General features: G+C 45.8%; 2 protein-coding genes across 3 annotated transcripts; one reads left to right on the top strand and one right to left on the bottom strand.

Moving 5' to 3' along the window:
* Positions 1-10,353: 10,353 nt before the first annotated feature.
* TIMM21 (translocase of inner mitochondrial membrane 21) lies at positions 10,354-20,192 on the bottom strand. 2 transcript variants are annotated; one of them, XM_043559087.1, is made up of 7 exons: positions 20,082-20,192; positions 19,054-19,545; positions 13,097-13,159; positions 12,905-13,002; positions 11,059-11,132; positions 10,868-10,973; positions 10,354-10,762 (listed from the first exon to the last, which is right to left on the bottom strand). In XM_043559087.1, exons 2-7 carry the CDS (start codon positions 19,349-19,351, stop codon positions 10,667-10,669), a joined length of 735 nt encoding a protein of 244 aa, XP_043415022.1. In that variant the 5' UTR covers positions 19,352-19,545; positions 20,082-20,192; the 3' UTR covers positions 10,354-10,666. The 2 variants fall into 2 exon arrangements, with proteins under 2 accessions (XP_043415022.1, XP_043415020.1); XM_043559085.1 differs by having other exon boundaries at positions 19,054-20,176.
* A 12-nt stretch (positions 20,193-20,204) lies between these two features.
* Positions 20,205-68,304, top strand: FBXO15 (F-box protein 15). The gene is made up of 10 exons (XM_043559084.1): positions 20,205-20,388; positions 27,869-27,940; positions 30,689-30,793; positions 34,143-34,385; positions 34,940-35,149; positions 39,490-39,616; positions 41,012-41,094; positions 42,028-42,170; positions 65,236-65,360; positions 67,936-68,304. Exons 1-10 carry the CDS (start codon positions 20,282-20,284, stop codon positions 68,200-68,202), a joined length of 1,482 nt encoding a protein of 493 aa, XP_043415019.1. The 5' UTR covers positions 20,205-20,281; the 3' UTR covers positions 68,203-68,304.
* Positions 68,305-70,715: the final 2,411 nt, after the last annotated feature.

Raw genomic sequence — 70,715 nt, 5'->3', positions numbered from 1 at the left:
TTGTATACGGAACCCATAGAGGTAAGGATTCTTCAGTTGCATGTGTCTGTGCAACCATTACCCTATTCCCTCCATCCCAGAATGTTCTGAATCCCCGTTCCAGTCGTTTCTCCCAGCCCACAGAAGTAAAGACTGCCATGACTTCTGTCAACACACATTAGCTTTGTTCCCCTCACGTAACTTGTCTTCTTTTCTCTGCCTATTTTAAACGGTTCCCTTTACTTGGTTTCCATTGATTCGAACCCGACATACCCCACGTGGTTTTCTCGGTCTTTCTCTCTCCCTGAGCCTCTTGGATTTGTGGGATCATGCTTTTCACTACATTCAGAATTGTTTTTGGCCATTGTGTCTTCAGGTATTTTTATTCCTTCCCCTTTTCGGTCTCTCCTTTCCCTCTGGGTCTTTACTTTCCCATCTTTTTTTTTTTTTTTTTTTTTTTTTTTTAAGTTTCTTTGTTTTTTTGACAGACAGAGAGAGAGTGCAAGCAGGGGAGGGGCAGAAAGAGGAGGGACAGAAGATCTGAAGGGGGCTCTGTGCTGATAGCAGAGAGCCTGATGCAGGGCTCAAACTCACGAACCGGGAGATCTTGACCTGAGCCGAAGCCAGTTGCTTAACTGAGCCACGCAGGCACCCCTTAATTTCCCATCTTTAAAGAATCTTCTCTATGCTGATGAGTACCAATGCTGTGTTTCTATCCCCAACCTTTCTTCCAAGGTCTGAATTTGCAGCTGAGTGTTGGACATCTATGTATTGGTGGCATTTCAATTTCCCAAACTGAACTTATAATTTTACTCCCCAAACCTTTTATCGCTTCTGTGTTACAACTTTTGTATCCACCTTGAATTCTCCTCCTCGTCAAATATAAGATTAGACACTTTAAGGTTACACTTTCCAGGCTGTGTTCTATGACTGTCCCTTGAAGTGTAAACATGTATATATTATGGATGTGTGTCTGTCGGGGGAGGTTCTATCATCAAATAAATTTGTCAGTCTTCATTCTAACTTTCCCTTAGATGCTGACCAGTATAAGTTTCTACATAAATGCCCTTAGAAGTCCTGCAGTCAAGAAGTCATTGTAACCTTATGTTTAAAAATTAAAATATATTCAGCATTTTTCAAAATTGTTTGACCATAAAACTCTTATTTAAAATAAAGTAGAAAATCTAATAAAAATCCACAGAGCTAATTTTGAGAAATATTACCATAGGACCATCTTTGGCTAATCTCTGTGTATGTTTCCAATCCTTATAAATGCTACTTCCTAATATCTCCCCGGTCTCTTTCTGCCTTGGTTTCCCCATTTCTATCGCCTCTCGTGACTCTTGTATTGTGTCTGAGCAAGGGCCTCCCTCCTTTTCATGCCTTCCCTCTTTATTCCAGTCTTTACTTTGCTGTCAGAATAATCTTCTTCAACACAAGTCTCTTTCTTAAAAGCTTTCAATGGCTACCCTTTACTTGGAGAAGGACATCCAGTCTCCATAGCCAGGGAGCAGATACTTTGCCTTATCGGCAGCCTTCCTTCCCGCCTTTTTTCCGTGCTCCACCTGCAGGCCTTTATGGGCTGAGCGGGAGGCTTCTGAGGGAATGCAAGTAGGGCTGCAGGTTTCCAGGTAGGGGTGAGGTGGGCGGGACAATGGGGGTGGGGGTTGCACCTGGGAGAGCAGACTTGGGAGCACAAGGCTGAGGGGAGAAAGGACAGGACAGCCCGAGGCCAGAAGGAGGGACAGGTGCAGACAGAACAGGAAGATTAAGGCCGTGGAAGGAAAGGGTAGGAAGGAGGGAGGAGATGGACAGAGAGGTGGCCTTGGAAGGGATGAGACAAGGCAGTGACTGAAGATGAGCTGGGTGCTGCTGGACATTCCTTTGTGCAGACTGTGACCCTCTCTCGAGACCAGGAAAACATCCCTGTGCCCACCTTCAGCTGCTTCCCTCCATGGGCCTTGTGGTCCAGCCCACTGATGGTGCAAAGCCCTTGTCTGTTCTTTCCATCCCCTGGTCCCACCTATGGGAACATGAAGCCTTCCTCAAGCCCACCCTCCCCTGAAATACTTGATGGCAAAGCTGTATTGCTTCTCTTTAAGAGAAGTAGACGAGTCCCTGGATCTCCTCACTGCAAACAGGAAATAAACATTTGAGGAGCTGGTCTGCAAGTGGGATGGGGTCGTGGTGTTAGCCTTCAAGGATCGATGGGATGCTCTGGACCCCTCAGTTGACTTCATGAAGTGGCTCCATTCTGTGCTTCTTCCGTGCTTCTTCCAATTGGCCAGATGCGTCCTCACCTCTCCCGACCCGGTGAGACCCACTAGATTGATCTTGCCTGGTTTAAGTCAACAAGAAGGAACATAAATGTGTGTCAAGAGGGCATGTGGGTAGACACAAGTCTTTATCATAGTCTGTTTGGGAGCGACTAGGGAAAAGACTAGGAGGCAGAGGAAGGAGAGGAGGAGGTAGGAGATGAGACAGAAGAGATGGAGAGTCAGGTAGTGATGGAGAGAAGGGGACACACAGGGGGGAAAATGGACGAACTGGGGCTTGATGGATTTTAAACGGGAGCGATCACATCCTGCTATTTCCCTGGGGCGGGAGATCCATTTGGAGTCAACCTGGATACTGAGGGATTTGGCTCCTGTTTAACTACTGTTCAGAGCTCCCCACACGCTGGGATCCCGAATTCCTCGTCGAGACTCAAGAAGTCTGCAGGTGCCCTTTGCACAGGAGGCATGCCCGCGGCCACTGGAGAGGGGGCGTCAGGCTTGCGGCCACAGGAACCATGTCAAGAACACTTCAAAGACGGATGCAATCAAGCCACACTCTGCACTGGCTCCCTAGGCTACATTCTCTAACCCTCCACACAGCCTCCAGGTGGGACAATTAACGAGAAGCTTCTGCACAAGTCCTTGGCTGACGCACTGGCATTCCTGGATTAAGTATATCAGAAATAGAGTCAATATTAATACACAAATAATGATGCAATTGCATTTGATAAGGACAGAAATGAACATTTTTATAATGCTTCGAAATGAACAATGAGCCTATTACTGTCTGTATATCATTTGAAATGGAAATGACATACATTGTTTTTACGTATCCAGTCCATTTCATGTATCTATAGGCTAAATCTCAATTTATATCAATGACTGTGACCTGTAGCTTAATAAGCTTATCATTTTTATCTGCACTGTGGCTAATGGACTGGCGGTCTGTTACAACAGCAGCCGGCAGCTTCCAGGAAAAACAGTTGATTTTCATCATCTGTGCCGAAGACAAGAGTCCTGCTTGGTTCGTGGAGAAATCAATATATTCTTTGAGAGTCTCCTCTATAGACAGAAAGCCCTGCGCCTTGCTCAGCATTTACTTGTTGGTAGCATTTCCTCCTCTCCAAGACGAGACTGACAATTTTGCCTAAAAACATGAACATTCCACGGCCGCAGTCTCATGTCGCGGGAACAGTAAGTGAACGCAAACAATGAGTTCTCATCCATGAGACCCCTCTTGGGACTAGAGCATCATTATTGACAAAAATGATTTTGATCCTTCTCTTCACTCATTGTGCGGTCCCTCCCGCGACTCGATGTCACAACACACGCCAAATAACAGTGTGCAGTCGAGGCGGGGAGGGATGCCGAGGGCAAGGAAGGAAGCCTGGGTTCTCTAGTTGATGAATGTGGCCTTTTTGGCTTTTTTATTTTTTAATCCCTCAGATCTCAAAGTATTAAATAAAATCAATACATGTTAAACAGTGTATGAGTTATTTGCATTTCTTTTATCTGTTTTTTGTTTTGTTTTGTTTTGTTTTTATAAAAGCTCACCACAGATTCTGGGAATAAGGGGAGAGGAAAGTTTATCAAAGATCTTGGTATTATGATTATCAACCAGAGAAGTGCTAATATTTTTCTAGGTTGGGTGGGGAATCCAGACACAGGATATTGATGGAAAAGGGGACACGGGGCCTCAGCAAAGACAGAACCTTCCCTAGCAGCTACACATAAATGACTGAGAGCTGGTAGCATAAATGGCACACGGGGAAACCCCAGGTGGGGTCAGGAAGCCACCCTGGACAGTCAATGGACACCCGCACACTATCCACCGCAACTGGTGAAGGCAAGTGTTTGTTCGGAGCCGCACACGCGGGAGTTTCCAAGTAAATGGTCACAGCGTTTGCAGCCAAAGAAATGTTTTATCGTGAAAATACTCTTGCCTAAAAGAACGGAGCTGTCTCCAGTCAAATCAATAGATATGCTTGCGGCCACCTACTGTGATTCTAGTAACTATTTAACCAGAATGCTACTTGCTTTTCCTTGCATTTTTGTTCTGTCATGTTACGACGTGGTCTTGCCAGTTGGTTGCTCCATAAACCATTTTTTGCTGCCACATATGTGTGTGTGTGTGTGTGTGTGTGTGCACAACCCTGAAGAGCGGTGTGTTTTCCTTCCACCGACCCTGCTCCTGGAGGTATGTCAACCTTCCAGAGGCATCTAGGTGAATGTTATTTCAGTTGTTATTTTGTTTCACTGATGCAGGGCTGCTTTGGGACACGAGGGGGCTACACCCGCAGATTCTGTTTCTTATCGTTGGCGTACCAGAAATTCCGCAGCTTTTTCAGTCACTTTCTAAGTGATGTGCTGCCTATGCATTAGAACTACATGTTTCTGAGGCTTGGATTTAACAAACGTTTTTCGAGAACCTACTCTTTCCAAACAGTCCAAGAACTGGACATCCAAAAACGGAAATGGTGCCTTCTGTAACTGCAGTCTGAAGGGAAGACTGGCGACACACCAGTGTTATGCCCAGAATTCGTGATCCCCAAAGACCACCAGGGAGCCGAGTCCGATGCAAAAGCAAAAGAGCCTTTATTCGAGCTAGCTCGAGCTCAATCTCCTACCTGCACCGACGCAGCAGTGAGATGCCAGGGAGAGAGAGCGAGTTTCAAAAGCACAAAGGTTTTATAGGGATCATGGCCTTAGCTGATTAGCTGGAGAAGGGTCGTGGCCTCAGCCGATTGGCTGGGGAAGGGTCATGGCCTCAGCCGATTGGCTGGGGAAAGGTCGTGGCCTCAGCCGATTGGCTGGGGAAGGATAGAACAATGGCTGCCAAGGTGTGGTCCCAGATCAGCAATTATCAGCCTCACCTGGATCTTGTTAAAGATGCAAATGTTGGGCCTGGTGGTCACAGACCCACTGAATCAGAAACTCTGGGGGTGGGGCTCAGCAATCTGTGTTTGAACAAGTCTTCCAGAAGATTCTGATGCACCTGAAGTTTCAAAACCACTGTGTCTGAGGATCTCTAACATGTTTGGCCTCAGTGTATACAGAACGCTTCTCACTGGTCACCTATTAACCATTGGCTGTGAGCCTTGCTGTGCTATATGAATACCTAGCCCCAAACGCCATCCCCAGAGACTCTGATTAATTGGTTTGGGGAGGGGTAAAATGCTCCCAGGTCATTCTAAGCCTGGACAGGGTTGAGGGCTCCCGCCTCTGGCCCCCACCTGAGAGAAGCCCTCCCTCTTCTATTCACACTTTCCACGCCTCTCACGCTCCCCTTCCTCCCACCTCAGACTTTGGAAGAAGGCATCAATCGGTAAGTTACTTAAGGGGAGGAGGCGTGTTCTGAGGTTTGAGCAGGAACTTCTTTCTGCGGCCAAGCTGGGGACATAGTCACTAGTCAGCCGGCCTAGGTCTGCTCTTTCACCGGTAGCTGCAATATTGTTGAAACACCTTCCACACCGCCTCACAGAATCCCTACAAAAACCGTAGGTAGTAGCATTGCCCTAATTTGAGAGAGGAGCAAACAAAGCTGTAGCGAGGTGAAGACGCACGAAAGGCAACGTGAAGTAATAAACACCCAGGGTTCACTTCCCTGGCTGTGAGGTCACACAAAGCAGATGGCTTTAGCCGACGCTTTTGGTTGCCCCCAGAATGGTGGGTCCCAAAAGCTATGTCCGCGTTCAGATCTCAAGTGCATATCATCTTATAAGGCAAAAGATGTGATTAAGTTAAGGATCTTGGGTTGCTCAGTTCAGCCTTGAACGTGTGGTGTTGAGGACTCAGCCGCCCTGGGTGTCCGTGGGAGGGAGCACGGCGGCCCCGGGCTTCAGGCCCCTGCCGCCGAGGCTTTGTCATGACGTTTCACACTCGAGGGGCCCAGGGTTGACCGGTTTCATGGTGATCACCTCGAGCAGGAAGGAAAGTGTTATTTCCTTACTGGTTCTCCCTCAGTCTGCCACTGACTCCTGTTTTTTGGCCTCTAGTCTCTGTCGCATCTGTGCTATGGCGAGCGCTGGGAGGTGCACCCAGTGGGAATCACAGGACGTGGCTTCCATACCCCTCATGGGTAGCAGCCCCTCACCCTTGCACCACACAGGTGCACCCAGGAGGCGCTAAAAGACTGAATGCCTGAGTGAGAATTCCTGTTTCTGGTTCCTGGGACTAATGAGGCCCCACACCGCCCATCAGTTAAATGGGAGCTCCTGGTCAGCCCACGTGGCTGTGCGGCCCCAGCGAGATCATGCAGGTAAGGGGTAAACTTTCGGCTATGCAAACATACGGCCTGTGAATGTGGGGGGTTTGGCTTTTTTGGCACTGCTAAGGAGCGGACATAAAATATGCATTGTGTCCCCAAGGTTTGTGTGGAACTTTATGGAATTCTGTAGATGGTGTCTGAAAACGCTACTGAGGGAAGGAGATATCTTACCCAGTTAAAGTGTAGCCTCCGTAACTGCTTTGGTTAAGAGAGGAATGTGCACGTGGCCCAGTGTTAAGAAAATTCCAAGTAGCCGACAATGTTTACCAGCAAAATACACACAAGTCTTAACCCATCAGTGATATGTTTGAACATGAGGATATAAAGAAGTGAGCCCGTGGAGGGGGGCCTGAACAGGGTGGCTGGACCCACGCTGGGGGCGGGGGAACCCATGTAGGGAGCTGGGGAGACTCGGGCACAGCACGGGGGCCAGATTTCATCATGAGGGCTTTGCAAAGGAGACTCAGCCTGATCCACAGCTGAGGGTCCCTGAAGGGTGTGGGCAGGGTCAGAGCGCAATCAGATCTGGTTTTAGAAAGCCTCCCTGCTTGAGCAGCGAGGAGGGGAGATGGGCAGAGACGGTGACTTAGGAGAGGATGCTGACAGCCCCTCGGAGCACCTACCATGGGCAGGGGGTAGGGATGGATTAAACACTAAGGAGGAAAAACAGATGTGTAGCCAAAATTGTAAAATTAGATACAGCTTAGGATACGGAGAGAGTAAGTGAAGGAAACAAATACAAAGGTATTACGGGCTTGGGTGTATCTGTTAGCACAGGGAGTCTGGAGAGACCCCAGCATTCGGTGTAACAAGGGAAGTCCAATCTGAGACAAGGCTGAAGGACCCACTTCGGCCTGGAACACGAGCCTGGTGGGGGAAGTGCTCTCACGTTTCCATCCTGAAACGCCGGACGCATCATTTCAGGTAGGGGTGAGTCCGAACCCTGAGGGCCCCAAGTCCTTGGCAGTTTTCGGAGTTTTCTGTAAGAAAGGGGATAATACCCAGTGCAGCACTGGGCTTTGGGGTCTGTGGCAGTGAGGGACCCTGCACTTAAGCTTTGCTGACTTCCGCATACATTTGCCCATGTGTGGTGGCAGGTGGCCAGCCCTGTCCCCGTCCCCGGCCTGAGATCATGTCCTCGACCAAGCCCACGTAGCTCCCCTCCTGCCCGAGTTACCATTTCCCCAGAAGTGGGCTGGTCTTCCCCTGCACTCCTTCACGGAGTCTGCCGCAGAGGTACGCATCTCCAAGCAGTATTTTACTCACTTTTGTGTGTTTCTGGGCTTCCTAAACATGGTGTCACAAGCACGTATTACTTTGCAACTCACCTTCTTTGCACAAAGTGTTTGTGAGATTTCAGCGTGCTGACGTATGTGGCTGGCACTGGTTCCTTTTCCTCATCGTCTCCGCTTCGCACGGCACCACGACCTGTGCTCACGTGGGCACCGTGTCCTCCGCTCACACGGTGCCGAGTTGTCAGTCCATCCGGGCTGCTCTAACAAAAGGCCACAGACGGACAGGTTTACTGCTCACCTTCCTGCAGGCTGGAGGTGCGAGATCAGGGGGCCTGTGAGGCCCAAGGAGGGGCAGACTTCTCTCTGTCCTCACGTGGTGGACGGTGGACAGGTCTAGGAAGCTGTCTGGGGTCTCTTATAAGAGGGGTCTAATCCCATTCCTGGGGACCACACCCTCACGGCCTAATTGCCTCCCAAGGCCCACAGGCTGCCCAGCAAGTGCTGTTGGATCCCGTCCCAGCAGCGAAGAGCTCCCTGGCTCCATTCGCCTTCTTTCACCAATCTGGCAGATGGAAACCAGTAATCCACACTGCACGTTCTTCAGTGAGGCCGGAATATTCTCAGAGTTTCATTAGCTTGATGTGTTCTCCTGTGTGCTGAGAACCTTCCTGGGCTTCTGCCCGCTTTGGCACTCACTTGCTGCTCTTCACTTGCTCACTGGCTGGCTGGGAGATCTTAGTATGTTCTGAAAAGTAATGCTTTCTTTGCTATGTGTGCCGGAACGTTTTCTCATTAGTGGCTTACTTTTTTTCTGATTAAGTTCTTCATCTTAAAATCACCCTTTTCCATCATGGTTTCTAATTTTGTGTCTTGCGAAATCCTGTCCAAAAATGTCACAAGGACCATCTAAGTTGCAAGGTGTTAACCTACCCAATTGGATGCCTGTGTGGTGTGAGGCAGAGATCCCACTCCGTCTTCCCACCTGGGTACCAGGCGCCCCAGAGCTGTTGGATGAACACGGATCTTTCCTGGTGGAGGACCGGCTTGCACATGTGTGGCCCATCTGGGTCCGTGGCTGCACGGAAGCCACACGAAGTCACTCACTGCAGCTTTCCAGTGAGAGCTGCCATCTGGGCAGACAAGGGTTCCCTGATGGCCTGTGAGGCTCACACTCGTCGGGTGGCCCAACGGCCTCATACTAGTGCGTCCAGCTCTCAGCCTTGTCCGTTCCCAAGCTGGCGGATCGCATGTGTGTGCAGGGGACCATCTTACACACTTTCTGGGTCTGGTCTCACCTTGGCCACCACCCCCTGCTCAGTCCCCTCTCCTGTCCTCCGGTTGCTATTCCAGACCTTCACCCCCTACCCCACTCTGAGCATCTTGACAACTGCTGGCAGACTTGGGCTGACCAGCTGGGGACACTCCACCTTTCCCCCCGCACAGACTTCCCTGCCTGGGCTGCCGTCCTGCCTCCCTCCTTTTCTGCTCCGAATCCAGCCCCAGGGACCTTGCTCTATCCTTGTCCCTTTTCTTCCCTGCACTTCACAGTTTCCTCGCTGGCTTCCTTTTCTAGGTCCCCAGATTTCTTTCATCTTCAACAGTGCAAGAAAAATAGGATGAAACAAGTTCAAAATTCCAAGCAGAAACAGAAATCCTTTCGGCAGTGTGTGTCAAGAATTCTAGGGAACCAGGGGTGTGGGGTGACGCACCCTCCCCTCTGCCCCCGCATGCCCCCCTACACAGCCCCCTCACCCCATCGGCCTCAGCTGCTTCCTCCCTGCGGGGCTTTCGAGTTCCTTCTGTAGGCGGGACGGTATCCTGAGCATCAGACCTAAATGTTCCGTTGCTTCCAGACCTGCCACCTGGCTGCCTCAGGTGCTCATCAAGCTCGATGTGGAACTTCCTATCGTGCACCCCCTCCCCGAATTCTTCCCGTGCTCACTCCAGGCAGACCTGAGGGCTACTCTGGACAACGCCCTCTTCACCCACTTGCTGGCAAAGTCCTGTCCTCCTACCCCCTAAATATGTCTCCAGATCACCCGTATACATACTGCAGAAAAAACAGAAGCGTCATCACCCAGAAAGGCATTCCACACACGCTTGCTCATTGGTCTCCATGATCCTCAAGCATTTAAGAGGTGTGCATGTTCTGAAGGGCGTGGGGACACTCCACGATGCCATCTGTTGTCGGGTGCCTGCACCTGCCTCTCCTTCGGTCGTCCTACCAGCCAGGACGGTGGGATCTGACGTGGCTGTGCCATCTGTACAGGCCACGCACCTGGTGAGGGCCAGTCCCCCAGGTCTGCGGGCGTGGGCTCCTCCCGCTGCATACACCGTGTTCCAGCTCGCTGAGGAAGCACAGCATGTACTAGGTTACTACAAGCCATGCCGCGTGTGCAGCCTTTCCACAGCAATCCTGGAGAGGGTACCTTGTGCATCTGTGAGCTGAACTTCCTTCAGTCCTCAAATGCTTTCACGTGTTCAAGATTCCAAAGTATATGGAAGGAAGCTACTTCTGACATCTTTTTGTTACTTTTCACAGATTTTATATAGTTACACAACATAAAAGCATAAAATACTGAACTCGTTTTCCTCATTTACATGGTATAAAGCGTTTAATAACAAAAATCTCTTATCGTGTAAGATGTTCACTAGAGCAGAAACACTGTCCACGATCGATTCAGAGAGAACGTAAAATACATTCCATTTCATGATTTTGCCGTCTACAGGAAAATCGCCACTTCAGTGTGTCTAAATGCAATTACTACCCTTACACTCACTTTTATGAGCCATGTGTTCTTTCCTGTCTTACTGCAGACTCGGGAGGAGAGTGGGGAGACCAGCCTGCGGGTGTGCGGGGTTCCACATCCCCCCCCGGAAGCCGCGCGTGCCTGAGTCCCGCGATCCCCTCAGGATCGATTGTCTTCGATGACAATAGTTCTTCCAGGGAAGGACTCAAGTTCAACAAATATGTATCGAAATTCATATTCGCCGCTTTCTGGGTTCTGAAAAACAAACATATTTCCAGGTGTTACTTCTCTCCCCAGCGCCTACGTCCCGCTGCATCCGAGCCCTGAGTCCCCACACAGTCCCCGCTGTGGTCCCCACACCTCTTTCACTTCGAGATGCACTGTTCCTTGCTTCCCAGGCTCGGAGCCCTGGATGTAGAACTTCACACGCATGTGTTTCAGCCCATCCTTGACGTACTCAATGAAACTGCCGGGAAAATGAAAGAGCTCGGCCTGAATGGCCTGCATCTGGAACTCACCCGAGCTCTGCCCATACCAGCGACTCGCGGTACCTGACGTGCTGCCTTCGCCCGCGGCGGGTCGCCTCCCCGTAGCCCTTCACCGGCTCACCAAAGACACTGATCACCTGTGGGACACACCGGCTCTGTAAGGGCGCCTTCTTGTAAGCTTCCCAGGGAAACAGTTTTTGACAAATCAAGTCAGTTTTGAGAAAAAAAAAAAATCATTAAACCTGCGACCATTTCAAAATGACAACTCCAACGAGAACACGGGAAAAAATGAAATTATGCAGAACCCTCCCACAAAGAGAGGGAAACGGGACTTCACCGTGTGACCTGTAGTTGCAGAGCAGTGGAGGCCGAAGCCACATTGTTCTTTCTTCCCGCAGAAAATCCAAACACCACGAAGTGTTCAAATGGTCGGACGTTTTTAGTGAAATTTATCTAACGGGGTCTAATACTAAAAGCTACAAGAACAAAACATTTCTTGAGTCACTAAACACAGTGAAATAAAACAAGTACAGGTTTCGGCAGCTACGTGGACGTTCGCTTCACCACTTTGCTTTTGACAAAGACCTACGTGAACAGCTGTTCTGAGAAAAATCCAAAGGATTCTGGTGTTTAGGAAATGGTAGCTGCCTCCTCACTTGAGGAGAGCAGGGGAAACCCTAACAACGATCTGTTTACAACAAACCAGACCCAGAGGCATGAAAGTGATTCAGAAGGGAAAACTCACAATCACATGGAAACGTAGTTTTTACTGAATTTAAGGTGCAAATACTTTGGAGCCTTTCCAAAAAAAGAACTAGAACTGGAACCTTCTGTACTCCCTGCTGCTTTTCCACTTACTCAGCGCTGGGTCTCCCTGCCTCCTCCTCCACCGTTCTCACAGGCCCAGAGTCCAACTACAAGAAATCCACAGATTTAAGAGAAAGATGCCAGAGACCGTTAGCCTGAGGTCTTCTCCCTGACAGGACTGGAAAACCAGTGGAGCGAGCGGAGTGGGGGCCCCAGGGAAACCGGTCAGGGTGGCTTCACATGTGTCCCCTCACTGGGCAGTGCGTGGTCTATCTTGGGCATCACTCCCGGGTCTGTGCACAGAACCGCCCCGGTGGTTATGGTGCCATCTGCCATCTTCCTTCCCAGGACGAGGACTAAGATTTCAGTGAGCAGTATTTTTCAATGCTGAAGCTTTCCACCCAGGGGGGTAGGAAATCGGGCACTTCACAGGCTTTCTATCTGTGACTGGAAAGCACCACAGAAAGCCCTCTTTCTGGACAGGACCCGTAACAGAATCGAGGCAACTTTTCCACATGTCGGCCACCTCCGGGAATGCTTTACAGGCTGTGCTTAAGTGCACAGGCTTTGGAGTCAGATAAACTTGGGCTGTCCTGACCGGCCCACTTCCCACTCAGTGATCTCAAGTGGGGCTACCTGATCTCCGAAGTGTGGGTCTCCCCTTCTGTAAACAGCAGAATACTATCTAACACACATGGTTTTTGTGAGATCCAAGAAAGACGCGCTGAGCCTAGTGCCTGGTGTCTAATGTGCCCAAGGGTCAATAATTCTTAGGATCAGGAGGTCGTGAATCAGGGTTTTTAAAAGACTAGAAACGTCACATGAGTTTAAAGGTCTAAGCACTTCATGTCTACGGCAACTAGAAAAGTGCCTCTCTTGCATAATTAGGATGAAATCCCCCTACAGGCCTTTGGGCGACGGGGGTCTTGAAGCAGGTCAAGTATGGAACAGAGAGCTAAAAACAATCACCATCCAACCGTTATGCCTTTGTTATCACACAACCACCACTGGCCTCAGAACCAAAGTGGGTTCCGCCCACTTCCACCCACCGAAGTTTTCTCAGCATCCTCAGAGCATGTGTAACTCGATCCCGAGGACTCACCTCTGGATGTGATCTGCATTTTTCTAAGGCTTTCCCATAGATCTTATTAGGACTGGACGAAGAAAACAGTTCTCTGAAAATCGTGTAAAACAGGCCACCTGAAAATTGTAGAGAAAGGAGATCAGGCAAAGCAAGAGAAGACAAAGGAGGAGTCATAACGGTTTTGGGGGTGTTCTACTTGCCGTGTCTGACCTGTGATGCCGATTCCAAGAAGAACCACCACCAGGTAGGTAAAATCTCTCCCAGCTTCCTTCACTGTAACGAGAAAGCACCGCCCAGTTACGCATGCGCCCTGCGAGCTCCTGCTCCAGCGCTTTCGGGGGGTGAGCCCACACGCAGGACCCCTGCCTGTGTTCTGGGGCGCAGGATCCTGGTTCTGGGAAGCCGAACCACCTGAGCAAAGTTTTCAAAAGAACCTCGGCAGAATTCTGGGCCCAGGAATCCGTACTTTTATTGCATTTGTCGCATTATAAAATTTAATATCTCCTTACTTTCCGGGATGAAAACACTTTCCCAAGGGATCCAGGCCCTCGGCTGGAACAGGTTAGGCAACTCTGGACACGTTGTGCTGTTCGCAGACCAAGGCAAGTGTCCGCTTTGTCGGCCGCGGTCCAAGGGCTCAAATTTGGTCTTGGCTCTTCACCGCCACGTTCCCGCCCGGTGGGCGGGCCACCTCCTCCCCTGGCCGCGCACGATAAACACAGAACGCGATTTGCAACAGGAACTCGCCCGGCCACACAGATTTGTGAATCAAATGACTTAGAAAATGGGGAATCTGCACAGATACTGCACTTTGTGTTTTCAACGCTGATAAAGATGAGTGTGTGGACTAAACGGAAGCTCTGAGAGCGAAACGAATCCAAGGTGTCACCATGGGACGCGGCACACACGTGCACGTATTTGCATGCGCTGATGGAAGGATCTACACGTTTGAGCTGTTTTACCATTACAGTCACAAATGCACCTTCTTCACTGGTGCTGAAAACGTGACTCACGGCCCGATGTTCTATCTATAGGTTAATTTATTGGCCGCAGTAACAACACAGATTTCTGGAATATAAATTTACAGACTTTTCAGAAAAACAAAATGGTAACAGTGGTTGTTGCTATTGTTTTCTCCAAGTTCCCCTTCTGTACACTGAGCTTCTATTACTTCCACAAAATGAAACTTATTTAAAAGCACTCTAGCAAAGAGTAATCCTCAACTCCTCCAGTACAGGTTCCTAACCACAAAGAGGGGATTCAAAAAATAAAAAGACTCCATCGGCCCAAACCTAAGTCATGGCTTGATCCCCACAATCGCTGTCAGCCCACAGTCCATGTCCTTGGGTGTAGAGAGGCCAACAGTGAGAACTTCTCATTTTATTAAGGTCACAAAAGATACTTAACAAATATTAACTGCCAGGTGTGTGCCAGCCCCAAGTTGAGGACATACTAATGACTATACTGTAAGTTGTCGTATTAGTCCCTGTTCCCAGATCAGGCCTCTGGCCCCAACGCCTGAATCCTGACTGCCCACCCAACACTCACACCAGTCTTGCTCAGGGCACCTGGAAGCCCATCTTCTCTATTTATGCAGCCACAAACATCTGTTGTGGATCTACCGTGTGCAAAGCTATCATCCACAGTCTACACATTTTCCAAGTCTGTTTCAGCATCATTTCACAGTTGTCTTCAACACAAGCTGCTCCTTGCCCACCTTCCTGCGATTCTCTACCCGTCCTGTAGTGGGTGCTGTGGTGAGCCACCCTGATCCTCCCCTCAGGACTGAGCCTGATTCCCTCAGCCGAGCTCCCCACTAGGCAATTCCTTCATCTGGAGGGCGCCCTCTCACCAGGGTCAGGGCCGTTCTCACACCCGATGCTTGGCTGGTGCTGAAGTAAAAGGTGCAGCCCCCACGCCTGAGGAGGGAAGGACTGTGATGTGCCAGTCCAGTCCCAGGGCTCCCCGGGGAATAGGCAAATATGTGACCCAGCTTGTCCCTCTGGGTCATCCTGCTTCCCATACCTTCACAGATGTGTTCTCAGAGCACTCCCAACAAGCCTCCTGTATGCAAATCCCACCTACAGCACCTGCTACCGGGAGCGGTCCCAGAAAGTAGCTCTGAACTGGGACTTCGGAGCTGGACCAGTGGCCGCTGGCCGCATCGAGGCCCCCGTCCCTGGTGGCAGAGCACAGCCGACAGGACCGCATGCGCTGCTGGTGCGCTTGCAGCTGTCCCCAACGGTGACCTGGGATGTGGTACTGGTAGAAGAGAATGCGGATTGGTGCCACATTTTGGGAACAAGCAATCTTATGAACTTGGACTGGATGGCTGTGGTCGGGGGACCACCAATGCACTGGATGAAAAGAGAAGATGAGAACAATTACCAATGAAGATGAAGTGCCAAAAAGGCAGAGGCCTCCTGGGGAGCAAAACGATGCCCCTCTGTTGTACCCAGAGGGCAGAGAAGCTGCGAGGCCCAGGGCATAAAGGGCAGCAGAGAGGTTGGACTCTCAACCCCAACAGGTCTTCATGCTGAGTCCTGGGTCCTGATGTGGGAGGAAAGAGGAGCTGAGGCTTGGTGTGGGGACATCTAGGCTGATGCACTTAAAAATCTTGAGTCCTCAGCATCTTCTGAACCCTTTGGCCTTGAAGCATCAGCTCTTTCTCCTCCTTTAAGAGTAGGCGGTGGCTTCCATTTAGCAAGACATGTGCTCTGGCCAGGTTACAGCATAACTGGGAGGAAGGAGGAAAGGACCACGACCAGAGGGAGCTGGAGGCCCCACCGGCAGGTGCTAAGAGAGCACACAGGTGACGGGGTCCTGAGGCCAGTATGAAGGGACACAGAACAGACTAGTGAGAGTTGATCAACACGGGAACACTCTCCTGTGGTCACCAACTGAAGTTTGGCAAGCACCCTGGAAGCTGATGCAGTTAGGTTCTATGCTCTTGGAAACATGGAGAGAGGATGGTCCACATTAAGTGAGGTGAAATGGCAAATTGTGGAGGAAAGGATGAAAAGGCTCAGAGAACGGGCATGCTAGGATGGGTATAGTAAAGGCTGAAACCCACCAGCCGACTGTCCTGTCAGAGGACCCGGGGACACAGAACAGGGTATCCTGGTGGTCGGCCGTGACACTTGAACCATCAGAAGCCAGGTGGGTGCCACCACCACAATGAATGGCAAGGGTGGGGTGGCAGCCAGGGGTGTCCGGCCTGGTGATGCCACTGCAACGTGGTGTTCCCAAGGGCAAGACCGACGGGCAGCTGACAAGGACATCAATCAATCTGCACAATCCTAAGGAATTAATTATGGGTGACCAGGAAGCTGAAGGCAGATGCCCCAACGCAAAGTCATGAGGACTGGCTCAGTTTCTGGACCTGAGCACCTGAAACTTACCCAGACTCCCACTAGGAGGGACCTGACCACATACATAGGATTCCCTGGGCCTTCACCAAAGAGCCCTATGGTCGTCAACTTGGTAAGCATACACTGGAAGGAGGGGAACACCCAAACATTTCAGGGTCTCTTGGACAGAGTCTGAGATGACAATGACACCCCTGGACCCAAAGTCACATGGCGCCTCTTTTAGGTTTACATAGTGGCCATGTAATATGGAGTGTGACTTGTAATAGGCTCACAGCTGGGTCCACAGATTTGGTTATCATTTATTTACTTCCAGTGTGTAAACTGAATGGATATACTCGTAACTGACAACAACAATTCCTACTTTGGTTCCTCTGGGGGTGGGTTTAAAGCTACCATAATGGGAAAAGCTGAATGGGAGCCTCTGAAACTGCACTCCCCCTCCCCCTCCCCAGACGGAGACAGTAAATCCAGAACAGTATTACATCCATGGGGGAGCGTCAGCCATAGTGCTACCTTAAGAAGACCCAAAGATACAAAGGTGGTGGTCCCCAACGTATTCCCATGTAACTTACCAGTCTGCCCCTTATAAAAATCAGGCAGAACCTGGAGTAGGACAGTGCCCCACTAGAAATTCAACCACGTAGTCGTCCCAATACAGATGCAATGCCAGATATGGTAACCTTACAGGAGCACGTTAACAGACTCATGGCTTTGGCCACTGATCTGGAGAAGGCCTTCGTTTCTAACTCTCCTGAGAGGAAGCAGCGGTAGCAGTCTGCAATAACACGAAACAGGTAATAACATGTATATGTACGGTCTTGCCTAGGATTTGTTAGGTCCCTTACTCTGTTACAGTGTAGTTTTAAGGGACCTGGACCTTCTGGATTTTGGCTGTCCTGTACAGTAACCACACACCACACATGGCTATTTGAGTTTAATTTTAAAATCAAGTTAACTTAAAATTAAATAAACATTCAGTTCTTCAATCACACTAACGACATTTTAAGTGTTGAACAGCCACGTGTGACTGGTGGCCACCATACTGAGACAGCATACATCTGGAATATTTCCATCACTGCATAAAGTTTTATTTGGACAATGCTGTTTGGACATTCTGCAAAACATCACATTTATCCATTCTACCTATGCCATTATATTAGAGACAAAAGTAATGGGGGACGTGTGTTGCGAAGCTTGAAAACACGTGTACTATGTGTGTGTGTGTGGGGGGGGAGGATTAGCCTCAAAAATAGATCCAGGGCTCACCAACCACACAAACAAGTGTCTTAGGGGTTCACTCTATGGGGCATGTTGAGACCCCCTATCCCAAATAAACCACTGCATCCCGTATGTCCTACCACAACGTGTGACAGGTCCCTTTGGACTCTAGATGCAGCACATTCCGCGTTTGGGAACGCTGCTCCCACTCATTCACTGAGTCATCAGGAAGACTGTCACCTTTGAATGGGGTCCAGATCAGGACCGGACTCTGCAGCAGGACCCAACTGCAGTGTAAGCAGTACTGTGGCTGGAGCCAGACGACCTGACACACGCTGTTGGAACAGGTCTATGCCTTTGTCCTCTGCATGCGGGCTGTTCCTTCATGCTCAACTTTTAATCACCCCTCACAACCCTGTTCAGGCTATTATGAAGGAATGATTACCTGTTTTACATATTCAGCAGACTGCAAAACAACGGGGAGGATCCAGTTAAGTTTTTCTGTTAATGTTGTTAAAAAGTATACGCATCGAAATGACATAAATATTAACAGTAGTCATGTTTGCATGGTATGATCATGGGCGTCTGAAGGACATCGATCGATCGGCCTTCCTTCCTCTTTGCTTCCTACTTATTTTTTCTACAAATTACTTGTAAAATGAAGAAATAAAAATTAAATTCATTACCTCATCTGTGAAACCTTCTCTCACTTTCCCTGACAGAATTACATTTCGCCTTTCCTATTAAATACGTCCTATTACTTCCCATGTCACCTGCTGGTAAATGATGTTTTGAACATGTTTAACTCTGTAGCAGAAAGAGTCTAACTCAGTGTCTGGGCACAGCAGGCATTCGAGAGCAGTGTTGAGTTGACCTACGTGAGCTAAGCCCTATGGATTATGACTCGGTAGTAGCTCCTTTATTTATTCTACCCAATTACTCTGTATCATATACTCTCAGGTACTCTCTTCGTGGCACAATTACTGTTTTCACTGTTTTTATCCATTCTCTTCCTCATTAAGTGCTAACCTATTTGTGTATAGGAGTTCCTGGCACACCCGTGAGCATCCACTCAAGTGTTAAGCATGGAAAACGGAAGCTCAGGAAATACTTGTGAATGGCTTTTCTAAAGAGCACGGACCTGGCTATCACACAATTAAGATGAGGAAACTTCGGTTTTAACTTTCAGTCGTGGAAATTGAGGAAGTGTGCCTCATACATGAAGAGCTAATGTTTGTCTGAAGGAGCGAATAGGACACTCAAGTGAGATGAAACGACATCTGTGAAATCTACTTACTTACACCCAACAATGGTTAAGTTTTACAGCTCCACACTGAAACTAATAAAAGCTGAAAACTTTTAGCCATAATTCAACAAAGTTATGTCAAAATCAACTTGCAAATCTGAGTTCAAGTCTGTGAAGAAAATTGTAGACCTATATTCTCAAATTCTCAACTGTGTTGAAGGCTCTAGCCTTTAATTCGTGCGAACTGTTCTTCTAGCTTTGGCACCGAATTCGTGCAAAAAGGCACTGCTGGCTCTCGGCTCGTTAGTTCAAAGACCGACCATTGCCGTTACCTTTCTGTGACGTTGAGACGATGGTCTCCCCGGTCTCTCTGTGCACAGACACCTGCTTGCTGCTGTCCTCTTTTGCTCTCGGGGGGCTCTGCCCCTGCGTCCAGATGGTTTTCTGGGTGACGGCAGGGGCACCTTTAGGGCGCACCGTTTTCTTTGGCTCTCGCAGACCCCAGCTCAAAGTGGGCGCAGTCTTCAAGCAAGCTTTGTTAAGCACTAAGTGTGGCAGAAACAGCCGCTTCCCGGAGGACCTGCGCAGCTTCTCCGCACACTGTACAGCTCGTAAAAAGGTACAAATCATGTTCACAGAAAACCGCTCCGCTTTGGAAAGGTGACAACTACGAACAGCAAAGTTTCACCGCACAATTCACACCCCGCCGGAGTGTACTCAGGTCTACACATTCACACCGCTAATTCTGCATGGCGTGTTCGGCAAAAACGTTAGCTCCCAAAAGAATTTGCGTCCACCTCCTCTTCTCGTCGGTGCTCTTTTTGCTGCAATTAAAACACTTTAATTACCTTCCATACTGACAGTCACACTCTACCCGCCATGCCTTTGCAAAGTAAGCTGGGAAACTTCGGGGAGTCCTGGGAATAGTAGTCCGAAGACCTCACTCCTCACCGAGTTACCGCAAGAGGGAAAGGCGCCAGGACTACAACTCCCACAGTGCAAGGCGGCCAGAGCCAGTGCCGGCCTTTTCGCCTCCTCCCAGAGTTCCCTGCGCATGCGCTGCTCGTATTTGGGACGGTAGGGGTGGGCGGGGCGGTTCGTACAAGTGCCAAGAAAGAAATTAGCGATTACAAACTGGGTGTTCTTGCAACTCTCTAGAGAGAACCGTGTAAACTGGTAAATTCCCAGTCTGACCGTGGCCTTGCCGTTCCTTAGCCTTTGCGTTTGAGTTTCTAACCAAGGAAACCAGACAGGAAGCACAAATTTCCCCAGACCCAGCAGGTGGGGAGGGACCCGGCCGCCGCAGTGCCCAACGCCAGTGCCCGAAACTCAAAGGCCGCTTGCCGCGCAGCGTCCTCACCATCAGGCCATCGGGTGTGGGAAGAAGCAGGGCCCCAGAAATTTCTAGAACGGCTCCGGGAGCCGGCGTAAAGGCCGTACCGCCAACCGTCCCTGCGCACGCGCGGCGGAGAGCGTGCCGGCGTCGAGTGGGCGTGGCGCGGGGCGGTGCGTTCCTCCCTCCAGCTGCCACTCCGCCTCTGGCGTGTCTGTGGAGTCTCCATGGCGACGGGACGCGGCCGGCTACTGCAACAGCACTGGCGCGGCCTCCAGGCGCTGCGTTTGCCGCCTGGCGGCGTGGGCGCGGCCCCCGGGCCCGCCGGGTTCAGGTGACTCTCGCGGGGCCGTGGGTCGGGTCACTGCTCTGCCACCCTATCCCCCTGTTTTCATTCGTTCGGCTGCGGCGCGTCGCGCGGCTCTTTTTAGTGCGGGAAAGGTCCGAAAAACCGCGGGAGGAAATCTCTTCAACTTGGAAACGTGGGGTTACCCTAAGTCCTGATACAAGTAGACCAGTTTCCCCCGGAGACGTTATTCCTCCTTCACTGAATTCTAGGCAGTGTGAGGGACAGGGAACCCTTGAGCGGCGCTTGGCGCGGATGCGTTCCCGCCTGGGAGGGCAGGTGCACTTCGCTGGTCCGCACCTGCAAGCCGCCGAGAGGGCAGCGTTCCCTCTGCACCTGCGGGCCGCCTAGACTGCAGCCTTCCAGAACGCTCCCCCAAAGTCGCTCGCATCTTCCGTGGCCGGAAATCACCTAGAGTCCTTTTTAGGAGTTTGTAAGTTAGAGAGGTAGAGTCTACTGAGCAAAACGCTCCCCATTTTCTGTCCCGTCCCCAATTCGTGAGTGGAGGGCACAACCCCTAAGCAGATAGTTCTGGCGGGCGGGTTGGTCCAGACGCATCTTTTCCTGGGGCAGAAGTTTGTGCACTGCAGACTTCAAGGCCAAATCTGCGTTTCTAAGCCAACCCTGAAGGGATGCCTATAGATAGCCACCCCTTGGTGCTCAGCTCCTAATCCCGTTTTCCCTAAGTGCTGGGCTTGTGCTATTCTTGTTCCAGTGTCTGGGGACCTGTCTCTCCTCCATGCCTCTTGGGTACCCTGGATCTGAAGGGTGGTCTTCTTCCACCACGACAGATGGCAGGAGAGGGGGCAGGAAGCAGGGGGTGGAGCTACCTTGCATGGGGAGCTTTAGCTTAATTCCAAGGGCAATGCTTCACTTCACAGTGAATGCTCCAGTATGTCAGAGGTACCAACATGCTCTCATGGTACCTTATTAGATCCTTTGTATTTTATGATGAGTGGTTCCTTCCCAGCTTTGTGCCCATCATCCCAGTTAGTTTGCCAGGCGGAGGGACAATACAAAGAACAATTTGCATTCTTGAGAATTCTCTTTGCTTGCAAGTCTTCATGATTTGTAAAATATAAAAATTCATCCATATTGTGCTTCTAATAAACCAAATGTCTATGTTTAAGCATAAAAAATGATTCTTTTCCTTCACACTTCAACAAGTTAAGTTACTTTTTTGTTTCCCTAAATCTCCGAGACTATGTCCCATTTTCCTCCTAGGGTCCATTACCCACTCACCCTGGTTTCTGAAGTGGTGCTCTGAATCTTAGTATTATGGTGATGGTTGGTTCTTGAGAATAGCTGCGATGCTAGGCGTACCCCAAGCCTGGTGACAATTAAAGTGGTGACAGTGCCTTCAAAACTTCTGTTATGCAGGAGAGGAAAACTGACATTTAAGTAGGAAGCTTGAACTTTAAATCAATTTGCCACTATTACAAAAATTAGTCTTTATATATAGAGCTCTGCTGGTGGGCAGCCGAATGATTTTTATGTGATGAATCTTCTGTTTCTTTGTAAGTTGAATGAACTTCCTGGTGAAATGATGTAATTAGAGTGCCTGGCATGGGAGCCTGCATGTCAGCCTGTGATTTGGTGAGGTACACATTCTTTATGGAAAAGAAAAAATCAGAATGATTGTGGATGGTCTAAGTAGGTGGTTATTTTTATTGTATCAATGCAGAAAAGTTAGATTTTATAAGAAATCCGTGGTTCCCTTTTAAAGAGTTTTTTTTTTTTAATGTTTGTTTATTTTGGGGGCAGGGAGGGGCAGAGAGGGAAAGAGAGAAGCCCAAGCAGGCTCTGTGCTGTCAGTGTGGAGCCTGATGCAGGGCTCGATCTAATGAACCACATGATCATGACCTGAGCCGAAATCAAGAGTCCGACACTTAATTGACTGAGCCACCCAGGTGCCCCTCAGTGGTTCCCTTTTTTTTTTTTTTTTTCAACGTTTATTTATTTTGGGACAGAGAGAGACAGAGCATGAATGGGGGAGGGGCAGAGAGAGAGGGAGACACAGAATCTGAAACAGGCTCCAGGCTCCGAGCCATCAGCCCAGAGCCTGACGCGGGGCTCGAACTCACGGACCGCGAGATCGTGACCTGGCTGAAGTCGGACGCTTAACCGACTGCGCCACCCAGGCGCCCCAGTGGTTCCCTTTTTAACACAAAATGTGAACATTTGTAAATGTCATAGACTGTAAGAAATGTAGCAGAAAGCATATCAGGTTGGCTTAATTTCTATTTGATCTAATTTGTTTTGGTTTATCAAATATCACAGTGAGGCTCAGAGGTTAATTTTCTTCCTTTTTTTTTTTTTAGAGGGTAAAATTTTCAAATGTATTACTTGAAAACTTTTTAAACTAAATGTCATACTAATTGTATCAGCTCAGTGTGCACTCAATTTTGTAGACCTATAGGTCTACCTGAGGACATGCATGGAACTTACAGATTTGTTAATTGCGCGAGCCTTAAAAATGTGCAGTTGGTTTATTTTATGGAGAAATGGAGATGCACTTTCAGTAATGCCAAAAGCCATACTGATAAGATGTAGAATGCAACATGGCAGGATGAGCTCTGGAAGGACAGCCAGGGGATGAGGGCCTCCAGCTTGGGACCTTAAATGAGTCACTGTGATTGCCTGGTTAGAACCATAGTCTTCTGATTTGTGAAATAGGGACTCTTGACTCTTGAGATCTCTTTTAATTATGGAAAAGCAAAACAGCAACAGACAGACTGTACTTCTCAGACAGGTGCCAGTGGGCAGGGGATGCATGGGGCATCCTTCTGACATGTCAAATGAATGCAGTGGCTTTGGGGGAAAATGTTAAGTAATGTAACTGGTAAGTGCTATAATGCATTTGTATAATTAGATGACAACAGATAAGTTATCCAATGGAATGCAACATTTGCATTAATTTTTGAGATCAAGTAAGAGACTTCAAAGCATTTGTGAGCTTTCTGTAGGCTGTGCCCCCCAGATTTCAGGGCAGCAGGTACTCCAGAATGGTATGAATGCCTGTGAGAACCACTGCTTCTGCCTAAAAGGTTGTGCTGTGATTCCAAACCTCCTTCTTATGGGATTCTCAGTTTTGAAATTAAAAAAACAAAAATCCCATAATTTATTGCATATTCAATACATTAAGAAATATTGATACACAGAGTTCTAGTCCTTCAATTCTCTAGCCCCCATTTAAAAACAACCACCACCAGAGGCACCTGGGTGGCTCAGTCTGTTAAGCTTCTGACTGATGTTGGATCAGGTCATGATCCTAGGGTCATGGGATCGAGACCTTCGTTGAGCTCCACATCCAGCTCTGCATTGACAGCCAGGAGCCTGCTTGGGATTCTCTCTCTCCTCTGTCGGCCCCCCGCCCCACTCATGATCTCTCTTTCTCTCAGAATAAATAAACTTAAGAAAAAAATCAGCCACCACCTCAAAACCTTGTAATCCTTGAGTCATACTTATTACTGGTTAATGCCATTTTGTCTTTCCTTCCAGACCTTTTTTCTTTGTGTGTGTTTACTTTTAAGAGAGAAATATGAAAAATATGATTATGTAGTGTATCTTGATATAACCTGATTTTTTAAAATTGATATGTTGTTAATTTAGCAGGTAGATAGCTTCTGTATGCCAGGCATGTTGTGGGAGCTGAAGCATCGGTAGTGAACAAAACTTATACAAAAGACCTGCCAATATGGAGCTTACAATTCCAGTGATAATGAGCAGAGTGGATGAGTAAAATGCGTAGTGCTGGGTAGTGTTATGTGCCAAGGGAAAAAAATCAGGAGGGGGCCTGAAGTGTACCTGTGCGTGTAGTATGGATTGGAGTTTTTATTTTTTTGAGAGGGAGAGACACAGTGGGGGAGAGACACGGGCAGAGAGGGGCAGAGGGAGACCGAGAATATCTCAAGCAGACTCACAGGCTCCAGGATGTGGGGCTCGATCCCATGACCTTGGGATCCTGACCTGAGCCGAAATCAAGAGTCCAGACACTCAACCAACCGAGCCACCCAGGCACTCCTGGATTGGGATTTTAGACAGCACGGCCAAAGGAGTTCTCAGGGAAATGGTGACGTGTGTGTGAATACTGGAAGGGGCTGAGGGGACAGGCCGTGCAGACGTCTGGAAGGCACTGTGAGCCTATTTCTATCTCAGACACTTTCACCTGTGTTGAAACTGTCCATTTTAATTGTCTGGACATTGTTAACTGTATGGAGGCCATGCTATTTAACCAATCTCTGTACTGTTTCTGCAAGTATTTCAGTGCAGACAACTCTGAGATGGGCTTTGTTGAGTAGCATTTTTGGGCTCATTTACTTGCTTTGGGATGTATTCGTACAAGTGAAATTCCTGGCTTAAAAAAATACATGTGCCTTTTAAAGATCTTAATGAACACTACCAGATTTGGCTTTTCATACTGTTTGTGCCAATTTATGCTTCCAGCAGTGAATGAGATGTTCTCATTTATTTGGTCCTTGCCAATTTGCTAGATTGAAATGGATCGATACAGCATATTAATTTACTTTTCTTCAATTCCCTTGGAAAGGACCTAGGGTAATAGATTTTATTTTATTTTTTTTGACATTTTTTGATTGAAGACATATGTATGGCAAAAAGCTGTTATCAATTTACTAATGCTTTTAAACAAATTTGTATTTGAGTGGCCCCAGCAGTATTCATTGAAGGTAAAGAAGCATTTCTCAGTCTTCACACAGTGTGTGTGAATAGGCCTTCAGACTTCTTGGTGTGACTTTTCATACTGGCAGAGGTCTGAGGGTCACCGGCTGGTAAATCCAGGCAGATAGTACTATTTGATGGCGGGGTAATAGAAATTCCTTTTACTTAAAGCTGTTGTGTTAGAAACTTCTGTCCACTAACGATATTCGATCTTTGAGTATGTAATGCAGGTTGCTATAGAATCATAAGAAGTTAACCACTTAAAATAAGGAGTGCTTTTAAATCATTTTGAAATGTGTATGTTTAAAAATTGTGTATTATGTTGAGTGGTGCCCTCCAAATTCATGTCCGCCCAGAACTCAGGATCTGATTTTATTTGGAAATAGGGTCTTTACAGATGTAATTAGATGAGGACATAGTAGGTTAGGGTGAATCCTAAGTCAAATGTGACTGACGTCCTTATGAGATACACACACACTGGGGAGGTGGCTGGGTAAAGACGGAAGAAAGGTTAGAGTTAGTCATCTTAGTTGCCACAAGCTAAGGGACACTGAGGATTGTCAGCAGCCACCAGAAACTGGAAGACGCAAGGAAGTGTTCTTCCCTAAAGACTTTGGATGGAGCATGGCCCTCCCAACACCTTGATTTTGGACTCTCGGCCTCTAGGACTTTAAGACAACAAGTCTGTTGTTTTAAGACACCTATTTGGAGGTAGTTTGTTAAGACAGCCCTAGGAAACTAATACAATTAGGAGATCGTGTTTCACCTCTTATTACTACGTGAGAGCTGGGTCAGTGGAGGTGAAGCTTTTCCGTCGTGGAGATCTTTGCTTAAATAGTACTTTCAACAGAAGTACCAAAATGTATTGCACAGGCAGAATTCTCTTGATTAAAGGGGGAGGGTGTTGCAGAGTTTTCCAAACTAGGACCTCTTCTGCCCCTCTCTCTCCCTCTTGTGCAGAGCACAGAGTGGATACCACCGGTCTGCCTAACGTTGCGCTCCCAAGAACTCACGGGCTAGAAGTCAGATAAGACAGAAGGCACATTGAATGTGCTTTGCTGAAGCTGGAGTGGTGAGGCTGGAGTGGGGAGGCTGGGTAGCCAGCATTTTTTCACCTCGGGGAATTTGTCACCGTCCGGGATCTGAAAAGGTTCACAGCATCCACCTCTCCTAGGTTGAGGTGCAGGCATGCGGATGCTAGCTCATGTTTGCTGAGGGCTTATGTGCCAGCCGTTATGCTGTTTCTGAGGAGAAAAACCTATAAAGGGAAGACAGATGGATTCTTTGGCTGCTCAGAAACGTACGGGGAGCCATCGGGCAGTTTGATGTGCAGGTGTTGGCGCGCCAGCTCCACGGCGGTTCCATCCGAGCGGGTGAGCTGTGGGCAATCCGCCCCCTGTGCCTCCTGGAGCAGGCTGTGCTTGTGCTCTAGAACCCTCCTTTGTTCGGGTCCTTCCATGGGGCTTTCATTCTTCCACTTCCAGAGAGATTATTGGCTTCCCTTCCAAGTTCTGGTGACCCACATTTTGCCCCCAGTTATTGCCCATATCCTTTTTGATCTTTAATCCACATGTATCCAGGGAACCAGTTGGTAGAAAAATGGGGGTGTTACACTCTTGGTGAACAAAGTATGTACTGAGAGCAATGGCATTAGTGAACTGAGCATATGGAACGTACACTCTAGACTTGAGTCACATGCTGGGTGGGAGGTGGGCCAATAGTTGTGTGTGTGTGTGTGGGGGGGGGGGTAAAGAAGCAGCTTCCAGACCTTTCCAAGAGAAATAGCAGATCCACCAGTAGCTCTGTCTGTGGGCTGCTGCCTGGAAGCTGAAGGCTGTGGGCTCCATACCTTTCTGGGTGTTTCAGATCCCTACCAGGCTGCTGTTGAGTAGTGCTCATTTTGAGGGCTGATTTTTTTTAAATTTTTCTTTAAATTTTATTTTTTGAGGTACAGAGACAGAGTGCTATTTGGGGAGGGGGAGAGAGAGAGGGGGTTACAGAATCCAAAACAGGCTCCAGGCTCTGAGCTGTCAGCACAGAGCCCGACGTGGGGCTCGAACCCACAAACTGCGAGATCATGACCTGAGCCGAAGTCGGACACTCAACCGGCTGAGCCACCCAGGCGCCCCTGGAGGGCTGACTTTAATAAAAATTTACATTAGTAACTTCTGAAAAGAACTATGTGAAATATACCTTATTTCATTGAGTCTTAAAAGCTATTGATTATATTATTTACTATTTTTCATACCACTAAGACAGAAAGATGGCCAGTTAAAATATATTTCACTGGATGTGGGATATTTAAAATGTGGAAAAAATTATGTGCATGAGTATTTGGTGTTTCTGCGGCCGTGGTCGCCAGAGCGAGGGTTGCGGCCAGTCATTGTCCCTCCAAGACCAGCCAAGTTGTAGATGTCTGGGTACTTGTGGTTCACAGACCTAAAGTATTTCTTAACCTGTTGGTGCTATTGTATGGTTGAAACTGGCCTGTTGATGCGTTTTATTTTTATCCTTTTATTACATTCAATAAGTCTTACAGCCCCTCTTTGATAGGCTGGCAGCCTATAAGAGCAAGTATTGAGTCTTATGTTTAAAACACATCGGAGTAAGTCCGGTTTCCAGGTTCACCCAGGACACTGAATGTTTCACCGCCCTCTCTCCATCCGTGTAGTTGTACAGTGAGTTTGTGTACAAAGTTTATGAATCCCTTACAGTTTTGTAGAGAGCACTGCGCTGTTTACCTCTCATTAGAATTTGACTTTTCCATGCTCTCTCTCGCACGTGCTAGCCTGCGGCAGTGCGCCGGGCGGGGAAGGCTCCGAGCCGAGTCCACGGCTGAGCGGTCTGTGTCCCTGGACAGGTGAGTCGCGGCACGTGGCCGCTTCCCCGGGGCGGGCTCTCGGGGCGGGGCCGTCGGAGACAGTTTCGGTGCATGTGTACCAAGCGGCTGTTCTGAGCTGAGAATAGAATTGCGGAGGACGGAAGCACAACGTGGAGCGTTTGCTGTGAGTCATCAGCCTGTCACCACTGTCATCATTAGGCTGGTTTTATGAAGTGAACTTCTAACAAGTGACAAGGAAATGTTCCTTTTTAAAAAATGTTCTTCAAAATTACTCACTGCTAGTCGGTAAAGACCCTTGAAAAGGGGGAAAGAGGATTAAAGCGTGTTCTTCTAAAAGCTCCAGGGGCCTGGGCTCTGGGGTTCTTCGCCCTCAGTGCTCTGGGAACCCAGCCTGGCAAGGTTCTGCCCGCTCACTTCCGCAAGGAGATCCGTACAGTCTCTGTTTGGAGCTAATTGTTTGAAATTGCTGCTGAGGTGCCCGTGGATTTGTGCTACTGACATAGGCCACCAACTCTGTGCTAAGCATTGCGGGGGGACCGAGGGCGTCACTGTAGATGTTGACAGTGGAGGAGGTAGGGCTGGCATAGTGTACATATTGCCAAATTCACGTTCAAAGCTAAGTTACGTGATTGCAAATTTTGGGCTTTTAAGTTTATTTATTTTCAGAGAGAGAGAGAAAGCTAGAGAGAGTGAGAGAGTGAGCACGGGGGAGGGCCCGAGAGAAAGAGAATCCCAAGCAGGCTCTGCACTGTCAGCTCGGAGCCTGATGCGAGGCCTGAACTCATGAACTGGGAGGTCATGACCTGAGCGGAAACCAAGAGTTGGACGCTCACCGGACTGAGCCACCCAGGTGCCCCCCAAGTTTTGGGCTTTCAGTAGTATATTACAACTCAGCTAACAGGGAACATACTTTTAGTGTGTTTTAAAAAAGAAGTGAAAACCAAAAAGGATAGTTAATTACGGACGGCAATTTAAGCTTTAAAGCCTGTACTCTGAGAACACAGTCTGTCATACAATAATCTGATACGGAAACAGAACAAATATTCATTCGGTTCATGCATCCATCAAATATTTGAGGACCTTCTCAGTACCAGATACTGTGCTCTGACACTTTGAGCTTCTTTTCCGCTCACCTTCCTCGTCTCCTTCCCTATCCCCCCGCACCTCTGCCCCCGCAGTGTGAAATGATTAGAATCCAGCAGAAAGTGACCCAGTATGGGCATGGACAGTGACTGTACCAGCTTTGAGGAAACCTTATGAACAATAATTGAGAATGGCTTTGATCCCAACTGTGCTAGCTGTAAAGTGGAGGTTTTCTGCTTTCTGGAAGGTACGGGGAGAGCACCCCTTCATTAAGTTTGTCTGCCGGGTAGGAGAGTGAGTAGGGTTTTAGTTCAGTTAAATAATTTTTCCTGGATAAGATTTGCTGGGTGCCTCTCTGAGATGTTTCCTTTAAGCCCACATCTACATTCTTTGAATTATAATTATTTAAAAAATAATAACCATGAATTTTTGTGAAATCACTGAGTCAAAATGTCAAAACTCTGTGCAGTGGGTAACCCAGATGGTCACAAAACGTGTTTTCCTGCAGCTTTGCCCTCTCTAGCGTTAGCGACTTTTGGTCGCTAAAAGTGTCTAATTTATTGACTCTGAATAGAAGGAGTTTCATTTGGGGGGAGGGATTTAATGAACCCCTGAGCAAAACTGCTTGCTTAGACTCTCAGGGAGTCTCTGAAGCTTCTGAGTAGGGATAGCTCCGGTTAGTGACACGGGCCAATTATGTCTCGTGCCTGTCCTCTTGCCTCTGAGGACCCCCCCCCGCCATCCATTCTCAGTATTATCAGGATTTTAGGACTGATTATTTCCCTATGAAACATTTGATAACGATTTTCATCACAATCTAAAAATTTTAAATAGTTAAGATGACAAGTGCAGAGCATGGGCAGCCATTCTAAATTGGCCAAAGGGTTTACTGCCTCAGTTCTTTATCCTGAGGTCCCCACCCCTCACCCCAACAGTGTTCGCTAGCTTTCTTTTTGTTTTTGTTGTTGTTTTTTCTGCCTGAGGTCCATACGTGCCCATTCCTGACTTCGTAATATCGGTAAGGCTTTGTAGATAATTTCTGGTTCTCTCAGTGTTTTGTAACAGTGTAAGATCATAGAAATATTGAGAATGGGATATTGAGAATGCACCTCAATGTAATTTATTTAGGCAATAAATGAGAAAAAAGGAAGAGAGAATTCAGAAAATCTTATGGGGCTTGAACTCTCTGGAAAGCCCCGGAGGAAGGTCTGGAGCATGAGGATATGAAGGAAGAGGGTGGGTGAGGGTGGTATGGGCTAGGTAGAAAAGAAGCTGGTATTTCCTATTCCAGTCTCTTCTTTGAGGGGGAGGATTCTGTGTTATTTCTTCTTAATAGCTAAGAATGCATTCTTTTTCTCTTGTTTCCTTCTATCTCACCAAGGGATGATGCTTACTTTCACGAGGGAGGTAGGGAAACCTGCGTGTTGATTCACAACGTGTGAATATGGTTAACATGCCAAGGAAGTTAGGTTCCTGTACCCTTGGGTCTCTGGATTCGTTTATGTCATGAGGACTGTGGTAGCCAGAACATTTCAGTTGAGAAAATGGGAAGGTAGGGGTGCAGTTAGCCTCTTGTACGGGACAGGTGCCAGTCACCTTCTGTCTGGAGATGAACAGCCAGTTTTGTGGGTAACTTCTAGCTTATGTGTTTGCCCACCTCTCCGATCTCCTCCCCTCTCTCAGCATGCCTTCAGAAGTGTTGCTGAAGATCTTTTGCAACTTGGATGCTGTGACCCTGCTGTGTACGGGATGTGTGAATAGGCGCTTTTATCATCTGGCCAATGACAAGTAAGGAGAACACCAAATCTCTCTATCATCTTTTGATGGCGTGTTGATGGAAGTCATGAAAACTAGTAAGACCTTTTTAACCATTTTTTGAAATTTAAAGTTATTTCAAAAGTGTGTTTAGACATAGATGGAACATGTCTAATACTGTAAGTGGTCAGATGATATTTGATAAATGATAAATGAGATTTGCATTTATTTGCTTAAAAAAAAGAGTGTCTTTGCATGAACTGAAAGTGATCAAACTTGCTATTGGGGTAGCTGTTGTCTCCTCTGTGGAAGAATCTCTCTGTCTGTGTCCATACTCACACAAGTGGGTTCAAGGCAAATAAGCATGTTTTTGACAGTAGTTCTAGAATGGACGTAGAGTGATTTTTGTGTCTCTTTCTTAATGACTCTTTATAAGAGGTGAAGACATTTCACCAAAGCAAAGTGCAGTAAGGCATTTTTCATGAGAGAGATCAAGTATCCCAAACTGTAGCTTTTTGGAGGGTTCTTACTTTATTTAAGGATAGAACTTCAATCGCTTGGATAAGGTGATCGATTACAAATTGCTTAGTATCACTAAATATCCCCTTTTCCCACTGAACTTCATAAGCCCAGAAGGTACAGGCTCTGGGCGTTCCAGTGGATCTGGGCCACACCTCTAGTAATATTCCTTGCATACTTTTGTTATTAATTACATGCCTGTCCCACTTTCTTGGGGGTTGTCCTTTAAAAATCTGGGCTTCTGATGGAATTACCCTCATGTTTGTTTTCTTTTTAAAGGAAGTACCTTAATTGCATACATTGAATTTTATTTTTAAGAGTCATAGTCTGATTTTATAGTGAGACTTCAAAAAGGGCATGTTGACGATTGAACTGGTAAACAAGTGTTTGTCAACAGTATTTGACAAACATGGTATTGTCAATGCGGTATTGTCAATGGTATTTTCTAAGCGTTACTTCTGGAGAGGGCAGGAGTGCCTACAGTAGCCAGTTACACTGATGACTTATGGCGAGATCTGTTTGGAGGGTTGGGGTCTCCCCGATGCCCCCCTTACATGGGGGGAGGTTGCTCCCTCCCTGCGGGTATTGCCTCCCTCAACCTGAGCTCCAGGCTCCGCCTGCGTGGGGGTAAGGGGGAAACTTGTTCAGGCTGGATTGGGATCATCACGTGGGGCTTTTATTTTCCAGCACTCTGCGAAACACTTTATCAGAACGTTAAATTGGCCCCATTTTGTCAACAACTTGTCTGATTGAAGTTGTTCTGTGCCTGACTGGTAGTCAGAATAGCTAAATATGCTCTTGTCCTCAAATCCACCTTAGTTTCTTTCTTTCTTTCTTCTTCTTTTTTTTTTTTTTTAACAGGACAGGGCATTGGGTGATCAAGAAATGAATGTGTCTGGATTTTGAGTACTTGTTAAAAGCGTCTTAGGCCTGACATTTTTGCTTTATAAATGAATAAGCAGAACAGTCTCCACAGTATTTTAATTCTATGGGATGTTCTTTTTGGACTTCGCTACGGTAACTGCAGTAAGATAATGGTGTGTAAGTGGCTCTTCGCACAGATGTCAGGTGTAGCTGTACCTGAAGGTGTGTGGGGCTCCCGCTCTGTGTCCTCTCTAGGCACCGTGTTTTGTAGTTTGCGAGTGCGGGCCCACAGACAAGAATAGAGTCAGCTGCAGTTCATGTGGTGCTGATGTGAGAGATTTGGGAACACTTATGTGGAGTAAAATGATGAGTAAAATAAATTTTGAAGAAAATATGAACAAGTTTTTATGTAAAGGGAGTTTTAAAAATTGCCTACGCAAGGGATTTTGGCAAAAGCGGTTTCAGATTTACCTAAGATGTACTCAAAGAATTGTCATTTTGCAACTCTTAGCTCACGTACTAAAACTCAGAAATTTCCGAACTGAGAAATACCTTAAGGCAGAAAGCTTGGTGTGAAATGATTTTGTGGGGTGAGAAATGATTTGAAAATGCATACTAGAGAGTGATGTCAGTAGGGATCTGATTATGCGTTTGATAGAAAATGAGTTTGATGGAAAGTCCACGTCCGACCTGGATCCAGGGGACACGTCTGCAGGTCGAATGTCTGAGAAGTGCCCCTTGCCGCTGTGGTTACTGCTGGGTGACCCGAGCACTTAGGAACCTCCAGAGTGCCCTGGCATCTCGTCTGGACCTCCTCTGCAGGGGCATTGCCTTCTCCCAGCTGCCTCTTGGCCATTGGCCATTCCGTCCCACTGCACTAAATAGAAATGTGGAGACATGAATTAGCAAGTAATTACACTTACTTATGTACAGCTCACCTTTTATAGTAGGAAATTGATTTGAGCCCCTGTCTCAGTTTCCCCTAAGAGAAATTTGTTTCTTCCCCTGAAGAAGAGCCCTGAGAGAGGTGCCTTAGGCTCACTTTGGCCCCTGCTAACTGCCACTGCCCCTGTGACGTCTCGTCTGGGTGTGATGAGCGGGAGGGACACAGGCTGTGGGTCAGGGCTGAATTTGAATTCAGCCTTGTGGCTGATTGGCTCTCGAATTTGGGTAAATTACTTGGTTTCCTTGAGTTCATTTCTCTGTGACTGAGGAGGCCGGGAAGCACAGGGCGTGAGTGCGTGAGCTCTGGTCGAGGCTGCGTCGGTGCAACCCTGGGTCTCCGTCTCCTCGGCACACACAGGCTGTCCCGGGCCAGATCACTTCCCACTGGGCCTCATGACATTATCTGCCAAGGGGGGGACCATAATGGTAGCTACTTCACGGGTTTGTTGACGATTAAAGTAGTTAATGTTTACGAAGTGCCCCAGTGATGCTTAACACTGCACAAACAATATTAACTGGTTTTCTTCACTTTTTGCATTATGCAGGGAATTTTTTCATTTTCTTCTCTTTGTGCAAACGTTGCACGTTCATTGTAGAAAAATTAAAACGTGGAAAAGGAACATACAGTTCCGTTGCTGTTGGCATTTCTCTGTGTGTGTATGTACATATACTTCCTTTCCAACCTTTTAAGAAGTGTACGTATTTAACATAACACAATAGGAGTCACTTTGTTACTTTTCTGTAATCCCTTATTCAGTGATTACGGTAGGAAGACAGTGGTTTGGATGATGTCAAATGACAGGAGGTCACTCATTTTAACTTGACCGGGGGCAACAAGCTTTTCCTTTTCGTGCAAATTTCTGGGGTCAGTGGATCTGGGACACTCCCCTCAAACCACGGTTCACTCTAACACGTGAATGGCTGTCAGTGTTCAGTTTGCTTTGTTCATGGAATCGGACTAGTTACAAACGATTGTGCATCTCTGATTTAACGTGTCACTTCTGCAGGCACATGACTGTGTCTTTTAGTTAACGACGTTCCTCTTCTCCCCCAGTTTTCTTTGGATCAGGATCTATTCAGTGGCCTTTTCACCTAAAAGATCTAATTGGAAAGTTAATTCAGTGGAGAAGACCACTGGTTCTGTGAACGTGCTGTCGGTTAAGGATAAAGAAGCTGGGTATTGGAAGAAAGAGTATATTGCAAAGCAGAGAGCACGTGTGAGAGCGGCGCTCGCCCAGGTGCTCAAGCCTGTGAACCCTTACACGGGCCTGCCGGTGAAGACCAAGGAGGCCGTCAGGTACACAGCTTCCTCCCGAGCTATGGGCACGCCGGGTGCTTGAGGGTGCTGTTAACATCTGCACGCGTGTTGCTTTAGAAACAGTGATGGTGTGAGCTCAGAGTACTGCACATTTAAGGACATACGTGCAGTTTATACTGTGAGGGGACTGTCTCTTGGTGTTTTCCTGTGTTTCTGTGCGTCCATAAGTTATATAGTGTTTTCCTATTTCACATAAACGGTCTGCTGTGTTCATGAAAAGCAGAAATCACCTAGTCATCTGCTGCAGTAAAGCAAGAGCATCCGATGTGTCCTTCCTTCGGGGAAGAACTTTGTCTCATGTATGTATTGCCAGTTCCAAGAACACAGTAAATGTTCAATGAGTGTTTGTTAGGTGAGGAGAAAAAGTCTAAAGAGAGGACCATTGACGGAATGAAAATTTATGTCAGGCACTTTCTGAGGACTTTGGCTTTGGCTTTTCAGGAACTAAATACTTTAGAGATGATACATGAAATTGACTTTAGCATTTTTTCTTTCTGCAATGAGGCCAACATTGTTAGCTTTTCTTTCTCCAGAATATCTGGTTTAGGTTGGGTAATTATATTGAAAGAAAAAAATGGAAAAGAACACATCATGGAGCACATTGACCTTTCCATAAATGACTCATCAGTGACGATTATGTGGTATGGCAAAACTTGGCCACGGCTGGCCACATTGTCAACCCTAGATTTGTGTGGTGTGACGCCAGTTTTTATGGACCAGTCTAAAACCCCCTCCAAAAATGGGTAAGTATTAATTCTACAGAAGCTTTGGGTGAGAACATCTTATATGTAAATACTAGTTGTTATTATTCTTTTTTTAAAAAAATGTTTATTCATTAGAGCACATGTATATGCGCAGGAGGGGCAGACTGGGGCCGAGAGGGAGGGACAATCCCAAGCAGGCTCTGTGCTGTCACCACAGAGGTCACTGCTAGTGTCCAACTCATGAATTGTGACATCATGACCTGAGCTGAAATCAAGAGTCAGCTGCCCAACCAACTGAGGCACCCGGCTGTCTCTGTTGTTACTATTCTTGTAATTTAAAGATACCGCCAGTGTATTTTAATTTGATTGCATCTTCAAGACTTCTCTTGCATTCTGGATCACTATAGAAGAGAAAAAGAATGGATTCATCACATTTATGATTAGATCTAAATTTAAGTTCCTCATATCTTGGTTGTCTGTAACAGAGAATAATATTCTAGTTAACAAAGAGAATAATGTTCTAGTTAACAGAATTCCTAGGTGATTGATAGCTAACCTTTTGAGCTTTTTAGTTTTAACCATTTTGAATCAAAGGTATATAAAACTATTATATCTGGGCGCCTGGGTGGCTCAGTCGGATGAGCGTCCAACTTCGGCTCAGGTCATGGTCTCGCGGTCTGTGAGTTCGAGCCCCACGTCGGGCTCTGTGCTGACAGCTCAGAGCCTGGAGCCTGCTTCAGATTCTGTGTCTCCCTCTCTCTCTGCTCCTCTCCCACTCATGCTCTGTCTGTCTGTCTGTCTGTCTCTCCCTTTCAAAAATAAATCAACATTAAAAAAATAAAAAAAACTATTATATCTTTCTTTTAGTAAATGGTACAGTAACCATAGTTTAAACATTAGGACATACAGTACTGCTTAGTTATTTTTATGTGCCTCTCTGTTGAACTGACCAGATGTGTGACCTTGTGCAAGTGGCTCAGCCTTTCTGTGCCTCAGTTTTCTCATGTGTGAAATGGGGTGATGATGACGATGGCGACGAGTATTTAATTTAGCACGTGTGGCTGCTGTGAAGACCAGAAGGGGCATCAGTCAGATTTGTGTGTCCTTATGTTCTGTCCTGAGGGGCTCTGTGCTGCGTCCACGTGTATTCGAAGTCTGTCCTGCTCACTCTTCTCGCCATTAGTCACTTTCTCCTAAGAGCTAGATGCTGCCGGCTGCGGTGTCTTCACTTCCCAAGCGAGCAGGCGCAGCTTTACATCGAACGCATGGAAAACACGGGTTGTAGCTGCCTTCTCCAGGCTTGGTTTCCTGCCCTCAGCGGCCCTCTCCACGGCCCTCCATCCTCGGACATTGCAGTGCATTTACCACGTCACTGTTCCTGCCAGCCCGTGCGCTGTGGCTCTACCTGTGGCTTCTCTCACCCGTGTCTTTGTGATGGCAGGTGTCGTCCATGGCAGGACAGCTTTCCTTAATGGCTTCCCTGGACTCTGGACTCATTTTTGCAGCTTGGTAACCAGGACCTTGTTTTTCTTCTGCAATCTGGGGCTGGTCCTTTGAGGATCGTGTCAGTGATCGTGCTTCTGCTTGTCATGCTGGGAGTGTGAGGGCGTTCCACTTCTTAGTGTTGGTGAAGCCAGGTTTTATCATATTCTGAAAATAGCCTTAATGCTACGGAGGATAACATGTGAATTATCTTCCCTGATTATATTACTGATTATTCTATATTTTAGAAGCATGTTTACTTAAAAAAATTTTTTTTATGTTTATTTATTTTTAAGAGAGAGGTGGAGAAAGAGAGTGTGAGTGGGGGAGGGGCTGAGAGAGAGGGAGACACAGAATCAGAAGCAGGCTCCAGGCTCCGAGCCATCAGCACAGAGCCTGATGCGGGGCTCGAACACACAAACTGCGAGATCATGCTCTGAGCTGAAGTTGGACGCTTAAACGACTGAGCCACCCTGCCGCCCTGGAAGCTTGTTTACTTTTTTAAATGGGACCTCTATTTGGATAAATCTCTGAAATTTCATATGGTATCATGATGGACACTAGATTTTTCTAATGCAGTATTTAGGTTTTATGCACTATGAAGTTATATTTGGAGAATCAGTCTATAATCTCTGTACTAATTTCACTGAACAATATGTTACTTGGCATATCATGAAGTATTGTTTATATGCATTAGGACAACATTGTTAACGTCAATTAAGATGGTCACGGAAGACGCAGTGGGTAGTGTTGAACAGTGAGGCTCGGTTACAGATGCTGTGCTCCTGACAACTGCCATCCAGGTCGGGAATACTGGATTCTGTGCGGTGACAAATGCTAGAATTTATTGGGAAAATTGATTTCATGTAATTTATTTCCATTAAAACTCAGTGGACTTCAGCCAGCATTTGATAAACTGTGGAGAAGAGACACTAGAAGTGTTTTTTAGGAATTTGTTTTGATGGGCTCTTTTATTGCAAGTTTGAAAGCAAATGTGTTTATCATGCAGAAGTACAAATCGTCTTGTGCATCTGTGTGACAGCAAAGGAAAAACTTGGTTATTTGGGTCTGTTTTGTTTCCTCCATGAGGATTTTTTCAAGAACAGTGAAAGCCTTATTTGTGTAATTTGCAGTTTGAATTTCCCTGTAATTTATACCTTTCTAGTCAGCTCATTAAATTTTCTGTTCTGGAAATGTTCTCCGTTCTGTGGTTTATGCTATACCTCCCCAAATTTGGGAGGAATGTTGAGTAGGTATCAGCCTTAGTTTCTCTCTCTTTAGCCTGTGAGGCCAAGGCATGTGGGGACTTAGCCTGCTCTCTGTGGAGTCGGCTTGAATGGCTCTTGAGCCATGGCGATGACTGTCCCTACTTAGGACACACTGAAGAGTGTAAGAGGAGGGTTTTCACACCTCCGCCCGACCTCGTCTGTCTGCACTGACAATCATGGTGGCAAGGCTACCATTTCTCAGCACCTTAGGGTTGGCTTTAAGGTTTCAACTCCAGTTTCCCTGAGGCCATACTCATGTTCCTAACCGTGTGGCTTCCTCCCAGTGTATTCTGTCTATGCGGAGTATACTTTGAGATCGTATGTCACACGCATGTTCACTGACCACATCCCCCAGCCAGTGTAGTTTTCTGTGCCAAAAGTCCTTTGAAAATTAAGGGAGGAACCAAGGTAGTCTGGAAGCTTCAGGTCTTCCTCCCACCCCCATGCCTCCACTTTGAAACAGCCGAAGTCCTTCGTTTTCTGATTCTTTTACTTAATGAACATTTGAATACCTGTCTCCTGCCAGCGTGTGTCTTAGGTGCTGGAGGAGAACGCTTGGATGCCATGTGACCGCAGCTCCTTAGGGACTTTCCTCAATGCTGAGCTATGCTAATTGACCATTAAGATCTCATCTCCTTTATAATTTCCTGAACTATCTCTAGGTCCTTGGAAAGGACATCTATGTTTACCATTATAGTGCTTCTAGAATGTTTCATTCGTTTTTTTTTTTTAAATCTCATGATGAATAGCAGAGTTGTGTTTCCTTACACATCTGAGTTATTACTTATTCTCAGATAGTAATTCTAATATAGAGTTCACAGTGGATCTCCTCCATGAAAATCCTCAGGGTTTTGGACTAAATTCGTTTTCCAATATTAAAATTTTCACTCTCTCTGAGTTATCCTTGATAATAGCTTTAAAAGGTATATATATCTGCTTCCAAGAGCCTACTGAGACCACCTGCTCTTTTTTGTCACTTAAAAAATATTTCATCTTTGCTTATGCCTTAGTTTCCTTAATTGGGGATACATACAGTTACAATACATATGAGAATCTACTTTTTAAAAAAATTTTTTTTAATGTTTATTTATTTTTGAGACAGAGACTGAGCATGAACGGGGGAGGGTCAGAGAGAGAGGGAGACACAGAATCTGAAACAGGCTCCAGGCTCTGAGCGGTCAGCACAGAGCCCGACGCAGGGCTTGAACTCATGGACCGCAAGATCATGACCTGAGCAGAAGTCGGACGCTTAACCAACTGAGCCACCCAGGTGCCCCGAGAATCTACTTTTGACTGTAGCATTGTGCTGGGCTCTGAGGGGAGGAGAGCAGAAGATGATTGTTCCTCACCCTCATGGTTCTTCCACTTCTGACTGGGCCATTGAGTTGACACTAAGAGTGAGGAGGAGGGGAAAGAAACACAGTTGGGCGAGAAATTTGGGTGTATCCATTTTCCTTTTATTTACATGAATGGTTTGCATCCCCTGACCCTCAACACACCATTCATTAGCAAGGTGCACGTTATTAGCATGCTCTTCAAAAGTACTTTTAAATACACTCAAGAGAATTGATAACCACAGGTGTGAAAGCTCATTTCTCTCCTTCCTTTCTTTGGCATGGATGTTCAAAGACCTCGGTGGCATTCTTTAATTGCAAAGTACAATCTGAGTAACTTAACCGAATCCACCATGATTGGCGGGGACAGACTCCTTCGGATCTTCTGCCTCTGCCCAGGCCTGCTGGTGGGGCTGTGGAAGGTAAGAGTTGGGTCCCTGCCTGTGTGATGCCACCTCCCTGCCCATTCCACATTTACTCACTGCTGTGCGTGACACCAGATGTGAGGTCTTGAAGACTCTTCACTAACGGCATTAATTCTCTCTTAGCAGTTTTGCTTTTCTAACTAAATGGCCCCTTGTTGTGTGGAGGCGACTCTGTTCTCCTGTTGTAGATGACAAGCTACCTGTTCCTGCCTGGATGCTTTTGTTCACATTAGACCGTTCATGTCCTGAAAAATCTCACCCCTTCTCCTTCCAGTCAATCCGTGCTCCTTCCTTCCTCTTTCCCAGCCTGCGTCTGCCCAAGTCTCTCATCCTGCGTGTTTAACCCAGTCTCCCCTGTGTTTCTGATCCTGTAGATGTGGCCTTAAGTGTAACCTGCCTATCCTTTCCCAATTCCTCTGGAGTTATTTTCTGGGAAGTCACTTCAGTGAAAAGCAAACCAGTGTGATGTTTATCTGTACACCACACATGTGTTGAAATCTGTGGCTTTGGCCTGTGGGTGTTGTAAGACAGAAGCTCACAAATGTGATTTTGAGGATAACAGCATGCGTGTATAAACAATGACTAGATGGAACCACGATCAACGGCATCATTCTCTTGACATAACTTTGTCTTTCTCAACCTGCTGAGGCAGTCACTGTCCCTGTGCTCGCCGCTCGAGGGTGACTTGTGGCCTAGGTGCCAGTTTGCTTGCTGGCTGTTTCCTTGACTGGGATTCATCAGTCTGTGCTGGCCTGCATTGTTACAAGGACCCTGGTCCGTCCGATTGTCCTGGCTGCCTACTGCTGGGTGGTGCCTCAGGTCGACCTTTCTGGGGCACTTAACACCAGTCAGCGTCGGCTGTGAGCTTGGAGAGAAATGGATGTCGGTTCCTCTACAGTCACGTTTTCTGCTGCTCAGCCTGGTGGGTGAATGTTTTCATTCCCACTGGCTTTGTCAAGTCAACAGGTTCTCAAGAGAGGAATGTATCCTCATGGAATGCCACTCATGTTACGTATCTGTGGCATTACCCTTGTATGTTTGAGGGTCTTACGAGTATCGTCCCTCTGTAGTTCCGGAACCTGGAACTAACAATGTATATTGTCACAATCATCCTGGCAGAGTGTTTTGATATTTCACAAGTGCTGGGTTGTTAATCCTTTTGGTACCGCACGCACTGCACGTTTGGGTGAATTGTGGCCCTGCTGTCAGTTGGCAAAGAAGTCTTATTGGATAGTAATAACGTGTTAGCAGCAAGAATGCGTTGGTACTGGGGTAATCTTAACAGTTACAAGAAACTGTCTATCTGTAAGATGAATGTGCTGCGATCTTCACAACGACCTGGTGAAAAAATATTTCTGTTGAAAAATGTCTTCTTTCTAATTAACTTTTCAGAGGGAGGAAGAACTGGCTTTTGTTATGGCAAATCTTCATTTCCATCAGCTTGTGGAGAAGAGCACGTTAGGCTCCGCCACCGTGTATGTATTTCCACGTGGGTCTATTCACGTTTTGTACAATGTGAAGGATTAGAAGTTGATATCATCTGAACATCCTGAGAATAGCTACAAAGATACTCTGTTTTTAATCAGTAGACACAAGCCAACGGGCATAATTACTTAGCTGTGGCTAAAATAATTGGATTATTCGTGAGTACATATTTGCTTTCTTTGTTCCGGGTTAAGGATTTTGTGCCGAGTGGGGGCAGGATGGGTCCATCACTGCAAGGTTCCGGTGCATCAGGGTGCTTGCCGTGCTTGGCACTCTTGTGCCTTTTCGTATCTTGCAAGGCCTGCAGTTGTGGTTTGCTTAGCCCGGCACTGTGTGTGTCTCTCCATGAATTTGCAGCTCTTCAGGTGGGGAATATGCTTTTCATGTCACTACAGCTCTCAGACTCTTTTTTTTTTTTTTTACCTGAAAAGGTAAAGCTCTGAATGCTTTTGAGTTTGTTACCTTATGTAGTAAGGTTTTTCTTATTGAATAAAACTTGGTTCGTCATAGCATTGGGTCTTCTGCCCGACTTCCTGACCTGTAGGTCTGTTCTTTGGTGCATTTTCCTGCTGAGCAGCTCTGTCCTCTGGTGACCTCTGTCCTCCAGTGACTGAGACCGCTGAGGAGCAGGGGCGCCTCCTAGAGCCGCTGCGCTGGGCAGATCCCAGAAACACTTCTGCCCGTGGGTACCTATGGAACTCATGCCTTTGCCCGTTTTTAGAGACGTTTTAGAGAAGTTGGCGAAAGGAGCACAAAGTGTTTCTTTTGAGTTCCTGGTGTAGAGGATGACCGGGAGGAACCTTTTTGAGGATTGACAGGAACTGGTGTTTAAATGGATGCCGATATTTTTAGAGTATTTTCAGTTCAAGCATTTTGTCTCTGGTGTTGACAAACCTGTGTGTATGTTTTGTTTTGCTTTTTAGCCCCTACGAGCTACCTCCTCATACCCCCCTTTTGGACGACAACCCAGAGTATGGACTGCATGGCTACCAACTCCATATTGATATGCACAGCGGTGGAATTTTCTACCTGTGTGGTACATTTCGCAATCTCTTCACCAAGAAAGGTGAAATAATTGAGTTTTTGCTTCAGTATTAAGTTAAAAGATTAGAGACAGTAGGGGACCAATTTTTATATCTGAGTTAAGAATAGTTTCTTAACTGATTATCTGTTGGCTCTCTGTCTTCCTAGACCCATACCTCATTCTAGGACTTGTGAAATACCGTGGCTGGATCTAGTCTCTTTAGCTTCTGGCTCCTCATCACCATCTCTCTACCTTCTGGAATATTCTCTACTCATCTTTTCTGCTGATACTTCCCTTACTGTTTTGCCCTGCCATGCCTCTTCCCCTGCCCGAAACTTCTTCCCTTCTTTCTCCGAGGAACTTGGTAAACTTGCCCACAGAGCCAGTGTATCTCCTGCCCAGGATAAGAATAAAGAGAAACCACCCTTCTGCATGTACTGCATCCATGATTATCATGCTTACCAACGCTGAGACAGAGACTAGAGTAGGCAGTGAAGGGAGGGGACCTCAGCCAAGTTAAAGGGAAGAAGGAAGTTTGGTGTAAAGAACTGTATGGATTCAAGTTTCACATTTTTGGTAATAAATTTCATAGGGGAAATTTTATACTCCTTTTCTGAATACCCTGTTCCCCCAAATTGTTTCATCTAATAGATTTGGCATCCATTACTAATCCCCTGCCTACGTCAATTTCTTTTAGAGTTTAGAAAATGGTGATTTTCTAATTATGTCAGTATTTCCACGTTTATTAGCTGAGGTTTTGTAAAATACTTCCCCGCATCAACTAGTGAACTCCTGGAGTGGCAGGGTAAATGCTTTAATCCTGTCTCTTTTTTTTTTTTTTTATTAAATAACTTTTTAAAATGTTTGTTTATTTTTGAGAGAGACAGACAGGCAGACAGACAGAGTGGGAGCCAGAGAGGGCCAGAGAGAGAGGCAGACAGAATCTGAAGCAGGCTCCAGGCACCGAGCTGTCAGCACAGAGCCCAGTGTGGCGCTCGAACCCGCAAACCACGGGATCATGACCTGAGCTAAAGTCGGATACTTAACCAACCAAGCCACCCAGGTGCCCCTTTATTTAATAATTTATAGATAATTATAGACATTATTCTTTTTGAGGCTAAAATTGTCCTTCGTTTGATCAGTGGGATCTAATCCAAGCTGGCTGCTGTGTGCTTTTGATACAGCTCCATTAGTCTGAGTCTTTGCTTTTTGACCCAGGGTATCTAGGTTTTTCTATGCTATTAGCATTTTTATTAGAAATATGTCACATCTATATATTGACCTGAGGTGAATTGACAACCTTTATTGTTGAATTGTCATATCCAAGAATGTGGTATGTTTTTCGTTTTGTTCAGAGATACTTTTATGTCTTTTAGGGTGTTTCAGAATTTTCTTCATACTAGTTTTGCTTATTTTTTATTTAGGTCTTTAGTACTTCATTTTGTTACTTCTTTCCCATTGTATCTTCCAGTTGGTGTGTAATATTTGGTGTGGGTTTCGTCTCAGTCACTCCTGATCTCATAGAATAAGTTGAGAAGTACTCCTGCCTCTTGAATTTTTTGGAGGATTTTGCATAGAATTGGTAGCATTTCCTCCTTAGATGGTTGGTGGAATTTACTCGGGAAGCCATTAAGGCTTGGAGTTTTCTTTGTGGGAATGTTTTTAACTACAGTTTCCGTTTCTCTTATAGACATAGGGGTTACTTAGGTTATCCGTTTCTTCTTGGGTGAGCTTCGGTATTTTGTGTCTTTTAGGAAATTTGTCTAGATGTCAACTATGTTAAGATGGCCCAGTGGGTTAAGCAGTTTTTTTTGGCCTGCTCCTTCTATTACAAATTTCTCCGTGAATGTTGACCAAATGATGGATACCTATATCCATGATCTTATTAGAGATTGCAAAAATAATGTTTCCCTAGTCCTGTTATTCCTTCTGTGTCTATTATCTGGAATTCTTCTATAAAGAAGAGTTTTCTCTTACCAACTATTTACTTAGCTGAAGTACAATTAGTACAGATAAGGCAGGGTCCAGGTTTGAGCCTTTCTCTTTATTTATAGAATAGTGATTAGTGCTCTAACAGTCTTCAGTGATGACTTAGAGGTTTTTGTGGGAGGGGGTAGTGTTACTGGGAACTCATGGGTGGAAAAACGTAGTCTATTTTCAGTCATTCTTCCTTTTATAGTTACTGTGCCGTGCAAATTGTCCTGTCACGAGTCATCCTCTTCTGTGTTCTTTTGACGTGACTCTCGTCATCTCTGGTAGCTTGCTTGCGTTCTGACACGAGAAGAGACCTCAAGCTCATTTTACCCATTTGTCGCACAGATCTGGAATTACCCATTTTTCCCAGGAGCTCTGGCTCCTTTTAGTTCCCACCACACTATGGTGTTTAGAAGCCAAAATCTGGATCCTGGAGATGCACCTTGCTCTCGGGTTTTTATTCCTTTTAGGGTTTTCAGCAGGCAGGGCTAAGAAGTTTGTAGATTTTTGTAATGTGAAGAAGCATATCATGGATATGTTTAAATGAAATATTTTAAGATTTTTAATTAGCTTCTTTGATTATACTTGTATCTCTTTTCTCACACCAAAAGTCTTTGTTGCAAACAACATCAAAATATATAATAATTTAAAAATAACGATATTGTTACTAGTAATGAACCCATTGAATGTTCTTTTAATTAAGATTTTTTTTATGGTTCTTTATGGGTTTAAGTCACATCATGCCAGAGGGTTCAATCTCCTAAAATAATTATTCTCTGTGTGGCTGTAATGCCACTGTGACATAAAATCAAAATGATTTTTTTCAGGTGATTCTTTATTTTTCAGGATTGCTATGCTTCTATTTTTACATTAAAAAGTTTACATCCCACATTTACATGGTTTATAGTTGAAACTATAAAACAAGGAAGTTCAGAGGTTTACTTCTATCCTTATCTTTCATCCCTGCTCTCTCCCTTCCCCCAAAGGTGACCCTTCGTATCAGCCTATGGCATATCCTTTAAGTGCTCTTTTCTGAATATATAATGCTATATACCAATGTATTTATATTTCTTCCAGTTTTTTTTTAAAGAGGCATATCATATAAGTTCCTTGCTTTTTTCCCACTAGTAATATATTCTGGAGATTACTCATTAGAATGACAGAGAGATTTTTCTCATTGTCTTTTTAAACCAGCTATAGGTAGGTAGTTTGGTAGTTTGTTAACAGTTTCTTGCTGTGGTTTCTAGTCTCTGCTCTTACAGACAGTGGTATAGTAAATTGCCTTGTTCACACATACTTTTATATTTTGCCAGCTTGTCTTTGGAGTACTTTCTTAGGAATAGGACTGCTAGATCAACGGGCGAATGTACATATAATTTTGAAAGACACCATCACATTCCCCTCTATGAGGGCTAATTTCTAACTTAATAGGGATAGGCAGTTAATAAAATGTTTTGTTACTAGGGATGTTTGTTCTAGGTTTGATTATGTGTTCATTCAAGGCATTTGGTTAAGGAACTTTCTATTCCTAAATTAGTTGGATTTTTTTTTTAATTGGGAATGGTGGTTAAAAGTTGTCAAATCCATCTGTGAGCAACTATCGATGATCATGTGGTTCTTCCTCCTTTATGCTGTTAATGTAGCAAATTCCGTCAGTGTATCTTCTAATGGTAAACGCCCTGGAGCCCCTGTGATAAGCTTCTCATGTTGTATGTATACTTATTTTTAAGCTACTGGTTTCACTTATTTGGTATTTAGTGTTTTTCCATTTACACTCACAGATTAGAGTACTTATAGTTTACTTTTTTTTAAACATGCTTCTGATGTGGTTATAGTGAGGTTTTCTACTTTTCATTGAATAATTTTTTAGTATTTATATGATTTCCTAGAAAATCACCTGTTTTCTTTAGGTTTGTTTTGATCTTTTTCAAGCTTTTTGAGTTGGCTGCTTGGGTGGTTTAATTTTCAGAGTTTCTTTTTTTTCTTTGGTGCCCTTTCTGCCATGCCCAGAATCTTGGAGTCTCTGAATCAGGAAGGAACTGAAAGGTGATCACGAGCTTGACTTTGCCCTGCAACCTCTGATCTGGGCCCTGCCCCAGGAACAGCCCTCCCAATTTTATGAAGGTGTGAGAGTTCTGCCTCTCTTCTCTCTACCTCAGCCCTTTTAACTGTATTCTGTTATTTGAAATAGAGAATAAAATCTCCTCCCTCTTTCTGGTATGTTCTTTTGAGGGTCTTACTAACGGGCCGCAGTCTGTACCCAGGGGACAACATATGCCCTCTGGGTGGTGTTAGTGGGGAACTTGGTCTCTCTCCCTCCCATGGCTCCACCCTTATGTCCTCAAGCCCCCTCTCACTTCCAGCCTTTCTTATCTGATACAGTGTACACTCCTTGAGCGCCTATTGTAACCCCCAGGGATTAGGTCTGTTAGGTCTCATCCGTCTTAGGGGAGAACTTCAGAGAGAGGACTCGCCCTCTCCTAGTTCTAAACAGCATAACCTTGATTAAGCTTTGTATGCATTCTGTATACCTAAACTGTGCCCTTAGTAAGGATGATGGCGTACAGAGAACACTTGTGAGTGCTCGTTATGGGTTCTTTCTGCGTGTTTTATATTTATATTAATTATTCAATTTGATCTTCATAGCGAGCTTGGGAATTGGGTACTGGTTCCGCTCCCGTGTTATTGGTGAGGTGGCTGGAGCTGGTCGTGTAGGTCCATCCTCTAAGTCTGTGTAGCTCACGCACAGGCCGGTCTCCACAGCATGGGTCTCAAGCACAGGGCTGTGCCGGCTTCTGTGTATTTGTACTTTTCAGTGACATGCTTGTAGAATCCGCGTTCCTATGTGTGTGACTCGTGTGTCTTTTCGAAGTGTTGGCATCACAGGGGTGGTCAGGAAGGGCCCTCTGTGCAGGCTTGCGGGAGCAGCCTTGAACCACTTCCCGTTCGTGACAATAACTCGCTGGGGAGGCCGGACAATTAGTACAAGACGCAAGAGACTGAGTAAAACGAAGGAGGGTGGGGAGCTGAGCTTTCATCTGTTTTCACAGTAAGAAGACAAATTTCCTCCTGAAGGAGACCACTCAACGGAGATGCATTTCCTCTGCGTGTGGTTCGGTGACTAGGAACCAGCAGAGGGCGCTGTTGCCATCGGCGTCAGCTTGCAGTTTAGCAAAGTGCAAGCTGGAATGTCCTCTAAGGTTTTTGAGAAACTCTCTTGTGGTACCATGTGGTATATTTAGTAAATTCTGGCTGTGTCATTGCAGTTGGGGATGACAGCACCTTGCCCCTGTTTTTTAAGAACACTGTCTCTCCCTATCAAGGATAAAATGTTTGATCATCGCGTCCCTACCCTTGAGGTGCCTCTGTCCACTGTTTGCCGTCGGTGAGATAGGAGACCTGGCCTGATTTTAACGAGGCCATCTGTAGGGGGTGGCGGGAAGTAAAGGGGACAAGGCCAATTTGTTTATGTGATTCATTCATTGACAAAGAGTTGTTGAAGCAGGAGACGTGCCGGGGCACAGGGCGTAGGCATGTCGGACACGGTGCCTGCCCTTCCCCCAGTTCGGTACAGAGAAGTCTGCTGGGCCAGGTGACAGGCATGTGCAGGGCACTAGGGAGTCCTGGAGGTTTCTGAGGAAGGGCAGACCACGGGGAGCTGGGGTTGGAGTACAGGGACCAGTGCAGCCTGGAGACAGGTTAGTGGAGATGGTCTAGACCAGTTAGCGGGAGTCATGGGGCAGTGGGAAGGGCTGTCCTCGAATACAACACAGCTTTACAAACAGAGCCTGAATTTGGTCATTTGGTAGGACGCTTGCCAGAATTCCATCTTTAAATAAGATTTCTGAGGATGTGCCACTTTAGTCCACAAATTCACCGCAGTTTTATTAAAAAATCCCAGTGGGAATTTATTCAGCTTACAAGGTTGAGTCTAAAATCCATCTAAATACACATATGTGCATAGGGGATGGGTGACAAAATTTTTGTGTTAAAATCTTAATTGTGAGATAATCTGTTCTTCTCTACACATGCTGCATTTTACAGGCTGTGGAAAAACCGTAAAACCCCTGCAGCCACCCCACAGTTTAAGAAATTGACCATTCCCAGCGACTTTGGAGCCACCTGCGTGTCCCTTCCTGCTGGTTCTGTGTGTTGTGTTAACCACCGTTCTGCATATTAACTCTTTCTTTTCTTTTCTTTTCTTTCTTTCTTTCTTTCTTTCTTTCTTTCTTTCTTTCTTTCTTTCTTTCTTTCTTTCTTTCTTTCTTTTATTCCTGCAATTGAACTTCTTCGTATTGTGAACTGACACAGAGAAATGCATAAAACAGATTCTCATAAAGCAAACACCTGTGTGATTGCCATCCAGGTCTTGATTCGGTTTTGAAAATGGATAGTTAAAGGGACCGGTCTTTCCTGATGTTAAACACTCTAACCAAGAATGTACAGCGTCACTGGAATGGATCTTCTTTTGTGGTTCCACAGTCTTTTGTCAGAGGATTCTCATACATGTGGGACTTACAGCAAAGCAATTACTAGCTTTCCATGATACCCCTATGTATCTGAGTATATCTTCATCCTTCAGAGGATGTGTTGTATCACTTTGCAATATTAGTATAGAATGAGTTGTATGGAATCATTTGCCTAAGAGGCTTTCTGGAATTGACTCTTTAGGGACTACGGACAATCAAAGGTTTCACGCCATGTTTATATTCAGATGGCACAAGCCCAGCGAAGTATCAGACTGGGTAGTGGCCAGTTGAGACGTTCTTCATCTCTGTCAACTGTATTTTCTCTGAGCAAGATACCCCTGTGTTCTGTTTTCTTAAACAGCACTGCCTCCGTGGCCTACCAGCAAGGCCCCTGTGCTGGGCGCGATGTCCTCATCCACCCGAGGCCACAGCTGATGCCTCTTGACTTTGAATCCCAAACGTTTGTCCGGGTGGGGCGTGGGGGCTGAGTTCCCAGGCTGGTGATGTACAAGCCCTGCTGTATCCTTCACCCTTCTTTGCCCCTTCAGGTCAGAGCAGGCTCTACTCCCGTGTGCTCAGGGGGAGCCAGGGACGCCATTTTATAAGGCATTGCTCAAGCTTCTAGACGTTATTTTCTCTCAGACACTGTATGGAGAGGGAGCAGTTTCTGCCTCTCTGCACCACCATGTAGTGAGTAAAAGGATCTGTGTCCTTTCTTGTCTCCCTAAAGGTTTGACCCCTTCCCCTTGGCACTTTGTCCATTCCTCCCCCACGGAACTGAGACGTTTTCTCTTTGTATTTTTATGTGTTCAGCCACTTTGACAAGTCATGGCTGCGACAAGAGTGTTCTTGAAAGGATCCGTATCCTCTCTGTTCAAAGAAAAGTTTATGATTCCTGAGCCTGCACACATTTGCTACCTGCTTCTTTGTGTGTTGTCAGTAAAATCCAGCTAATAGGCAGTTTAGGAGAAGAAACATTTTGTCACCTGAATTGGATATATGAGAGGCAGGGGTGGGAGGGATAAACAGTGAAGGAAATACTGGAGGAGGAGTTCGTGAATGAAAATGTGAGTCAAGCGTATAGAAGTGCCTCACGTGTTTTTCTGTCTTTCTGTGCTCCGTTCTGGATACGTGGGTGCACTGTTGGCACTGGGTCCCCAGGACCAACCCCGGGTTGAGCAGTTTGCTAGGAGGACTCACAGGACTCAGGATGTGTATTATTAATGACCCACATTTGGTGGAGTGGAAGGAAGGGTACAGAGCAAAATCATCAAAGGGCAAAGGCGGGGGTGGGGGGTGGGGAAGCGCCAAGGACAGCCGGGGAGTCACCGGGATGGGCTTGTTTTCTCCTGCAATGAGTTGTGAAAACACAAGTCGTGAAATGTTGTCTACCCAAGGAGAAGCTCATTTAAAGACTAGTACCTGGGATTGTGCTTGGGGGCTGGTGAGGCAGACACCCTCTGCCTGGAGCTACCCTGATTCCAGACCCCCAGAGGGAGGGATGTTCTGCACAAACCACGTTGCTGATAAAAACTGTTCGGACGCAGTGAGCTGCTTGTATGGGTTAGGAAAGACGAGGTGGGGATGCTTCCAGAATCAGAGTGCCCAGCAGCCGTGGGCCGGCTGGGCAGCAGGCCTTCTCAAGAGTAGACATCCCCGGGCTGCTGTGTTAACTCTGCCCCGCACCACTGTCAGTGAGCCCTGTGATGGGAGTGTGGGCAGCCCAGGGAAGGAGCCGGCAGCAAATAGTCCCACTGCACTTTTGCAGTGTAACTAGAGCTTGAAAAAGGGCATGTCAGCAATGCAAAGCAGCAAGGAGTGTGCATTTTTTGATCTTTGTATCAAGCTAATTATTGCCAATTTGCAGAAGCTGAAGTAAAAGCGTTTTGCCCAGGACAGTGCGTTGTAACCTTTTTATTGGGATTGAGAGGGAAAGCAAGACAGAGGAAGCAAAGGGACAGGATTCTTCAAGTAGGCTGCTCCTGGCATCTGCCTTATTGAATTGTTCTAAAGATGCATTGAAAAACTAGTGTCTTTTTATTATAGGATTTGCAAGTTCTGAATAGTAAAAGTTTATTAAGAAGCAAATAGAAATCACCCAGGACAACTGTTGTTTCTATTTTAGTCCATTTTCAAATATACAGCTATATTTATATCTGCGGACCACATTACGTGAGCAATGCCACAGTCTGCTCTTTCTCCTTACCGTCACATTGTGGGCATTTTCCCATGGCACTAAACTGTTTTAGCAGGTTCATTCTTGAAAAGTTGTATGACCTCCCACTGTTTGGTTTTATCATGATTTATTGACCCAGTCTCCTAACGTTGGGCATTTAGGTCTCCGGTGTTCATGATTGTAGCACTATCGTGACTAGCGTTATTTTGAAGAATATTTGATGATTTGAGAACTGAAAGTGACATCCGATTGTTTTAAATTAACCTGTGCCTTTGAATGTTAGCTTGACTGTTTAAACAAGCTGTTGAATACAGCAGAGGGTGGTGGCTATTGTAGTGGCTGCTGGGTGGGCTGTGTGAAGGGAGCTACCTTGGCGCTGTGTGTGGCCATGGACGGTTATCACTGTCCTCTCTTGTAGGGGGTGGCCACGTCAGAACCTGCCTTCCAAGGCTCCTCAAGGCTCAGGGAGGTAATAACGGTCGCCTCCAGGATGCCCGGCCATATGCTGCTGTTTGTATATTTCTCTTCTGATTGAATTTCCATGGGTCTGTTCAGTTTGATTGGTTCCATAGTTTCGGTGACTTACAGGAGTTCCATTCATTGAAAATATTTTCTCCATTTTGTCTTTTGCCTTTTCATTGAGTGTATGTTGCTTTTGGATCTTTCAAAGGTTTTTGATTGTACGTAAACCCATGCTTCCTTTTGATTAACATGAAATGTATAAAGTCTATAGATTCCCAAGCCCTTCCCTCTAAGGACTCTCTCTCTCTCTGTTGAGAATCACCATACCCCTTCTTCTTGTATCCCCAGTAGGCAAGAAGATGTTTCAAGCTTTACTTGTGTATTTTCCTTTTAAGTTTTTTAATTTATCTAAGTAATCTCTACCTCCAACATGGGGCTCAAACTCAGGACCCTGAGGTGAAGAGTCGCATGCTCTTCAGATGGAGCCAGCCAGGGGCCCCTCTTGTGTCGTTTGTTATGAAAGTATGTGTCCCTCCCCCCCATACAAAATTTCTTACTGATGATTTTTTATCTAGGTTTTCTTCATTACTTTAATCCATTTATTCTGTTAGGTGTATTTAATAATCACTTGGCCAGATTTTTAAAATATCTCATTTGGATTTTGATGAGATTTTCAATAAATGTGTGTGTTAATTTGGAAGGCATCGATCTCTTCTAGTTAGGGTTTCAGACTCTCTTTCTCCTTAAGTCTCTGTCACTGCCCTTGGGAGGAGTGTTCGCTGTGTGGACCCTGCACGTTTCTCCACTCACTGATGCTTCCTTTTTGTGTTGCCCTAGTAAATTCTTTTAGGTTATGTTTCCATGATCTGTTAGATTCAGGCTCTTTCCTACAGAGTTTCTTCAATATGGTCTTTGTTAAAATACTGATTAAATAATACATGTTCAGTCTTTACTCTGTAAGACACAGTATAAAATGTTGAGGGGGTAAAAAGAAGGTATGGGTTTCAGAAACTTCTTTTTTTCTTCCAGAAGAGTGGGTTTCAGCTCTTCAGCAGCAGAACCTGATAAAGCCCAGATAACCTGTCTTTAAAAGAGCTCTACTTTTAAAGTTTTAATAGTTTGTTTCAGATATTTTTCATATGTAGCATGTTAATCTCATTTTTATTGTTGTGATTCCAAAAATAAATGACTTGTTTTGTTCTGTGTTCCTTGATGCTAATTACTTTCTATGTTTTTAGGCCAGATTATTCTCTCTAAGCATTTATCATAACTGGAAGGCATTAGAAATAGTACAGTCCTGTCTGGATGCCGATTACCTATGAAAATTAGAACAGATAATTCTTTACAGCATCTTCCTCATTGGTTGTTAGTACATTTTTTCCTATTTTGTCCATCCGGTGATCCCTTATGAAAAATCCGCATTACAGATTACTGTTCACACAACAGGAGAACCCAGATCTTTATATCTATTATGTCAGAGCTCATCACGAGTAGGTGCCACTCTACCTGGAAGCGAGACAGGCCACATGGTTTGTGGGACCCAGTGCAAAATGAAGCCACCGGGCTCTTCCTTGGAAATGTAAAGATGTCACAATGGTGGCAGCAGAGCCCAGGGAGGGCCCTTCTCATCTTTTCTTGCTGTTCTGGACTGTGACTTCTGTTTGAGATTTGACCTCCGATTTTGATTTGCTCTTTCTCTCTGGCGATTTGAATTTTTAAAATCATTTAAAGGGAAGGTAATGAGGTCTTTGTTTATATTTTCATCTTCAAGGATATTGTTTAGATAATACATTGTGCTTTTTTCCCTAGATATTTATTAAGGCAATTGTGAAAAGTAGAATCTCTTACTTAAAACAAGCCGTTTGAGGAAGGGAAGTCTAATAAGAAACATAAGTAATGGGTTTTGTAGTTTTTCTGCTGGTATGAATTTAGTCGTTGGTAAAACTTAGATCTTCAGGATGTTGAGCTTAGAGTCACTTCTCAGATCACAAACATGTTACCATCCATAATTCCTGGGTTTTTTACAGACCTCTTGGGGTTTCTCCTGATTTCTTCTGTTCCCTTTCTGGCGTCATTTTTCGGGGCACACAGCCTGGGTTTTACAGATGCAGTCAGACTACTTGGAGACCTTTTCCTTGTTGCCCTGTGGCCTCCCTGCCTCAATAGCTAAAGTACTTCTTCTCACCTTGACGTTGCTTTCCTCACTTGAAGGCTCCCGGTTCCTTGGGGGAAAATCCCAAGTGCACGTCCGTTGGTGCTCTCAGACTCAACTTACCCTTTTTGCTACTCAGACATCTTCTAATCAGCTCATAAGTCCCCTTTATATTTCATGTAAGACTCTTTAAGTATGATCACCGTCACCGTCCTGCTCTGTTCCTGGTTCTTGGGCTCACTACCTGCTGTGCTAAGAAAAATCGTCACCTTTGTGCTTCCTCCTGATCTTCCTCTCTCTTCTGCCACCACGTTGTCACTGTATTACGGTCTCTTTGTATTCTTGGTTTTTTTTTTTCCTGTTTCAGAGAAAAAGATGTCCCACTTCTTTCCAAAAAGTACATCCCAATTTCTCTTCCTAAATATATCTGCTCTTACCTGCTCTGGGCCCTGTGTTTAGCCTTTTGTCTCTTAGCATTGTCTCAAATCTGTTTTCCCATCATCTTCTTCTTTTTCACTCATTAATATATTCATATTTTCTGACTCAAAAATTATTTTAAAAGAACCAAAACACTTCTGTACAAATAAAGCAAATTTTGGTTTCAAGCTATGGAAAACCTAACCTAAAACTGGCTTAGCAGAAAGGATTCATGTTGTTGAAAAACCCAAGGGGATGTTTTATTTCAGACAGCTTGATGCAAGGGCTTATTGCCTGTCAGGGGGACAGGATGTGTCTAGACAGCTTGTCTGTCCATCTTGGTCTGCCCATTCTCCATCTTCTTACTTCCCTACATTCTGAATTCTGCTTCCTCCTTTCCAGGCAGCTCTGGCTAGCTCGAGAGCTCACGTCCAAGTCTGAGGTTCTCCTCCTGAGCACTCCTCCCTAAGAGTCTCATTGCATCTTCTTGACTCTGTTCGGGTTCTGAACTCACCCCTGACTCAGCCAGGTGCCAGGTGAATGGGATGCTCCATATCTGGGTCTGGCTGCTACCGCCGGAGATACTGGGACTGAGCTGGGAGCGTGTCTCAGAGGAATATTAGAACATGCTTAGTGAGAGAAGCAGAACAGTTGCCGGAGAGCCCAAAACAAATATCCATGTACCTTCCCCTTAAACGTGTGGAAGGACTACCTTAGAAAAAATAGTGTATTTTCAGATCAACTGGACTGATAGAAAATTGGTCCAATGGTACGGAAAGTAGAACCAGGTCTTGTGAAAACAGCGGTCTGAATCTTTATGCACGTCGATGGGAAAAGCTATTTTCAAACGTTATTGAATTAACGAGCAGGGAGCTTTTAAAGAGTCTGAGTGCACACTTTATCCTGTTTTTAATCAAGTTTCTTGTCACCAGTACCAGGGACAATACTCGCAGCAAATGTAGACTGTGAGGGTTGTTGCTGGTGTGAAAGAAATAGAGACTCTGTGGCTCAAAAGACTTAGGAGCTTTTACTAAACTCATCACACTCACCAACTCTGGACTCTGGAGGGAAATGGTCCTACAGATTTGAAAGTTTTCCTCCTCTGTCACCTTCCAGCACAGCTCTTCTTCCTGCCACTCGTGCGGCCACTACAGCCAGTGTAACGGAGGGGAAACTTCTGATCCTCAGCACGTTCGGAGACCTCTCCTTTCATAGTCCCCTGATCTATGTCTGCGTTCAACTACGTGAAATTACTTTAATTTCATGTGCATCAGGGGTTTGGAAAACAGAGGTATCTGGAAACAGCCGAGAAAAGAGAGAAGCTGGGTGTTTGCCATGAGATTTGTGTTCCATACCTAACAAGAAAAAGGGGGAAATACTAAAGATTCTCTCACCCCAAGAACATAGTGCCTATTCTATTTGATAGAGTCTAATGACATTTTTTTGTCGTTATTAATTATTCCTTTGTAGCGTTGGTGTCTGTGCAGCTTTCCATTGTTACTACTCGGTGGCGAATGTTTTTGAGATTGTAGGGTCTTCCTTCCTCTTTACCCGAGATTTATCTCTGCGCCCCGAGAGTTGCTCCCCAATGTCCAGATGTCTGGTCCATTTATTCATGTTACCACGTCGGCCTCTCAGATGGCGCTCTAGGGCCTGTCTTACTCGATTTCCGCTCATCCAGTTATGTGTTTAGCGAGCCTGTGTTGCTGTTCTAGCTGTAGGCAGTTTTAATCCAATTTAACCCCCTTACCTCTTCTTCCTGTTTGCCATAGGAAGACCATGCAGTCAGACCAATTGGTCAGTCAATCTCTCTTCCCAACATTCTTTACTCTCCCTGCCTTTTCTGTGTTCTATTTATGGGCCAAAAAATGAATTCTAATCATAGCTGAAAAATGAGAAATGTTATTAGTAGTGCCATTAATCATGCCATAGGAGACATGACCTTTATTCCCAAAGACTGCAGGTTATTTTAGGAAATATCTAACATGCAAAAACAATCCACTATAATTAAATCTTCAGGTATATGTGCAGCAGGGTTAGAAAAGGAAGAGATTAGTGTAGGCTGAAAGGTGCTATAACCCATAGGGGTGAATGGTGAAGTTTTGAGGGACTAAATCCCTCAAAGGAAGAAGATCTGAGGACACAGATTTGGTTGGCATCCCCAGAGTTACCGGTTGGGTAGGCAAAGCATAGCTAGTTGCAATAAGCAGAGGAAGGTTGATACAGCTGCTGATTGTTGACCTTTGTTGAGTGTGGTTTTTTGGTAACTTTTTATTTTGATGTAATTTCCAAGCTAGAAAAAATTACAAGAATACTACAGGTACTTACTTAGGGCTGATTTTGTTTCCCAATATATGGTCTTTTCGGAGGATGAAATGTTCTGAATATATCTGTGAAGTCCATCCGGTCCAGTGTGTCATTCAAAGCCATTGTTTCCTTGTTGATATTTTGAGTAGATGATCTGTCCATTGCTGTGAGTGGGGTGTTGAAGTCTCCTACTATTATGGTATTATTATCGATGAGTTTCTTTATGTTTGTGATTAATTGATTTATATATTTGGGTGCTGTCACATTTGGCACATAAATGTTTACAATTGTTAGGTCTTCTTGGTGGATAGACCCCTTAATTATGATATAGCATCCCTCTTCATCTCTTGAGACAGTGTTTATTTTAAAGTCTAGATTGTCTGATATAAGTATGGCCATTCTGGCTCTTTTGTTGACCATTAGCATGATAGATGGTTCTCCATCCCCTTACTTTCAATCTGAAGGTGTCTTTAGGTCTAAAGTGGGTCTCGTAAACACCATATAGATGGATCTTGTTTTCTTACCCATTCTGTTACCCTATGTCTTTTGATTGGAGCATTGAGTCCATTGATGTTTAGAGTGAGTACTGAAAGATAGGAATTTATTGCCGTTATGATGCTTATAGAGTTGGAGTTTCTGGTGGTGTTCTCTGGTGCTTTCTAATCTTTGTTGCTTTATTTATTTATTATTAATTAATTTATGTTTTCATCTTTTCTCCCCTCAGAGAGTCCCCCTTAAAATTTCTTGCAGGGCTGGTTTAGTGGTCACAAACTCCTTTAATTTTTGTTTGCCTGGGAAACTTTTTATCTCTCCTTCTATTTTGAATGACAGCCTTGCTGGATAAAGAATTCTTGGCTGCATATTTTTCTGATTCAGCACACTGAATATATCCTGGTCTGCCAAGTTTCTGTGGATAGGTCTGCTGCAAACCTGATCTGTCTTCCCTTGTAGGTTAAGGACTTTTTTCCCTTGATGCTTTCATGATTCTCTCCTTGCCTGAGTATTTTGTGAATTTGACTATGATATGCCTTGTTGATGGTCGGTTTTTGTTGAATCTAATGGGGGTCCGGTGTGCTTCCTGGATTTTGATGTCTGTGTCTTTCCCCAGGTTAGGGTAGTTTTCCACTATGATTTGCTCACCTAACCCTTCTACCCCTATTTTTCTCTCTTCCTCTTCTGGGACCCCTATGATTCTGATGTTATTCCTTTTTAATGAGTCACTGATTTCTCTAATTCTTAAATTGTGCTCTTTGCCTTAATCTCCCTCTTTTTTTCTGCTTCATCATTCTCTATAAGTTTGTCCTCTACATTGCTGATTCTCTGTTCTGCCTCCTCCATCCTTGCCACTGTGGCATCCATCCATGATTGCAGCTCATTTATAGCATTTTTAATTTAATTCTGGCTATTTTTTGCTTCTTTTATCTCTGCAGAAAGGGATTCTAATCTATTTTTGACTCCAGCTAGTATTCTTGTTATCGTGACTCTAAATTGTGGTTCAGACATCTTGCTTATATCTGTGTTGGTTAAATCCATGGCTGTCGTTTCTTCGTGCTCTTTCTTTTGGGTTGAATTCCTTCGTTTTGTCATTTTGAAGGGAGAAAAGGAATTAATGAGGTAGAAAAATTAAAATAAAAAAATTAAAATTAAAAAAATATTAGAATTAAAGAATTAAACACACACACACACACAAATTGAATAAATGATGCTAGATCCTAGGTGTGTTTTGGTCTGGGTGTTGAAAGTGGTTTGACAGATTAGAGAAAAAGGGGGGGGGAGAGAAAAAAAAAAGGGAAATTGAGAATTTGAAAAAATGAATACACTGAAGTAGACTTAAAATGAGATGATGGAGGTAAAATAGAATTTGAAAAAATATACACAGAAGTAAATAGAAAAAATTTAAAGAAAAATATTTTTATTAAAAATTAAAAATAAAAATGAATCTTTTCTATGTTCAAGAAATAGAAAAGAAATGAAAAAGAGAAAAAAGAACAAAAAAAGGAAAGAAGGAAATCGTTTGAAAATTTGAAGAAGTGAATACACTGTAGTAGACTGAAATAAAATGATGAAAGTAAAATAGAATTTGAGAAAATTTACACAAAAGCAAAAAATATAGTAAAAAAGTTAATGAAAAATATTTTTAATAGAAATTGAAGGTAAAAGTGAAGTTTTTCTCTTTCTGCATTAAAGAAAAAGAAAAGAAATGGAAAAGAGAAAAAAGAAAAAGAAAAAAGGAGATCGTTTGAAAATTTGAAAAGGTGAATACATGGAAGTAGACTAAAATAAAATGACGGAAGTAAAATAGAATTTGAAAAAATTTACACAAAAGTAAAAAATATAGTAATTAAAGAAAATATTTTTAATAAAAATTGAAAATAAAAATGGATTTTTTCTTTTTCTGTATTCAAGAAGAAGCGTAAAAGAGAAAAAAAAGGAAAGTAAGAAAATTGAAAAGATGAACCTACTAACAGATTGAAGTAGGACTGAAATTGCTTCGTTTTCCCCTAGAGGTCGGTCCATGTAGCTCTTTATAGTCCATAGATGAAGCCGGCGCTAGGTCTGTGTTCTTGAAGAGCGAAGTTGGCCCAGTTGGGCGGGGCTCGGTGTAACGGCTCCGCTCTCCCCTAGATGGCGCTGCCAGCCTCCTGGGGTGGATTCTTACCGTGCTCGTAGGTGCGCGTGCGTGGGCATGCGCTGGAGCGGTGAAAAATGGCGCCGGCCAGCCACCCAGTCCGTTCTCCCGGATCAGCAGTCGCGCGCCGGTCCTCCGTCTTCAGCTCTCATCCACTCCCTGCTTTCCCACTCTCCGTGACCAGGGCCCAGGCAGTACCTCTCTCCTGAGGTTTGTCTCAGATGCGGCTGTTTTCCCCGGCCCCTTGCTTCCGAAGGACTGAGGCTTTGACCCGTTCCGCCCCTCTGCGGGAGGGTCTCTCCGAGCAGTGGCCGAATGAGCAATGGCCGAATGTCGGCTGCACCCAGGAACGCCCGCCGGACCCTGCTGCTGCCGGTGCCCCCGAGACTGCGGTCAGGTGCCAGCCCGCCCCAGAAAAAAGTTCATGAGACGGAGTAGCAGCAGCGTTTCAGGGATTATGGAAAATCACAACACACGCCTGGCACCAGGCTTCACCCTCCACGACCTTGTTCCAGCACCAGTGACTGTGGCCGTTTTCTGGGGTCTGCCGGGTCCAGGTGGCTTCAACAGTCTCTATCAAATGCTCTTTCAGCCCTGGAACCGCTTTCCCCGTGTGGCCCGAGAACCTCCCGGACCCCACTCTGCTCCTGGGGATTCACCCTTCCCACCAGAGCACCGCCAGGTATCGAGCTGCGGAGTTGCAGCCTTTGCGCTCCCCTTGTTTACGGTCTTAATGGAATTTAAACCCTCTCCTTTCTCCCTTTTTCGTTTAGTCCCTGCGGCTGTTTCCAATTTTCTACTTTATCTCCAGTTGCTTTTGGGGAGGGGTGCTTTGCCCGTATTCTCCCCTTCCCCCCCCTCCCATCTCTCTCCTCTCTCCGCTTGCAAAAGCACCTCCCTTCCTGCGCCTTCTTGCTCCCCAAGTTCACTTCTCTGCACCGCGTACCTGCTGAATTCTGTGGTTCAGGTTGTGCAGATTGTTGTGTTAGTCCTCCAGTCAGTTTTCTAGGTGTGTAGGATGGTTTAGTGTTGGTCTGGCTGTGTTCCATGGACGCGAGACACACAGAAAATTTCCATGTTCTGCCATCTTGGCTCCTCCTCTCCAGGGAGAGTTTATGTTTTAAAAATTGCCAGACATTTTTCTATGTTTAAGAAAATTTTATGTATGAGAAATTACCAAATAATTTTTACAGTGTTTGTACCATTTTATACCCCCTCCCCCCCAGCAGCGTACAGTACGGTTATATGGTGGTTCCATATCCCACCAACATTTGATGTTATTAGTCTTTTAATTTTAGTCATTCCAGCCTGTGGGAGTAGGATCAGGACTTCGTGGCTTTGATTTGCGTCTCCCTGATGGCCAGTAGTGGTGAGCACCTTTTCGTGTGCCTCTTGGCCATTTTCATATCTTTTTGAAGTGTCTGTTAATACTTTTGCCTTTTTAAAAACAGTTAACTTGGGGCGCCTGGGTGGCTCAGTTGGTTGAGCGGCCGACTTCGGCTCAGGTCATGATCTCGCGGTCCGTGAGTTCGAGCCCCACGTCGGGCTCTGTGCTGACAGCTCAGAGCCTGGAGCCTGTTTCAGATTCTGTGTCTCCCTCTTTCTCTGACCCTCCCCTGTTCATGCTCTGTCTCTCTCTGTCTCAAAAATAAATAAACGTTAAAAAAAATTAAAAAAAAAATAAAAACAGTTAACTATTTGTGAATTACATGGCTTTTTTGTGTTTTCTGAATGCCAGTCCCTTGGCGGATAAATGTTCTGCAAGTATCTTTTCACAGTCTGTGGCTGGCTTACTCATTGCCTTCAAGGTATCTTAAAAATTTTGTTCATTAAGGTATAATTGACATATTACATGACTTTCTGGTGTACGATATAATGATTGGATATTCACACAGTCTGAAATGATCACTATCGTAAGTCTAGTTACCATCTGTCACCATATAGAAAATTGTAGGATTTACTCTTCTGGCAACTTTCAAGTATGCTCTACCAATATTTGACTATAGTCCCCGTGCTGTGCTCACTTATTTTATAACCATTAAGTTTGTGTCTCTTCACCTGCTTCACTCATTTCATCCACTCCTCCCCTCTGGCAGCAATCATTCTGTTCTCTGTATTTATTTCTTTTGTTTTTCAGATTACACATACAAGTGAAATCCCATATTTGTCTTTCTATGTCTGGCTTGTGTCACTTGGCATAATGTTCTTTGGGTCCATCCATGTCATTGCAAATAAAGGATTTCCTTCTTTTTTATGGCCGAATATTCCATTTAGTGTGTGTGTGTGTGTGTGTGTGTGTGTGTGTGTGTGTGTGTGTGTATTACAGATTTTTATCCATTCGTCTGTTGATGGACACTTAGGTTGTTTTCATGCCTAGGCTGTTATAAATCATGCTTTAGTGAATAATGCAATGCTAAGATTTGTTTTTTGAGCTAGTGATTATATTTCCTTTGGACAAATATCCAGAAGTGGAATTTCTAGATTACACAGTAATTTTTTAAAAACAATTTTGAGGAACATCTATACTGTTTTCCATGGTGGAGAGGATGAATTAATGTAGCTAATTACCACCAACAGTGCACGAGGGTTCTCCTTTCTCCACCTCCTCACCAGTACTTGTTATTTCCTGTTTTTTTTTTTTTTTTTTTTTTAATAATTGCCATTCTGACAGGTGTGAGGAGATACCTCATAGTGGTTTTGATTTGATTCTCTGGTGATGAGTGATGTTGAGCATCTTTCCATGTGTCTGTTGGACATCTGGATGTCTTCTTTGGGAAAATGTCTACCCAGATTCTCTGCCCATTTTTAAATTGGATTTTCTTTTGACATTGAGTTTTATGAGTTCTTTATATATTTTGCATGTTAACCCCTTGTTGCCCATATTATTTGCAGATATTTTCTTCCATTCGGTAGGTTGTCTTTTCACTTTGTTGATGGTTTCCTATGCTGTGCGGAAGTTTGATGGAGTCCCATTTGTTTATGTTTTGCTTTTGTTGCCTTTGCTTTTGGAGTCAGATCCCAAAATGTATCACCAAGACCTATGTCAAGGAGCTTATTTTTTTTTTCTAGGAGTTTTATGGTTTCTGGTATGGTTTCTTACATTCAAGTCTGAATCCATTTTGAGTTAATTTTGTATATGGTGTAAGATAAGGGATCCAGTTTTATTTTATTTTTTTTTTTTGCGTGTGGCTATCCAGTTTTCCCAACTCCATTCATTGAAGAGACCATCCTTTCCCCATTGTATGTTCTTAACTCTTAATGATATGCTTTAATGACCAGAAGTTTCACATTTGGATGAAATCTAATTTATCAGGTTTTTAAAATTTTGTCTTTTTTTTTTTTTGGTCTTAAAAACTTTTTCTACCCCAGGTTATAGAGGTATGCTTTCTTTCTTCAAGTTGTATTATGGTTTTAACTTTTATATTTAGGTCTGTTATCCAACCCTAATTAATTTTTGTGTAAAGTATAAGGTAAGGGATGAGGTTCATTCTGTTTTTCCATATTGATAAGTTATTTGCACCATTTGTGAAAAGATTTTCTCACTAAATTATCTTGATGTCTTTGTCAGAGGTCAACTTCCAGTAAGAGTATTGGTCTATTTTTGGACCCATCTGTTCTGTTCTTGTGTGTCTTCATTGCTGTACATCTATAGTAAGTCTAGAAGTCAACTTTTTTTTTCTTCTTAAGATTGTGTGGCTGTTTTAGGTCCTTAGTATTTCCATGTGAATTTTAGAAGCAGCTTGTTAATTTTTATTTTTTATTTTTCTATGTTTAATATTTATAAATTATTAATTAAAATGTCTCCTGGGTTTATGATTAGGATTGCATTGAACCTGTAGATCATTTGGGTGAATGGATGTCTCAATAATTATTGAGTCTTGCAATCCACGTACATGGTACACATCTTTTGTCTCCTCTGCTGTAGGCTTGACTCTTTAGATAGAGTATTATTGTTGATATAGTGCATCTAAGGTGCTTAGCACATTTAGCCTGGGATATATAATAATCTACCCTTTAATGTTAATATATATTATTAGTTATATTAGTGTTCACAAAGCCTTATAAAGTACCTTCTGTGTGTGTTCTTATTTTACTCAGCTTAGAGCTTGACCATGGTTACACAGCTAATAAATGGCTGGGCAGGGTTTGGAATGAGGCCTTTATGACTCTAAAAGCCATGCCTGTAACTGAATGTCACTGGAAGCCAAGGGCAGTGAGCCTCGAATTTAATTTGTCTGCATTTTGGGGATGGTCTTATGTTTTGGTAGGTTGAAGTTGGAATTTCCAACAACAGAATTTATTCTGAATGATTTAAGCAACACAGGAACTCGCTAAGGGTACATTATCTCACAGAGAAGGAACCCCGGCCACTTATGGCCTTGTTATAGGAAGGTTGGGGAGGGGAAGAGATACGTGAGCATTGGACTCCCAGCTGGAGGGATTACCACAAATTTGGAGGAGGAGCCATAAGTGATTCCCCAGCATATGTTGTCTGCTAATTTATAGGTTTTCCTCTACTGGCAGTAATACGAAAGCAAGATTTCATGAGAATTTAAATCTATATTGTAAATTCTCAGCTAGTGTTTAAGCAAATAGGTGATTATGTTTCCCCCTTTTGTATCTGTGTTAACCTGTTATAAGAAAGACTCTAGACACATAACAGCGTTTGAGTCCGTGTCTCTGCACTTACGACTGGCACGACCTTGCCCGAGGTACTGTTAACCTGTATGTAGTTGTCTCACCTGCGAATTCAGAACATACAATGCCTCGTTCATAGTAGTATCTTAAGATGTCTTGAGCTACCGTGCGTAAAGCGCTTAACATAATGCTCGATGTACAGTAAGAACTCAAAAATATTACCTATTTTATAGATACACGTTTTCGCATACGTTCTGTGTGCGGATTGTTTAACTGTGGGGAGGGCCTAACCTTTTTCTCCTATAGATACAGGCACTTGCAGAGTGCGTAGAAAGAGCCCTGACCTTTCAAGATACGGCAAATGTTAAAGTTGCTCTAAAGTGGGAGAATATTTGGTGATAAAATGCCAGCAGCCCTTGCTTCCACAGAGGTTTCATGTTTATTAGCTTAGACAATTGCCACTGAGCTGTTATGGGCTGCTGTACTTCGGAGTCCATTTTCTGCAGTGTCCTGAGGACAAGCCACATGGAAAATGAACTCGCGGTTTAGTGTATGGCGTCGTCTGGCTGCCAGGACACATGCCAGCTGGTCGGAGGTCTCTCTCGATTTTGCACATGGCTGTGCAGTAATACAGAGCAGAGCAGAGCCGCATCTGGTCCATTCCGAGTGTCATTACCGCGTCTCCTCTGAGGCCCCGCTTCTCGCAGCTCTCCCCCCCACTTGCATGGAGCCCTGCCGAGGTGACAGCAGAGCGTTGCCTGGGAAGGGACAGTGTCCTGTGGCGTGCACTCCTGCACCTGGGGAGAAGGGGGGGGGTCAACGCACGGTTCTTGCTAGTCGCTCAGTGGAGGAGGGGACTGGGGGGGCTGTGGGCTGCCTCTGTCCTTGCTGCAGAAGGGCTCCCGGCGCCCTGCTGCAGGACTGGGAGCTCTGCTCCGAGGGGATGTGTTGCCTGGAACGCATCACCGTGTCGCCCAGGGGGCCGCTGGCGAAGCAGCGCTCAAGCTCCACTCGGTGACCACATGGTCCAGGATGTCTAGGGCAGCGCTTGGGCTCCGCAGACAGCTTCCGTGGGCTTCCTTCTGTCCCCCGCAGTCACCCACCTTGGGCCAAAGAGCGTCCGCTCCCCTCTGTTCTTCCGTCTGCTCTGCCCCAGGACTCCCCTCTTACCCCGTGCAGGTGTCTCAGAAAGCTTGTGGCCTGCGAAGGAGCGGCACGTTCGGCAGTCACTTTCCGGGTGCGGGCAGTGACATGCCAAGCTGCTTGTCACGGGACACCCAGTGGTACAGGGAGTCCCGAGCACAGAGCACAGGGCCTGGGAGAGTGGGACAGGGCAGCGGGGTCGTGCGGGGCTCTTGACTGTGACCAGGCTGCTCTTAGCGCCTCGCTGGTCACAGGGGCTGGGTGTCTGCCCTCCGGCTGCTGTGTGTGCAAGGATGCTCACCCACCAGGAAGCGTGTGCGCGCGGCTCTGAATCTCGTCCGTGCGCCCCAGCTCTCAAAACTCCTCAGTCCGGCCCATTGCCCTCCTTGACCCCCCACGTTCAGTGTCCTTTCTGGACCACTTTGGCATCTGCTATCCTAAGCTGCACAGTTCTCCTTTACCGTTTTTAGCACCGTAGGTATAATCAAATCAGAAGGACCCCTGCCTCCTTAGCAGTCTCCCTCTTGGTGACAGGTGGTGGACATCCAGGTGCACCCCAGGTGTCTCCCTGACTCACCTTTCAGATCGTGTCCCCAGCGTACGGGCCACTGGCCTCAGGCCACATGCCCGAACCTGGGCCTCAGCCCCATGAGGCCTTCTTTATGAAGCAGCCTGCCTGAAGAGTCCTGACTTGTCCTGCATGGGCATGTCGTAATTGTAAAACTCTTAAATCTTTTCAGGGTACATTGAAGATGGCTATGTGAAGATTGTTGTTATAAGTTTTAAAAATAACACAGAACACCTACCTCTTATTGGAAAAGTTGGCCTCTCTTGGAGAACTGATATTTTTGATGGCTGTATAAAGGTAATTTGTTGTTTAATTTTCTTAATGTAACCTGGTTTCTGTGTGATAAAAGACGTCTGTTGATGTGTATCCGTGATCCTGCTTTTAAAGTCCTAGTTTGACTGTTCTAATGTCTGAAGATATGTGCACTTTCTCTTGGGCACAGACAGTCGATGCATTCAACAGGTGCCTGTTGCGTGCCTTCTGTTTTTCGTTGAGTGTGGGGAGGGGGGCAAGCTTGCAGCACATTCTTGTACCCTTGCCCCCCTGAAGCCCCTCTGTCTGTCTGTCTTGTGGAAAAAGAGTGGTGCTCTTGGTCGGACCAGGCAAGTAGCATTTATTCAACATCTTAAATGCTCATACACCACGTTAAAAGTCAGGATACAGATACTTCCGTGAATACCCTTCCTTGAACAGTGACATTAATTGGTGTCTCGTCAGAAGTTAGCCACATGGACGGGAGAGTTTATTTAGTGGTTGCGGGTTGGCAGGGATGGAGGGAGTTGGCAGGAGGAGGAGGAGGTGGAGGAGGGTGAGAGCCCTTGTAACTTAGTTTTGTTCTCTTCTGTGATCTTGTGCCCATGGCCGCCCCTGGTTCTCCCTGTTCGCCATCTTTATTTTGTGGGATGAATAGCATTCTCATATTCCAGGTGAGCCAGTGGGATCTGTCTCCAGTAACATGGCTTTTTTCTGCCGTACAAGTTAGAACAATTACTGATGATGACTGAGACCAAGCATTCAAAACAGTTAATTATCAGGTGTGCCTGGTGGCTCAGTGGGTTAAGCTTCTAACTTCGGCTCAGGTCATGGTCTCACGGTGGTGAGTTCGAGCCCCGCGTTGGGCTCTGTGCTGACCGCTCAGAGCCTGGAACCTGCTTCGGATACTGTGTCTCCCTCTCTCTCTGCCCCTCCCCCGTTCACACTCTGTCTCTTTCTTTGTCTCTCTCTCTCTCTATGTATATTTATTTATTTTGAGAGAGAAAGAGAGCATGAGCATGGGAGAGGCAGAGAGAGAGGGAGAAAGAGAATCCCAACAGGCTCCGGCTGACAGCCCCATGTGGGGCTTGATCCCATGAACCCTGGGATCGTGACCTGAGCTGAAATCAAGAGTCAGACGCTCAACCCACTGAGCCACCCAGGCGCCCCTCTTTTTCTTTATTAGAGTCAGATTCTGATCTCAAATACATTTTAGAGACGCCTGCAGTGGCTGATGTCAGTCCTGAGTCCCCACACGACAGCTGCTCGGTAACTGGCCGCCATACTGTTTTACAGACCGTTCTGACAGCCAGGGTGGGAGCCCTGCTTCAGTCTTCGGTCTGATTCAGTGACGCTCGGAACGAAACCTGTCCCGCTCTGCCTTCTCTCCGTTCCTCTCAGATGTGCCGGCTGATGGGGTGTCCTTTGCTAAGGCTTTTCTTCTGTCTGTTCCTTTACTTTAGCCTTTCATTGCCTTGGCGTTTTTAATGTTTATCTGAACCTCACTTCTAAATCCATTTTAATTCAAGCTAGAGATTTGAGTATAACCGTGGTTGATGGGTGCGTCACAGGCTCATGTGTGGTGATGGCTGTGCCCCCCGCCCTGCCCCCCACAAGATGCGTTGGCTGGCCATTTTGCTGACCGTGCTGCAGCAGCCTGGGTGATTGAGGGGGTCCGGCACCTTGGGAGAACCCGACACCCCACGTCTGACCTCAGCCTTTGACGCTGCAGAGTTCTTCAGCAAAGGGGGTGCAGGTGGGGAGAACGGACTTGCTCTGCAGGGAAGGTGGGTTCTGCCTACTGCTTGGATGTGTACATTCTAGAAGTTCATGTTGAGAGAGACAGATTTGGGAAGGGGTAATTGGAAACAGTTCTCTTGAGGAGAAAGGCAGAAGGTAGGTAGAGGAAGATTTGAGGGAGGTTATAAAACACTTCCCCCCTCCTCTCCCCCCCCCCCCCCCCCCCCCCCCCCCCCCAGGACAGAAGTGATTTGTTATGGAGAAGGAACCAAATGGGAAAGGAGCCCTGCTTCCTGGGACTGGATGGGGAGTCAAGTGCAGAGGAGAGGAGGAGGGGGCCCCTGTGTCTGTGAAGCGGGGTCTGGGTCTCGTCCGCTGAGTCTGGGAAGGGGAGGACCGGCGGAGGCTGTCTGTCCATCTCGAACTTCCCCCGTGTGACCCGGCTGCCTGCAGGGAGTGAACTGGTGCCAGACGAGGGAAGCAGTAGCGGGGGGGGGGGGGGGGGGGCACGTAAGGACCACCAACATCCCTGTGCTGCGTCACCGCTCCCACCCCCATTTATTGCTCTGCTGTGCATCGGACGCGCGTGGTGCAGGTGACGAGGGCGAGCTGGCCCGCCGCCCTCGTGACCCCGCCCCCTGGTGCCCCTCGCCCCACCCGCTGCGCGGCCTTCTCGCTCGCTCGCTCGCTCGCTCTCGGTGTGCATCTGCCTCCGCCTGCCGGCCGTTCTGCTGTCTTTTCTCGTCTCCCTCCCCTCCCACTCCATCCTTCACGGCAGGGCTTCGTTTGTCCCTCCAGGCACGTATCAATCAGACCTGGAAAGCGGGTCTAATTGGCCCTTTTCCCCTTACACTCATGAATGTTTGTGTTTATTTTGTAGAGTTGTTCTATAATGGACATAACTCTTTTGGATGAGCATGGGAAACCGTTTTGGTGTTTCAGTTCTCCGGTTCGCATGAGGGCTTTGGGGCCCTCTGACGGTCCCAGCTTCCTGGGACAGACTTCCTGTGTCGACTATGTGGACTCAGAAGGAAAAGTGCACGTGGAGCTGGTGTGGATCAAGGAGACCGAAGAGCACTTCGTCGTCAGCCTGGTCCTGTACCTGAGGATGGCGAAAATAAACCGCTGGTTTGGGACGGCGTACTGAGTGCTGGCAGCGGGCGGCAGATCGGTGTCGCCGTTTGTTTGCCTTGGACCCATCGTTCTGTTCTTGGTGCTGGGAGTTAAAATAAAGGAGTAGTCTGTTTGATGCCTTTTTCTTTCACGTTAGAAGTTGTGATTCCTGGGTCATTTTCAAGCTAATGTGTAGAGGACTAAGTTAAAATTTAAAAACGTCCCAATGAAAATTCATACAAAGTAAGAAACAAGATATCTGCTTCTCTTCTGTCATGCAACTTAAAAAGCAAGGAATTCTTCTGACGCATGTGATTGTGTGGTCACTGTGTGTGTGTGTGTGTGTGTGTGTGTGTGATCACTGTATGTGTAGATCTGTGTGATCACTGTGCATGTGTATGTGTGTGTGTGATCACTGCGCATATGTGTGATTACTGTGTGTGCATGCGTGTGATCACTGCACGTGTGTATGTGTATGTATGATCACTCTGCATGTGTGTATGTGCAAGTGTGTGATCACTCTGTGTGCATGTCTATATGTGCATGTGTGATCACTGTGTGTGCGTGTTTATGTTGTATAGATAGGGGTTTTTTTTTTTTCCCTTATTGGGTAGAACCTCAAATAAGAAAATGTATATAAATATGAACCTCATTAAACTTAGAAAGTGCTGTGTTCCTGGCATTCAGCAACCAGGTTAGTATTTGATGAAACAAAGTAAAATACCTACTGCACAGGGGAAGATGTATCTGAAATCATGAGGACAAACTGTTGCTGCTTAAGAGCAAAGTGTGATACAAACGTGGTAACGCCCCCCCCCCCCCCAAATTAGTGGAGGCGCTAAGTTAGTAGTGAGCACATCCTATGCAGACATGTCTTCAGAGAACTGACAGGTACTTGGGCTTTAAATAGAGGTAACATGTATCTAAGCATATGTAGCTCTTTTAGGGATTTGGCTCTAAATTAGTTTAAGATTGTATAGATTATTTTTGATCATGTTTTTATCACCCACTTAAGGTTCCTCCCAGCAGTGACTTTTGAAATGCTTTGTTAGTCCTGCTGGGGGGAGCTCCCCCTCCTGTCTGTTTTCTGTTTTTCTCCTCCTGAGCAATCTGATCAGCTCTTTTGAAGTACGCGCCTGTGTGCGTGTGCAATAAAAGATCCGGGACAGATATCAGGTTCTTGGGCAAAGAAATGCGACAGTACAAAAGACTCCCGTCCTGACTCCGTCCCTGCCGTCCCGACCTCAGGGGCCCTGGGAAGGGAGAAACCTGAAATCTGTGTCAGAGCTGAGAGCGAGGGATGGTGTCATTTCGTGGCACCACCAGCAGGGCACCACCCTGCCTCACCTGGGTGAGCGTTGGGGGGTTGGTGGAGGGGCAGTGGCTTGGACAGTGCGGAGGACCAGATGTCACGAGAGGCAGGTGGCAGAAGTCACGTGTCACCCGCAGGATGGAACTGGGAAGCGAGCACAGAACGGTGTGTGGTGACTCCTGGAACTCACTGGGTTAAGTGGTAGAGGGTCCGGGTGTCCTGGAAACACAGGAAGCGAGGTGGAGCCAGAGGAAGGGCACCGTTCCCTTTACCCACAGTGGAACAGTATTGGGATGGGATGGGAAGCCGGGTACTTCTGGGATGGCAGTGCTGCGGGGAAACTCCTAGGCTGGAGCATCTCGTTATAACTCTTGGCCATGTTGAATCGAATGTGTGCGCAGTGTCTGTCTTCCCGCCAGGCTGCTCGCCTCGTGAGCAGGACTGTGCTGTCTGGTTTGCAACTCTTATCTCTAGCACCTAACAGGATGCCAGGCTCATAATACTATTTGTTGAATCAACAGAAATTATTATAGGAAACATAGCAGCAGCTATGGGAGCATGAAGGAGGCAGGGATGAATTCTGACTGGATGAGCCTGGGCGCCCTTCAGTCTGAGCTAACTTTGGGCAGTGCCGGGCAAGGAGAAGCGAGGCAGAGGAGGGACGTTCACAGGGCGACTGTGAGTGTCTCATCAGAGCAACGTGTGCGTGCCACGGGTCACCAGATGTTGCTAGAAGACTCCTCCCTGACCCCACCTGCCCTTTCATGGGTCTGAGATAATGTTCAGCAAATTTTTAAAGCCGTTTCTTCTGAGATTTGTCTACATTTTTCTAAATAATACTCTTCTCTGGCGGTTTCTGGATTTGTCTGTTGTAGACACCTATTGACCTAAGGTAGATAAAATGAGCCCTTTTACTCCAGCCACGTCCCCTCTTGCATCATACCAAATACAGCAGGTTTATAACAGTTGTTATGGTTTGTTGATTGTGGCTGTGTGACCGTTCTCTGCGGAGTCACAGAGCCACACGCTTCTTTCTTTTACAACTTTGTACTTTTCTTGGAAGAATAACTGCCCTCCCATTTTGCTTACACGGTTTTAGTGAACCTAAAATTTTCTTAAAAGTTCTGTTCAGTCTTTCCTATGTTGGTCAGTTTTTTCAGTGGTTTTTCTTTTCTCTAAATCAATCGTATCAAATAATCTATGAATTCTGTTTTTTTCCCCGGGCTGTTTCATTT

The sequence above is a fragment of the Prionailurus bengalensis genome, chromosome D3, assembly GCF_016509475.1.
Source record: "Prionailurus bengalensis isolate Pbe53 chromosome D3, Fcat_Pben_1.1_paternal_pri, whole genome shotgun sequence".
NCBI lineage: Eukaryota > Metazoa > Chordata > Mammalia > Carnivora > Felidae > Prionailurus > Prionailurus bengalensis.
Note: the sequence above shows the minus strand (reverse complement) of the source record. Positions and strands in the feature narration are given on the sequence as shown.

Coding starts and splice junctions, on each gene's coding strand:
- TIMM21 (XM_043559087.1), bottom strand. CDS start 19,351: ATGATTTGTACCTTTTTACGAGCTGTACAGTGTGCGGAGAAGCTGCGC. Junction 13,160..19,053: donor CGTCTCAACGTCACAGAAAG/GTAACGGCAATG, acceptor TTCTCGTTACAG/TGAAGGAAGCTGGGAGAGAT. Junction 10,763..10,867: donor TGCATCTCGAAGTGAAAGAG/GTGTGGGGACCA, acceptor TTTGTTTTTCAG/AACCCAGAAAGCGGCGAATA.
- FBXO15 (XM_043559084.1), top strand. CDS start 20,282: ATGGCGACGGGACGCGGCCGGCTACTGCAACAGCACTGGCGCGGCCTC. Junction 20,389..27,868: donor CCCGGGCCCGCCGGGTTCAG/GTGACTCTCGCG, acceptor CGCACGTGCTAG/CCTGCGGCAGTGCGCCGGGC. Junction 42,171..65,235: donor CAATCTCTTCACCAAGAAAG/GTGAAATAATTG, acceptor AAATCTTTTCAG/GGTACATTGAAGATGGCTAT.